Source organism: Impatiens glandulifera, chromosome 7, assembly GCF_907164915.1.
Source record: "Impatiens glandulifera chromosome 7, dImpGla2.1, whole genome shotgun sequence".
NCBI classification, from domain to species: domain Eukaryota; kingdom Viridiplantae; phylum Streptophyta; class Magnoliopsida; order Ericales; family Balsaminaceae; genus Impatiens; species Impatiens glandulifera.
Genome location: NC_061868.1, coordinates 30368650 through 30440738, shown reverse-complemented (window position 1 = coordinate 30440738; position 72089 = coordinate 30368650). Strand labels below are relative to the sequence as shown.

At 31.4% G+C, this 72089-nt stretch overlaps 3 protein-coding genes and 2 pseudogenes across 4 annotated transcripts; all 5 read left to right on the top strand.

Moving 5' to 3' along the window:
* The first annotated feature begins 2398 nt into the window (after nucleotides 1–2398).
* Nucleotides 2399–3723, top strand: LOC124945550 (60S ribosomal protein L15-1). The gene is made up of 4 exons (XM_047486004.1): nucleotides 2399–2543; nucleotides 2734–2900; nucleotides 2997–3194; nucleotides 3282–3723. Exons 1-4 carry the CDS (start codon nucleotides 2540–2542, stop codon nucleotides 3525–3527), a joined length of 615 nt encoding a protein of 204 aa, XP_047341960.1. The 5' UTR covers nucleotides 2399–2539; the 3' UTR covers nucleotides 3528–3723.
* A 15655-nt stretch (nucleotides 3724–19378) lies between these two features.
* LOC124945229 (K(+) efflux antiporter 5) lies at nucleotides 19379–26466 on the top strand. The gene is made up of 20 exons (XM_047485622.1): nucleotides 19379–19749; nucleotides 20905–20948; nucleotides 21430–21497; nucleotides 21606–21690; nucleotides 21784–21845; nucleotides 22018–22093; nucleotides 22188–22262; nucleotides 22350–22421; nucleotides 22502–22585; nucleotides 22689–22757; nucleotides 22856–22933; nucleotides 23016–23104; nucleotides 23260–23356; nucleotides 24043–24096; nucleotides 24540–24635; nucleotides 25086–25274; nucleotides 25364–25441; nucleotides 25846–25890; nucleotides 26098–26193; nucleotides 26292–26466. The coding sequence occupies exons 1-20, from the start codon at nucleotides 19512–19514 to the stop codon at nucleotides 26328–26330; spliced, it is 1734 nt and encodes a 577-aa protein (XP_047341578.1). The 5' UTR covers nucleotides 19379–19511; the 3' UTR covers nucleotides 26331–26466.
* An 8492-nt stretch (nucleotides 26467–34958) lies between these two features.
* On the top strand, nucleotides 34959–42311 carry LOC124910339 (cysteine and histidine-rich domain-containing protein RAR1). Of its 2 annotated transcripts, XM_047450971.1 has the most exons (6): nucleotides 34961–35120; nucleotides 35995–35997; nucleotides 36082–36164; nucleotides 40913–41067; nucleotides 41500–41717; nucleotides 41916–42311. In XM_047450971.1, the coding sequence occupies exons 1-6, from the start codon at nucleotides 35025–35027 to the stop codon at nucleotides 42006–42008; spliced, it is 648 nt and encodes a 215-aa protein (XP_047306927.1). In that variant the 5' UTR covers nucleotides 34961–35024; the 3' UTR covers nucleotides 42009–42311. The 2 variants fall into 2 exon arrangements, with proteins under 2 accessions (XP_047306928.1, XP_047306927.1); XM_047450972.1 differs by lacking the exon at nucleotides 35995–35997 and having other exon boundaries at nucleotides 34959–35124.
* Nucleotides 42312–68152: 25841 nt separating this feature from the next.
* On the top strand, nucleotides 68153–68270 carry LOC124910950 (annotated as a pseudogene).
* Nucleotides 68271–69270: 1000 nt separating this feature from the next.
* On the top strand, nucleotides 69271–69388 carry LOC124910841 (annotated as a pseudogene).
* The last annotated feature ends 2701 nt before the right edge of the window (nucleotides 69389–72089 follow it).

Sequence of the window (72089 nt, the reverse complement as noted above, 5' to 3'; positions counted from 1 at the left end):
GAAACATCTTGTAGGGTTTCAAGATTTTGAATATGCAAACAAATCATTAATATAAGTATAAGATTTTGGTAAACAATATAGTGTTAATAGAGTTTACATGAAAGTGTAAATTGTTTTGCATGAAGGTGTAAATGGTTTCACATGGAGTTGTAATGGTTTTACATGAAGGTGTAATGGTTTTACATGACAATTTACTGTATATATTTAATTTTAAAAGCATTAAAAGTAGTATTCCCAGCATATATTTAAATTTTCAAGAATTAAAAGTCGTATTTTAACATTAAAACAAGGATACTAAATAATTTTAACAACTTTTATTCACACAATGAAGTTTCAATCAAGTACTTGATAAAGTTGAGAAGATAAAAATGTTGATTTACATGAACCATTCTATAGAGATTTCAAGATTTTGAATATGCAAAACAAATCCTTAATACAAGTATAAGATTTTGTTGAACAATATAGTGTGAGTAGAGTTTTACATGAGGTGTAAATGGTTTTACATGAATGTGTAAATGATTTTACATGACAATTTGTTGTATATATTTTATTTTACCAACATTTAAAGTCGTATTTTAACATTAATTCAAACCTTCTAAATTATTATTATTACAACTTTTGTTACCATCTTTTATTTTTTAAGCATTTTAGTTAATCATTTGACATGTGTGTAATACAGTTTACATAAAGAAGTAAATGGTTTTACATGAATGTATAAATGTATTTACATGAAGGTATAAATAGTTTTACATGACAATTTGATGTATATATATTTCATTTTAAAAACATTAAAAGTCATATTTTCTACCTATATTTCATTTTACTAGCATTTAAAGTCATATTGAATATTAAATCACTCATTCTAAATGATTATAACAACTTCTATTATCATATTTTATTTTTGAATCACATCAATAAATCACTTGACAAGTGTAATACGATTTACATGAATGTGTAAATGATTTTACATGAATGTGTAAACATATTTACATGAATATGTAAATTATTTTACATGACAATTTATTGTATATATATTTCAATTTTCAAAATTAAAAGTAGTATTTATTATATATATTTCAATTTTTAAGCATTAAAAGTCGTATTTGAACAATAAAACATACATTTTAAATGATTATCACAATTTTTAACTTAAAAAAAATTAACTCATTTATATAAACCAACTACAATACTATAAACATGTAATTGACTATGCCATATTTCAGTTTTCGAAACTTGTTCAAAATAAAATAATTAGAATTAAAAAATCATTGTTTTCATACATGTTATTGATTTTCTTGTTCATATAATGATTTAAATATTCTGAAAGAAACTAGAGTTTCGCCCTTAATAACAAACTAGAGTTTTATCCATAACATACATTTTTCCGACAACAACGAGAGCTTTATTTCATTTTGTGAAAGTTGAATCGGAGTCGAAGGTACAAACAAATGAGTGTAGCGTTTTGGTTCGAAAGAGCTTGGAAAAAAATCACGTTGAGAAAAACTCTTTTCGCGTTGAGAGAGAAGAATACGGGGACGAGAATGAATTACAGCGAGTCGTGAACCATTTTTTCAACAAATTATTATTTTAATTTTTTATTTATTTAATTATTTTTCCCTTCCTTAGGTCATTGCCTTAATCATTTGTAAATAAATTTTATTTGATTGAGAGTTTATAAAGGTATAAATAAAAAACAAAAATATTGTTTTTAATATTTTGTTTATAGGTTAAGTTCTATTTTTCAAATATATTTTTTATTTTTATTTTTAGATAGAATCCAAATTTTAAGACTAAAAACTCATTACATTAATTATTGTGTTCTCACTAAACTAGAGTCTCTAATTTAAGTTTTAAAATTTTTAATTTTAGTTATTATATAATAAATTAAATATATATTATTGCAATATAAGTAAATTGAAATAATTTAATACTAAATTAATTGTATTTTATTTATTTATTATTATTACCACTATCATTTTTTATATCTAGTTTAATAATATAATCAATAATATTATATATTATATATTTTATATTTATTTTTACTTAAAACAATATTTTAAACTAAATAAAATAAATTCATGATAAATATAAATATTATAATTAGTTTTATATATTAATAAATTTTTTATTAGATATATAAAATATAATAATTAAGAATATAAAATAATAATAAATAAAAATTAATATTAATAATATAATATAAAAAATAGCTTATATCATCATTTTAATTAAAAAAACAATTTTTTTTTATCTTTATAATAAACTCTAATATCATATTTCAAATACAAACTTATAAAACAATTTATATAAATATAGAGAACATAAATTTAAAAGATTAAAGAAAGAAAAAGATAAATAAGCCCATCATCAATATTGGACTCCTAGCCCATCTTAATTCTGGTCCAAAATTCGGGAGAAAGGTCATTTCATTTGCTTTATATAAAAAACCCTAATTAGCTTCCATTATATTGCTGATCAGATTCTCTCCGAGGTAAGGGCGGCAGAAGGCAAGACCAGGAGCAGCGCCAAAAGTTCAACCATGGGTTAGTACATTTCTTCCCTTTTCTCTTCAATATCATATGAATCATATTCGATTATTTCTTGAATAAGGAGATGTTAAACGAAGCAGTTCATAATGAAATTTTCATTTTTGATGAAATGGTTCATCCGTCTAAAAGTGAATATGGGTATTCTTAAAATTCCAATGTGTGTTCTTTTATGTATCAAAAATAGGTGCTTACACTTATATATCGGAGCTATGGAGGAAGAAACAATCCGATGTTATGAGTTTTATGTTGAGGGTTAGGTGTTGGGAGTATCGTCAGCTCCCTTCTATTGTTCGTGTTACTCATCCTACTCGACCTGATAAGGCTCGCCGTCTTGGTTACAAGGCTAAGCAGGTATTGATGATTCTATGTATGACCTAGAATCTAGATAGATCTAGGGTTTATTGTTGTGTTTTTTTGCATGTCTGTAATGTTATTCTTGTTTATTAGGGATATGTTGTGTATCGTGTCCGTGTGAGGCGTGGTGGAAGAAAGAGGCCAGTTCCTAAGGGTATTGTTTATGGTAAGCCTGTAAACCAGGGTATTACTCAGCTGAAATTCCAACGCAGCAAAAGGTCTGTTGCTGAAGAACGTGCTGGAAGGAAGCTAGCTGGTCTTAGGGTTCTTAACTCTTACTGGACTAATGAGGTTCTTATTTGATATTCTTTTATAACTGAATAAAGCTATTGCCTTTGATAACACAAATGATGACCCATTTCTTGGTTTGATTTTCAGGATTCAACATACAAGTATTTTGAGGTTATTTTGGTTGATCCTGCTCATTCTGCTATCCGTAATGATCCTAGGATCAACTGGGTATGCAATCCTGTTCATAAGCATAGAGAGCTTAGAGGATTGACTTCAGCTGGGAAGCAAAACAGAGGATTGAGAGGAAAGGGACATCGCAACCACAAGATGAGGCCTTCAAGGAGGGCAACATGGAAGAGAAACAACACTCTTTCTCTTCGTCGTTATCGTTGATCATTCTAGTAACAAAATTTTATCTCTTCTTTACTTTGTATTTTTTTTGGATTTAAATGTCTTTGTTCTTGAGTTTGATGGATCTTTTTCCCGGCTGTGGAAGATTTTATGATCTCTGATACCTCTTTTGAATATGCTGTCATTGGATTTTGAAGAATTTTATTTTGGCAATGTGATTTTGCAGTTAGTTTTATCATTGCTTGCTTGTTTGCTCATGTTTTAGCTTCTTTTGTTCTTGTTGGGTAACTTGCTTTCTTTGATTTGTTTAATTTAATCACAAGGATTGTACTAATATATCCTATCCTTGTTTTTTTTAAATCATTGAAATATGATGATATAGTATGAAACAAAATTAGAGAAATATATATTAGGATGATTTTACTGAAATAGAATTGAATTTATATTTAATAATTTGAATTTATATTTAATAATTAAAAGTAATTATTACTTGTCAAATAAAATGAATTCTTTATTGATTTTATAATTATTGTATATATATTATTAATTTTTAAATTAATTTTATGTTTAATTGAATTTATAATTAATACTTTTTAAGGTAAAAAACTTTTTTAATTAGAAATACCAAATTTTCAATTTTCATATGCAACAAAAATTAAGTTATAAGCAATAAAGTATATTAACATAAATAAAAAGTAAAAACAATGTGAAATTGAGAAAATATTTTAAAAATTAATTATTAGTGGTAATTTTGATAATATATAATTATTTATTTTTTATAAAAAAATCTTTAAATATATTAATATATAATAATAAAATAAAAATTAATAATTTAAAATAAAAATATTTAATTAATAAATAAAATAATTTAATTTAATAAAAGATAGTCAAATTATGTTTACCAAACCAAATTAACAAATGATTTGCACATTTTTTCTCAAATTGTAACGATGATGATTTAAAATCCGCTGGAAACCGAATCAAACTTACCCGATCATCTCATTTCTCACTCATTAAAGTCCACAAGAGATTTCTCACTCATTAAACGTCCACAAGAGAAGGAACAAAGGTTGATGGATGAGGAGGAATGGGTAAGTAATTCAATATGTAAAATATCATCAATGTTTAAAGATAAAAGTCAAGATCAATCAATCGCACTCGAAAGACTTTTGAGTTTTCTTAAGAGACTCTTAGTTTCATCAATCAACACGTAAACCAAATAGTCACCATTAAATATTATTTGTAACCTTCTAATTTGGTATTAGAGCATTCATAAGGGTTAACACTCACGATCCTATCAAATTCTTTTAATCGGATTGAGAAAAAACATATATAAGTTTTAGATTTTATGAGTTTTAGATTTTATATTGTATCGTTTTCATGTATAAATGAAAAAAATTGTGTTGTCAAATTTAAGATCCACCACCTAAAAAAACATGCAGTCTCACTCTTTTTGCTAATGTCGTAATGTCTTTATCTTTTGAGACGATGTCTTTATACAAACTCATCTTATCAAAATGTCTTTTTCTAAATGTCTTAACCAATACAGGTTATCCATTATAATTTTTTTTTCTCTTAATGATTTCTACACTTATATTTTTTCTCATCCACCATCATTTTCTCAATATTTTCATGTTCACCATCACCAAGGGAAGAATTATATAACGGGCAGAGTTGGGTTGTAGCCCAGGGTAAATGTTTTAAAACATTGTATATATATATAAAGAGAAATGATTGTGAATTTGAAATTTGGTTGAAAAAATAACAAATTTTCGCTCTCTTCTCTCTTCTCACATTTTATCCCTTTTCCAATAGTGTGATGTGGTTACATATCATTCTCTCTCCAATTACCCCTTGTATATTTCTTTAGTTGAATTTGGAGCTACTTAAACACGCAAATAGAGTATAATAGAAAGACCCGTGCAATTATTATTAATATTTTATTTTTACTAATAATATTTTTTAATATACAAATATTTATAATAATATTTTAATTCTAATTAATACATAAATAAAAGTTATTTATATAAATTAAAGTATACAAAATTATATATAAAATAATATAAATAATATAATAATATTATTTAATTTAAAACTATATTTATATGATAATTATATATTATCTTTTAATAATTTCAATATAATCAATAATACAAATTACTTATAAGATAAAAATTAAAATAATAATTTATACAAATATTAGGATAAAATAATCTTTTATATTTCTTAATTTTAAACTATTTCAAAAATTTATAAAAAAATATAAATTAATATTCAAAAACAAGTTAAAACATTTATATTGATTTAGTTCGGTATTTAAATAAATAAATTGATATATTATTTATCTTTCCAAAACAATTTATAGATAATAAATTTTATAATCATCTTCTCGAGTGTTTATTCACTTGATAATCTGTTTTTGTCAGATTTTGTATTTTTGTTTTTATTTTGATGTTTGGTATTTTTTTTCTATATTCTCACTCAACTAGGCTGAAATCCACTAAATTAGATTTTCATATTTTTTTTTATTTATATAGATAGTTTTTTTATTTAAAACTTAATTAATTTAACTTCTCACATTTTTTAACTTATTTTTTAAATGTATAAATTTATTTTTTAAATCGAGTATTCTTATATTTTATTAGATTAAGTATATTTATTTTATTTTAGTAAAGATATTCGCAGAACAATTTAATTAATATATTCACTTATTACTCGTATTAGTGTAACTAGCCTGAATCCCGTGCATTTACACGGATACGAATATATTTAAAATATTATTTATCTATAAATATTTTTGATAAAATTAATATTATTCAAATCTAATTAATTTAAAATTGGGTTTAGTTTGTAAAAATTAAGTTTAATCTTAAACTTAATGTTAACATATGTTTTATCCATCGACACCCCACTTAACCCCTCAATTGACCATCATGTTGTGACTCACACTTTTTCATATGTCTTTTCTATCCACTCGACGAACCACCCATCAATCTTAGTGGACCTCAATTGATGACCTATCTCTTATCTCTCGTCAAACTCAATCACCAATCTTAATTCCACCTCTCACTCGACAAACCACCCACCACCCGACCTTCATCTTGTGACCTCACGCTTTCAAATGCTCGCCAAATCAACAACTAATTCCGACCTCACACTCGACAAAACACCCACCGCCCGACCTCTATCTCGTGACCTCACACTTTCAAATGCTCGCCAAACCATTTACTAATTCCGACCCTGGTCTTAAGCATAAAATGTGAATACTTTAACTACTATACTATTTGAGATTGTTGAAATAATTTTATTATTTTGTGTGTATGTATATATATTTTGTATTTAATATTTATTACTAATTAGTTAATTTTTATATTAACTAAAAAATTATTTATGTTAATAAAGAAAATATTATATATATATATATATATATATATATATATATATATATATATATATATATATATATATATATATATATATATATATATATATATATGATGAGAGAAAAAATTATAATAAAAGATAAAATATATTTATATAAAATTAATTATGAAAATAATATATATATATATATATATATGAAAAAGATAATTACATTTAATATATATATTATATATAAATTATTAATAAAAAATATATATTTGATGATAAGTGAGAATATATATGAGAGAGAAAATAATTAAGAAAAAATATATAAAATAAAATATATTTATAGTCTTTAAAATCAAAAATTTAATTAAGAAAGAAATAATAGGAGAGATGAGAGAGAAAATATCTGATGATTGGATTATATTTGATGATGTGAATTATTGTGATACTTGTGACTTTAATCATTATATATATACCTATAATTTTTTTCAGCCTAGAGAAAAAAAATCCTGAATTCACCCTTGACCGTCACATATATTTTAAATCCCATTATTCTCAACATCTTAATTTTCCGTAAATAAATTGCTCCGGACTATTCAACACCATCAAACTTCTTTCTCTCCTATCATCTCACATTTTCTACCTACGTAGAAATATAAAAGTTGATTACAATTACAATTCATTTCTTATGGTTAAAGTTGAGCAACTAAATGTCCTACTAAATCAGGTAGTGAGAAAATATAAGTGTGTAATCATGCTTTTTATTTTTTATTCTTTTCTTTAAATTGGTTGATTTTTGTTCAAAATTCCTCCATATTTACTTTTGACGTTGGTCAAAGTATTAAACCCATGATAAAATATATTTTTTTTTTTTGTTAATTGGATAAATATGAATATTTGTCAAGTTCATATATATATATATATATTTATATATATAAACATAATATTTTTATTAATGAATAAATTTAACACTTTAATTAATTTTATAAATAAATATGCTTTTCCGTCTTTCTTTTCTTTAATTTCGTTGAGTTTTTGTCAAAATTTTGTTCCTCCATATTTATTTTCAAAGTTGGTCATAGTGTTCAAACACATGACAATACTTTGTAGTTCATAAATATGAATATTTGTCAAGTTCATATATATATTTGTCAAGTTCCTTCGTTGAATAAATATGAATATTTGTCAAGTTCATATATATATTTGTCAAGTTCCTTCAACAATATTTGTCAAGTTCATATATATATATATAACATAATATTTGTAGTTCATGATTAAATTTAACACTTTAATTAATTTTATAAATAAATATGGTATTTTCCCATTTTCAAAAGATATATAAGAGAAAAAAAAAATACATAATCTGAAAATTGAATCCATATATATCTAAGCAATTTCAGCAGTTCCTCAAGTCACACCTTCACGCCATGTCGGCCTCCTCTTATAAGGTTTGTCATCGTCTAATAATTTATGTATATAGTCTCCCTTATTGATATTAGTTTCATGCGCATCTCATCACTTGTCTCATAATATTAACTTATTTATGCTAGTTAATTTTGTTTCATCATTTTCCGTCATGACTGACGATGCTACTCTAATGTGATTGACAAGAATTGGTTATGCTAGTCAGTTGTGTGATTTTGGTCTCACAATTTTGTTTACTTCTTTCAATTGTTGTGTTAAAGACCCAAAGTCGTAGAAGATGATTGGGATAGGCCGTAGGAAATGAGGACTTTATGTTTTGGATGAACTCAAAGTATCATTGTTGCCTCCATCATTGACTTGTTATCATTTCGTTGAAACCGTTCATCTTCGGAATTTTATATTTGACATTCCCGTTTGAGTCATGTTTCCGTATCTCATTTAAATTTTTTAGTGTCTATTGGAGTTTTGGGTTGTCTAGAAAGTCATTAAATTTCTAATTGTATTGGTTGAAAATTGACTATATTTTCAACATTGCCTTTTTATAAAAATATTTATTTTTTCACTACTCCATTTGATCTTTTGCATTCTGATGTGTGGGGACCTTCTCTTGTTTCCTCTAAGGAGGTTCTTGATATTATATTTTGTTTATTGATGAATTAACTCGTTATACTTGGGTTTATCTTTTTAAACGAATGTCTGAATTTCTTACTATATTCACCAATTTTTGAGTTCTTGTGAGAACTCAACACTCTTCAATCATTAAATGTTTTGAGTGTGATTTAGGGGTGAATACACTTCGAATGATTTCTCTTAGTTACTTGCCTCTAATGATACCATTCACCAAATCTCATGTACCGACACTCCTCAACAAAATGGCGTGTCTGAAAGAAAACATCATCATCTTGTTGAAACAACTCGTTCTTTCATGCTATCAGCCGAGGTTCCTAGTGTGTTTTTGGGGGAAATAGTTCTTAAGGGTATTTTAGTCAATTAATACTTAAGGGTATTTCAATCTATTGTAATCACTAACTATATAAACTCTTTCATTATATTCATTTTATTTTATATTTGTTAATAAGAAACCCTAAATTCTCTCTCTTTATCTTATCACTCTAGACTGTTGAAGATGTTCAACCACGGGATGCACGTCCAAAGGAGGGGTTCAGATGTAGGCCAACGTCGGGTGCATTAGGCATCCTAATGTAGACTATGCTTCACATGTGCCTTTTTCTTCTCTGTGTTGACTTTTCCGTTGCGCACATTGACTTAGCCAAATAGTTGGGTTAACGTCACCTGGTCACCTGGCTCTCCGTCTTTGTGTCTCACTTCCTGTGGTGGTCCGGTGGCCAACTATGGTGGTCACGAACCACTTTTCTTTAGCATATTTTTTTGCAAAACAAAACAAATAACATTAATTTTATATATATGTTTTTTATAAGTCTATTTATATATTTCTTTTAGAATTTATTTAAAAATAGTCTTGAAATTTAATTCATTTGGAGTTATAAGAATTTTAGAAAATTGTTGACTTATGATTATTTTAAAATTATAAATTGGTGGGTAAAAAATGAGTGTCTAAAGTAGTATTGAAGGATGTCTCTTTTATTGGTTTGGAGATAATGTTTATTTGTTTTATTGTGCAATGTCAGTTTGCGGTATTAAATATTGTGTCTGCAGATTTTTTTTCTTCCAAATAATAATTAGACTCATTGATGTGGTTGTTTTAATTTTATTCGATTTTTTCATTTTATCTTAAATATGTGGACAACAAATGAGATATAATTGGCGAATCTTGAGTGGTTTTTCATTTAATAAAAAATTATTAGAAATTGTCTTCTTCTATATGCATTTTTAACCGTTTCACGGTTATGCGAGTATTTTACCATTTTTGTAATATATGTAATGATGAGTTTTCTCTTGGAAAAAATATTTTTTCAACATTGTTAATACATAATTAGATAGATATAATTTTTATCATTATTCAGAATGGTCGGTATTCTAACATCATTAGATTGTTTGCCATAATATATTTATTCTTGGAATAAAGACACTTGAGTACCATATATTTTAAGAAATAGAATTTACACCGTGTTTAAAAAATACCCAAAAAATACATGTGCTTACCTCCGACTAAAATTCTGATGACCGACACTGAAAATATAATCAGAGCGCATCTCTCACCAGTGACGACCGTTAATATTTCCTCTATCGCCTTAGAAACCGAGAGGCATGCAACCATCACCACCATTACTCAGATAAAGTGATTTCCCTTTCAAGTTGACCACAATCTTCACAGGCTAGAACCCAATTAACCTTTCATAATCGACAAAATCAATCCCTCACGATAGAGGCTATGAGACTCCCTCTAACTGTTAGTATATATCTCTATCTATCTTAATTAGCACATATTTTACTCAGATTTGATGAATTTGTTTTTGCATGTAATGTATTGTTTCACTATATTGTAGGATGCAATTTTGGGTGCTTGATATTGAACAAGTCTTTTCTGATTCTTATCTAAAATGAAAAGGAGATGCTTCATTTGTCTTCATCAAAAAAGTCGAAAGCTCTTCTTTCTTAATTTTTCATTCATGGATAAATTTGTCTATATAATTGAATTATCCTATTTCAATTGAACCTTGGTGAGAAATTTGCTGATCGAAAAATATTTTTTAGCGCCGGTCATCGAAATTTTGGTCGGAGATAATACATGTATTTTTTGGGTATTTTTTAAACACAAGAGTAAAAAGTTAGGTTTTGGACTCATATTTTATTAGAGTTTATATATTGTAATGGGTTTTAAGAATATATTGAGCTTATGAGTAATAGTTTAGTTTTTTTGTCTTTTGATGTACTCATATAAATAGAGAGATCGTAACATAGGGTTACTTGGACCACTATTCCATGAAAATCAATTGAATGAACGACTCCCCTAGAATGTAGGCATTGTTGGTTGAACCTTGTTATATCTTGTATTATTTATTATTATCTTCCCCTTTATCTCTATATCTTCTTTTATCGCGTGTTTAAATTAAATATTTCTCAATAAGTGGTATTAGAGCATGTTTTGTGAATATTTTATATACTCTATTTGTGAAGATATGATAAAAACCCTAATCGGCATTTAGAAGTTATTTGATATTTGTGTTTTTGTTGAAGATTGCTGGTTATTTGAGAAAACGATATTGGTTGTAGAAAAATTAGTTGTTGTGAAGGTTTGAATCGAAATCTTCAATTGCTAAGGATATGTCAACGGTCGTTAAATTATTTCTTAATTTTTGGGTGATGATGTCTTGAGAAGAAGATAGAAGAAGACAATGGATCTTTTGTTCTTCTTGAAGGCGCCAATGGGTGCAGGTGATGAAAAGTCGTCGTGTAGGCAACGACACCAGAATGAAAAAGATGAGGTATATTCTTTTGACTTATTTTAATTTTGGACATATGGTATATTAAAATATAAAAATGGAAAATATATATTTTCATATATATATATATATATTATATTGTTATTTAATATAATATATATATAGAGAAAAATCCAACAAGAATTTATGAAGCGGTCGGTCAGTAACTAAGATTTTTTCAACTAAGACTTTTTCTTTAAGTCTTGTTTGATTTCTTTAAAGCCTATTTGATTCTAATTTTCACAAGTAAAGCTTTGTTTGATTTTAATCAAGTTCTTAAAACTTTTTTTCTTTGATCTTGGATTTGTATTGAGACTTATTTGAATTGAATTTCTCAAAGATAGAGATTTGTGATTTATCTTCTAAGAGATTTGATATTCGTCAATATGATTATTGAAAATTGGAGTTGAAAAATAAGGTGGAGTGCTTATTTGATGTTACAGATTGTGGAGGACAGTTGATGCAACATATAAAGTGTTTTCTAATTAAAGCGGGTGACTTTAAGGTTTGTTTGCAAGAGTGTGATTTTGATATGTGTATAAAGACCGGATTTTGATTTGCATCAAACCTTGTGAGTAGGTTTTGATTGATAATCTCTGGTATGTGCTGGTGTAATATTGTCAAGTGGGTGTTGATGCCTCAAGGGTTCTACCAAGAATGATAACTTTTAAAGTATGAGTTGCAATACTTATATACATGGTTTGTTAGATTCTATCTATGCAGGATTTTGCTTGAAGAATGTGGAGAACAAACGATACATCTTCATGTTTGTAGAATATTAGTTGGAGGTTTTATAACCGATTATTTTCTTGGCATATGATTTGAAGAAATTCTAGGCTAAAATGAGTTCGGAGAGATTTTTCTTTAGAAAATGGTTATTGAAGAAGTCAAAATAAAAGGATAGACAGAAAGAAAATCTGGCTTTAAGTTAATAATAATAACATTTTAAATCGAAGGTATTTAACTTTCTGAATTAAAAAAATTAAAAGTGTGTAATTTGATTTTGTTTATTTCATTATAATTTCAATCAATCAAATTTGGAAGGCTAGAAATGTTTGTATTAGTCTCGGTCTAGAGTTCGAGGCTCTGAATACTAATTTCATTAATAAAAAAATATCAGTTAAAAAACGTTAAAAGATTCCTTTTTCATGTAGATATGTTGCCACTTATAGAAAACTTAATTGCATTCTAGAAATCTTGATATTTCACTGAAAAAGTTTGAAGTAACCATTTCATCATAATTTTCAAAATTTCTTGATGGGAAGGCAGAGAATTTATACATAGTTGAGGCTTTGGCTATTAGCCTGGGTTTCAACTAAAAGAGTAACAAGACAATTTCAAAATAAAACGATATTATCCTTAAGGACTCGCTCGCTCTTAGAGATTGAATTTATCAGAGGACATTGTAAACAAAACTTCAGTAATGAAGCGGGAATTATTCTTCAAAAACATGGTCAATGAAATTGCAAACATTGATCTCAGACATGTTTTCTTGATTAATTTGTGCATAGTGAACTTGTCCACTCAATCTACACTCCTTTAGGCATGACAAATTTCCGGGTTTCCGTGGACCCAAACCGGACCCGAATTTGGCCCAAAAAATCGGGTTCATTATTGACCCGAACTTGACCGCTTCCTACCCGATGGGTACCCGACCTGACTCAGACCCAATTTTTATATTAGAAGTTCAATTTTTTTTAATATGATCATTTATCAAATCTGAAAGTTTCTAATTGAGCAAATTTACAAATCAAACCCTTCATCATTTTAGAGATGACCATAAAAAGTTTACATCTAGTTTGATCCTTAAATTTAGTACATAGTTACTATTAAGGTTCAAACTTTATTTTAGTATCATAAATCTCATGTTACTATCTTTCTTTCTTTATAATGGGCTAAACTGCACATTTTTGACAACACAAAGGGCAAAAAAAGAAACATGGTCTTCTTTCTCATCATATTCCCATTTTGATTAAAAAAAATGGAAGATTAGGCTTCACAATTATTACACCCCGACTCTTTTTAATTACATTCAAAGATCACTACCAACAAAATAAAAATCAACTATTTAAAGAAAGAGAGAAGGGAACTTTTATTTTCTATAGATTCTCTCTGTTTTCAGATTCTCATTTATCATTTCATTCAGTTATGAGTTTTTTTTGTGGGTTTGTGTTGTTTTAGTGTGATGACTGCCGAAGCAGAGGTTTCCCACGAAAATTGAAGCTTCTAAGTTCTAATATGCAGTCATCGCTGTAAATCGATTATTTTGTTGTTGATAAGAAAAATGACGAATCCAAGGAACTCGATTCAAAATCGGAGTTGAAAATGCTACAAATCGCGGACGTGTTTACGAATTTGAAGTTGAATCTGATGGCAAAGGAGTTCATCCCTGTTGCGTACTTGATCGATTGGTTCGGTTCTGGACTCGGTTTATTCATTTGGTACCCAAACTAATCGGTTTCGCCCCGATTTCGCCTTGGAATCGAAAATCAAAGAAACTACCTGAACCGATCGGTTCAGTTCCTTCGGGTACCCAAACCGTCGGGTCCACTTTGCCATGCCTAGTGCAACCTAGAAGAATTCCATAATTCAAACAATATTAAACTCAAACATACAAGCTCAAACATATATGAACTCAATATAACCATAGACTCAAACATACAATATCACTCATTCAAATAGTTGTTTCTTCCATTTCAATAAGTTCATAATCATTCTCACAGATGAAATAAAATCATACAAAACACATAAAAAAAAACAGAATATACTCTTTCACATATCCTCTAATCGATTAGCTTTGTTCCGCATACGAGTTGCGACGATGTGCTTTCATTTCCAAATTTATGCTTATCTTTAGGCCATTTTTCAAATTTACCACGACAAATGCTTGGGATGACTTCGTCATTGAGTTGATTAGCTAAACTAATACAACTCAGCCCTGGTCGTCTAAGGCGTAAACATCTGCCCCTTGATTCACTAAATACCTAACAACGTTGCAATTTCTTTTTCTAATAGCAACGTGAAGAGGTGTGTCTCCACTTTTGTCATGGAGTGTTTGATCTACACCATAGTATACAACCTTAAATAGTAGCATCTGTCTATTATCACTTTGAACCGAATAAAAAATAAACAAGCCATATCCCCTTGGCATAAATCTCCACAATTTCTTTCTAGTGCTTCAATACACTCATAAGAAGTTGTCTTCAATGCATTTCAAAGTGGGACTATACCATCAACATCTATAACAGTTTTTTGAAAAAACTATATCAATTCATTAAATTTAAAAACAAACATTAATAAATAATTTCGTATAATTGGTACCTCTAAAGTTAGGATAGACATTGTATTTTAACAAAATATTTACCATAACAACATTTGCCTTGGCTGCTGCAAAATGATATTAATACAAATTAAACATATTTAGGTTTGTGATTATTTGAAATATTTATCAATAATAAGTTTAATAAAATAAAAAACTTATCAAAGTTGTTCTACCATTAGAATTTGCTTGATCTTGATCACCATTTTCTCGAAGTAATTTATAAATTAAAGGCACAAATCCTCTTTCGGTAACAAAGTAGACCGGAAGAGGCCACTCTAAACGTCCGTAGTCTAACTATTCCTCAATTTTGTTTAATGCTGCCACATTTGTTCCTCTTAAATGCTGACACTAACAAAAAAAAATACACATTTAGTAGTTCACCAAAAACAGTATAAATTATATAATTTATGAAACTAACCTTGATCAGATTGTCAAGTATTATTGGACTATCACCAATATTAACATTAATTATGTCGAAAAATTTAGACCTATTTATTCACAATAATTTGGTTGACTCCGTTGTCTTAGCGGCTATGTAATGCAATCCCAAACATACCATATCGAGCTCACCACAAATTTAGCGGCCCCTAAATTTCTCTCAAGATTGTCCTCAATGTCAAAAAGATCTTGAAAAAAATACAATTATAATTTAGTTAGAAAATATAAATAATAAAATTGAGTTATTAATTTTCATACTTACCATCCCTTCATCAATCAAAACATACATATCTGATGAAACGCAGTGGTTATCACATATTCATTTACCGGAAAAAAAATTCTATTTTCATCTTACAAACCTGATTTATGATATAAAAAAAAACATATAATTAGTTAATTAGACAAAACACCATAAAAATCTTAAAGTATTTAATATGTTCTTACCAATTGTGAGATGATGTTGTTAAATACTCCTTCAAATAAATAGACTTTCCGGATAAGATTATTGTAAAGAAAAATTAAAAGGCTAGAACTAATGGACTTTGGAAGTTGATTTTTCGTTTGTTCATCAACAACACTATTTTTAAAGTTGTGCAATACTTGCCTCATTATCCTATCATGTAGAGATTTGGGCAAATTGTTATTACGTGCCAAATTAGACGAACCCATTACAATATGTCTTTGTTATAAATAAGAAAACAGTTAGAATAAAAAATTTAATGCAATGTAAAAAAACCCAGTAATACTTTGTTTTTCGTTATGAACGAAAATATTACTCAAATTTCTGAGTATATAGACAGTCAAGGTCATGTTAATAAGCATGTATATACTTCCTAATAACATTTCTCATTGGTTTATAGCATGTAAACCTCCGTATCCAACCGTTGTAATTGTTGTGATAGATAAATACACCGAAATGATGTATTTTCTAACCAAATTTTTTTCTTAAAAGTGACTGTCTATACCTCCAATCCAACTTTTGGACGGATCCATATAATGGGTTACAAGTCGGAAATAAATGAATTCTTCTAAATGGACAGTGAGAAGCGTTACCTACAAATTAAACATACATATATTTAAAATAATAATAAAATTAAAATAATAGTTTATTGAATCAAATGCACTTACAAATAGCAACTTAGTGAGCCGAACGTAGAAATAATTATACTTCTAGTTCTGTTTCATCATAAAAGAGTGACTGAGATTAGTTGCTGAAATATTATAAAATAATATTCAAAATAAAATATACTTGTCGAAACCCGTATAAACATTATACAAACGCCATAGTCTCATTATCTTAAAGAATCCGCTTGATTGAAATAAGGTAGGACCGTTGATATGAATTTTTAATAAGAGGGGTAGCACATATGAAATTAAAATCAATAGTAGTAGGATATAATATCCATAATAACGAGCTAATTCATATCGGTCATAAAAAACAATATTAGCTTTCAGACTAGACAAAAGGATAATAGTCAAATTTATAATAAATGTGATATCACCCAATTTATCAACAAATAGAAAGAAACCTTTCGGTTTATCCATAAAACCGAGTTGAAATGTTTCAATTATTGTGGTGTACTAAAATAGTTATGAATCTTTCAAAACAACCTAAACAACATGTATACATAAATTAAAAAGATTGAAATATGCTTATATTAGGCATGACAAATTTTCGGGTATGTGACAACCCAAACCGGACCCGACCCGAGCTCGCCCCAAAAAATCGGGTACTTAAGAGACCCGAAATTCTGAGCCCCGAACCAACTATATCCGGACCCGATTTATAATAAGGATCCGTTTATTTTTTAAAAATATTTTTTATAAATTTGAACCACATATGTATTATATATATAAATTAAAAACTTTTGACTAATTAAATATAGTTTTTACTTGTTGAAGTTAATTATTATAGGTTAAATACTTATTTATAGTAAATAAAAAATAATTATTATAATATTTGTTATTACAAATTTGTTTTAAATTAATGTTGTAAAAAAATAAAAATAAAAATAATTGTGTAGAATATTAAAATTATATTATTTTTAAAACATAATAAATCTTAAGCAAAGTTTTATAGGTGGATAGATTTTAGAATTTACATTATTACTAAATTTAAGATTATGAAAATATTGAAAAGAATTTAGAAAGATACAAAATTAAATATGAATTAATTAAATTATAAATTTTATAACTTTGAATACATCTCAATTATTATATTTGAAGAATACAAAATTTTATAATCTAATTGTTAGATCAAAATAGTTAATTAACTTAGGATAAATTTTATAATCCGATAATTTATCAATTCAGTTTTATACTACGCGTCCCCGATATTTTATCACTTCGATTCTACACAAGGCGCTTCTGGTATTTCCCAAGTTCGGTATTTTAGATAAGAGCTTTCCTATACCTGATCAATCTTAGTTCCCAATTAAGCATTTGTTATGGGCAGTCTAACACAGTAGTAGAATCGGACCTATAAAAGACTACTATGAATCAAGACAAGTCAAACCCTCTGAGTTGTACGTTCCTCGTACATCGTAATCAAATTAATGAAAATTTGGCTTACTATCATCCAAGTACAAACAAGATTAAAGAGGATCTTCTCTGATGTACCTTTCTGGAATTCAGCTAATCAAATTAGGACAGGTGTCCTCTGAAGCAAATATGTCTGTTGCAGCTTGCCTACTTAAGAAGACAGAGGACAATTTTTGGGGCAAAATCGGGTCCAATTCGGTTCGGCTCCCCCTAAACCCGACATTTTGCCATGCCTACAATAAGATCAGATCATCTGTGTTTCTATTAGGGTGAGCATATCTTAGGTTGACTCAAACCCCAACCCTAACCTAAAATATTAGGTTGGATAAGTTATTTTGATTTGGGTTGAGTTTGATTTGGATTGGATTAGGGTTACCAAAATTACCAAAATTTAATTATATTATATTTAATTAGTCTACAGAATTCACGTTTTTCTTACTCACTATATTGTAATTTGACATCCTCATTATTTATTAAATTAAAGGGAAACAATTAGTGGAATCTACACTCAAGTGGGAATACAAAATATTTTTTTTTTTAAATTTATTGTATATAGTTCGGTCATAGAATTTTTTTTACAATTGTTAAAGCATATAGACAACCAATAACACATCTCTTTAATATCTAGTTTAATTTTAAAAATAAATCAAGTTTACCATAATTAAGGCCTTGTTTATTCATTCCACCTATTATTTTATCAATTAATTTATTAAATAAAATATCATATAGATAAAAAAAACGTATTAAATATTTCATAAACGTGTTAAACATACCAAAACGTGATAAATGTGTAAAAGTATGTTAAACAGGTCAAATACGTATTAAACGGGTCAACGACGTATTAAACGAACCAAAACAAATTAAATAATTATTAAACGGGTCAAAACGAGACAAATATTGGTTAAACGAGTTAAAAAGTGTTGACAAGTCAAAAAACGTATTAAACGAGAAAATTAAATCAAATAATTGTTAAACGGTAAAAAATGTGTTAAACGGGACAAAAATATCTTAAACAAGTCAAATCATAACAAATGTGTTAAAAATTAAAATTTAGTTTAGATTATTCAAACCATACTCAGCACAACTCATACCCAGCCCATATTAATAAATAATATGTGTTGAATAATAAGTTTACTAAATTTAATTTAAATTGAATATCAGTTAAGTAATACGAGTTGAGTTTATCCGTTTGCTCACTACTACGAGTTTTTGTAACTTGATGTTTTTTTTGAAAAAAAGTTATAAATATGGTGGGGACTAAGGGTATGTATTGCTATATAATGTATATGAAGATATTTGATCATTCCCAATTTGATCAAGGACTATTTGATATTTTTCCATTTTAGCTTTGCGCCATTCTCCAATGACCTCACTCTTTTATGTCCACGATTGCCATCTGATCACCCACAATTACAAGTCTCTCTCTTCCGGGTTCTTCAAGAAAGAGAGAGAAAGAAGATTCTAAATTCCTATATATTTTGTTCTACGAATTGCAGTGCTGTTCTTAGCTAAAGCAAGGGAGTCATAATGGGGAGGGTTTACGCTAAAGAAGAGCAGACTTTTCTATTCCGAATTGTTCTATTGCTCAACATGCTATTACTCTTCATTGTCTCTGTTTCATCGAGATCCGATCAGGAGATTAGGGACCGATTTTACGGTAATCTCTCTCTTAATTCGTCTTCTCCTGACACCGGCGAAGGCAGCATCGCCAAATTGTTCGATCGCGTTCTTGAAAAGGAGTTTTCCGAGAATGATCAACCTGAAGGTAAGTTTTTTTTGTGCATTTTTGTGTTTCTCTTTTTATGGATTTCTGGAAACTTCTTTTCCGTTAATTATCAACCCTAATGGTACTTCCTATTAACTGGTTTGATGTTCCTCGAGAAAGTTTAACTCCTCACTGACTCCATCATTATTTGCAATCTAATGTGATGTAGTAATGAAAATAAACTTCTAGCTTTTCATGCAAAAATAATTCATGGAATACGCTATTTATATTTCAAGCTCGTCATTTCTATTGCATTAAGTTCAAGAATTATAGTGGAATTAGCGGAGTTACATGACTGAAGCAAGCTAAAAAGGTTAACAATCTGTGACCTTATATGTACCAATTAGAAAAGAAAAATAAATGAGCCAATTTCTGGCATTTGGTGTTTTGTCCCTTTTTCTTTCAGTTGTATCTTGCTCAGGCAACTGATGCATCCTGAATTTCTTTTACCAAGAAACTTTAGAATCAGGAAAGAAATAGATTCAAATGGATCCTTAAATGACAGTAGCAAGAAAAATTTGTAGGTTAGCACCCTAGACTCAGTTCAATTGTTGTGCTTATGTGCATGCTTATTGAAATTGCACATGATTTATACCTGACATGATAGATACTTACATCTATCTATATGTTGACATTAGGGTCATGTTATTAGTGGTTAGCTTTAAGGCTCCACTATCTGCTTGTATCATTAATTTTAGTTATTGTACTTTTTTTTACATGTAATCAAATGCAGATCTAGTTGAAATTAATTTTCATGACATTACATTGTGATGTAATCTGCAGTTCTAATTTAATAAACTTACACAATTTATTAACATCATTAACAACTAAACAAGATAAGTGATTAGGCTTATTAAACCCTTGCTTGCTTTTGTGATAAGATAAACAGAATAAAGTTAAAAAGGACTGCACTTGTGAAGGACAAACAATATCTTAATTGTCCTATTATATTTTTCTGCAAAAAGAAAAACTTCCCTTTTCATTCTAGATCATATATCTGGAGTCTATAGTACAAACCTCATAGATACAAGTCTAAATTCATGGCCTATACTAATTTCAAAATAACACTAGATACATGAGATTCAAAAGTGTCAATCGGAATAAATTTTACTTTAGTGTGAAATGGTTCTTTTGACACTCTTTTACCTTGAATAGGTTCTGATGGAAGCAGCTTCAACAGTAGTGTAGCTGACCAACAGGTACATCTTTTTGTTAGAATACTATATTAAGTGAGTTCATTCATAACAACTTCCCTAAGCACACATATTCTTCTTTTGTTAAATGCATTAAACTTTTTGATTTTTTCTCAGAATTATGTTTTGATGAGCTTAAAGTTTCTTATGATGTCTTTAACTATAGGAGAATAAAGAAACTCAGTTACATGTGTTTTCCCCCAATTATAACCTCTAAACAAGGGTTGGCTAAAAGTTCAGTTCGTAGCCCTTTTGGTGTTTCAATTTTATTAATTTTGCTTGTCATGATATCTCGCAGTGTATCCTTGACATGTAAGTCTTCATCTGAACTTAGTTTCCGTGGATGACGTTTAATTATATGTTCTAGTGTTTATGCATGTTTGAGAGGGTTTAATAGTCTAACCTAATATTCATGCATGCTGATCCTCATTCAGTTGCTTACCATTCTAATTGGGCTAAAGATGGGTGTTTTAGTTTACTTCCACAGGCAGTACTGGAGACTGTAGCTAAGATTACTCACGACAAGCCAAAAAAGAATGAAACTCTTGAATCCAAGTAAGATTACACCATTCTTATAATATCTTCTTTATAGGTGGAATAAATAGCTAGTGTTATTGGCAGCACTAACTGTGTTCACCTTGTTTTTTCTAATACATTTGTTAGTGGGACTAGATCATTCCAACTTCAAGATGTGTTCTCCTTGGAAAATGAAGGTTCTGATGATACAACAACATTGATAGACAGGAAGGTACACAGATCTTTAGAGAGTTTGGAAGATAACTAAAATGTGTTGTACCTTTAGTAATAATACCTTCATTTTTTTTTTCTGAATGAACTGCAGGATAATGTTTTTGTGATGTCAAACAGGAAATCAAAGTATCCAGTCCTTCAAGTAGATCTGAGGTTAACCATGAAAACTTATTTTTGTCTTTTCTAAACTTCTCTTCTTGATGTGTTCTGTTTCAGAAGCTTCTTATATGTTTTGTCTCTAAACTTTTTTGATTAAGTTATTTGATATTCAAAGGAAACTCTTTTGTTGACATATATCCTTGTCCATTATCTCTTAATTATGTAGGTTAATTTCAGACTTGGTGGTTGTTATAGTTTCTGCTGCTATTGGAGGAATTGTATTTTCCTGTTTGGGACAACCGGTCTGTATCATTAAATTAAAGTTTCTCTTTATAAAAGGGGAGATGGGTCTATGAGTTGCTTTTGTTTTGCATTTATTTATGATTTCCGGTGCAGGTAATTGTGGGTTATCTTCTTGCGGGTTCCCTTATTGGACCAGGTGGTTTGAAATTCATTAGTGAGATGGTACAGGTATGCTTTCTGGTAGTAGGTTGCATTACTACATTGATCCTTTCCTTTATGAATCTTGCTATAATATGTTATGGTTCTCTTATGTAGGTTGAAACATTTGCACAATTTGGTGTTGTTTTCCTTCTATTTGCTCTGGGTCTAGAGTTCTCGTTGACAAAGGTTTCCATATTTTCTTCTTATGTTTATTATTTACAATATTTCTGATTCTATATGAAGTTTATTTCACGTGAATTATGTAGTTAAAAGTTGTTGGCCCTGTGGCTGTATTTGGAGGGCTCTCTCAAATACTTATCCTGATGGTATTGTGCGGCGTAACAGCAATGGTATAAGATAATAACAGTCATATTCATCTTGAGATTTCTCATAGTTAGGATATGAAATACATTACCTGAAATTAACTAATTTTAATATTTTTTATTACTGAAGTTGTGTGGAGCACAGTTATCCGAAGGTGTATTTCTTGGATTCTTCCTTTCAATGTCATCAACAGCAGTGGTATAGATGTCTTCCCTTCTAATATAACCTGTCTTTTATTTAGAACATGATCTAAACTATGTTGGTTCATGTATTTTGTTTGCTTGTACCTTCAAAAGGTAGTGAAGTTCCTGGTAGAGAGGAATAGCAGTAATGCTCTTCATGGTCAGGTTACAATAGGGACACTTATCTTTCAGGTGGGTTTTTATCAAGGGGAAAATTGAATGATGGTTTAATTTACTATACCTAAATGTTGCGTCTTTGTCATGGCCGTGACAGGATTGTGCAGTTGGTTTACTGTTTGCATTGCTTCCGGTTCTGGGTGGTAACAGTGGCGTTTTGCGTGGAATGATGTCAATGGGAAAACTGTAGGTTTACTTTGAAGCTTCAAAATGTCCTATATTATCCATAATCTTCTTGTGCAGTTTAGTTTGTTTATCTCTTAGTCTGTTCGTGCACAGGTGCCTTTCCTTGCTGTATTTGAATTTCATATTTAAATTTTTTATATGCTTTTTTTTCTCAGGCTACTGGTCCTATCCATGTACCTTTTTGCTGCATCAGTGTTAACTTGGTCATTTGTTCCTCGCTTTCTAAAGCTAATGATACAGATATCATCTCCGGTGAGAAATTAATAAAAAAATATCTATATGGGATTATCAGCAATGTTTAGCTTTCTGGTAAAAGTATATATGTACTATGCTTGGAGTAATATCATATGCGGAAATCTTCATAATTTTAACCTAAATTAAATGAATGTGTTGTTGCAATGTTAAGGTGACGGATCTCATCTCCCTACTCTCTCATTCTTGCCTCCTCCGTTTTAAGTTTCAACCAGTATTCTGTCCCTAACCCTCTTTGATCTTTCAAATAGGAACATCTTTCACATGACAGAATCAAGTTGTTTATAATGGTTGGCTATAATTTCATAGTTGCAAACCCACGATAGTACCTCTCCTTGTTTGACTCTCCCAAGTAGGGCAATGTTGCGTGTATGCCACAATTTATATTGTTAATTATAAATTGATAAACTAATACCAGGCAGTATTTTAATATGTTCCTATTTTAAAGATCTAATACATGATACAAAATCTTTGGTGCAAAATTTAAATGTCAAGTGTTTCTTTATATCATAAAAAAGCTAGCATTGTGATTTATTAAACACAATAATTATGATTTAACGGAGAAGTAAAAGAGAAACGGCCTAATTATAGCTCAAGTGACCTGACTCTGCTGATCTTCAGCCTTAATTTCTGACTAATTGGACTACTTGTTTTCTTTTAACTATTTTGTTTATGATAATTGACAGACAAATGAACTTTATCAACTAGCAGCTGTGGCTTTCTGCTTATTATCTGCTTGGGTAAGTCCCTTGCTGGACTGGCTGTTCTTTACTTCAATTAATAAGTTCACCACGGTCTGATTTTATATTTTTACAACAACCAGTGAATTTAATACTTTAATGGGTCTTAAGCTTAGTATTAACACCCTGTCATATGATACTGTTTGGCCTTGTTTGATGAAGGGTTATTTGTATTTAATCCGATTAACCTCAATCCCATCATCAATCAAATTCCAAATGACCCCTACCTTATTTTTTATAAAAATTAAATATGAAATACAAATGTATTTTAGTCATTTAACTCAAATAATCCTAACTAATCTACTTTTTCATGCAACAAGATTTTCTCCAAAAATCAGATTATCTTACAAAATCTATATCAAACAAGCCCTTGGCTGTAGGAAAGAAAGAACAGGGGGCATATGATTTTCTTATTCTCTTAATTATACATTGTCCACTTTCAGAGCAGTGATAAACTTGGTCTTAGTCTGGAGCTGGGTTCATTTGTAGCTGGAGTTATGATATCAACGACGGACTTTGCTCAACATACCCTAGACCAGGTTGTTATTGTTGTCACCAACTTAATATTATATATGTGACTTTGAGTATTTCTTATTTGTACCATGAAGAACGCATTTCCCTCATGAGTTCTGTCATTTTTACCTCATAAAAGTTATTCCTCACTGTATTTTGCTGTTTCACACAATATTTTTTTTGAAATGCACCAAGTAAGGGTCGAACCTGTGACTTTCACATAGAAAACAGATAAACTAACCACGGAGCTACACTACATTGGTGTTTCACATGATATTTTAATTCACCAAAAACCCAACATTTCCTTGCATCATTCTTTTTAGGCTTTTCTTGTTTTTTTTTCTTTAAACAAGGTCAACTTTTATATTTATAAAAATTTGTGAACACGTGCGGTAACCTACAATCTTGGATGTAATAGTATCACAAAAGATAGATTTGATTGAACGACTTATTGATCTGCTGGCTGTCTTTTGTAGGTGGAACCAATTCGTAACCTTTTTGCTGCTCTCTTCCTTTCAAGCATTGGAATGTTGATACATGTACAATTCCTTTGGAGTCATGTGGATATATTGCTTGCTGCTGTTATTCTGGTTATAGTTGTTAAGACTACTATTGTTGCTGTGATCACCAAAGCCTTTGGGTACAACACCAGGACATCATTTCTTGTAAGTTCACTGGCTGACAGCTGCATATAACATTTTAAACTTGTAATTTTTTAAAATCATAATCCCCACTCATCTTTCTCTTCTCGAAGGTTGGAGTGCTCCTTGCACAGGTTGGAGAATTCGCTTTCGTCCTCTTAAGCCGTGCCTCAAATCTTCATCTTGTTGAGGTGATTCTCTTCCAATGAAAAAAAAGTAATCTTACTACTTGTCTTCTTAATGGAAACTATATGAAATGGGTACAGTGAATTGCAATAAATTTGGGTAGTTTGTTATGGGACTGAATCTCAATTATTATTATTATTTGTTTTCCGTAAAAAAGGAATCCCCTGAACTTTGGTCAGATGTGCAAATAATCCTTTAAATGAAAAGATACAAAATACATTCGGAGATTACAATAGTTTAATAGAAGTTACAGAGAAAGCTTCTTTTATAGCGATGATTGTCTGTTTATTGGTCGAGGTAATTTTTAATTTTAGGGCTTATTTGATCCAACTGAAGTGTAGGCTGTTTTGTTGTTTTTTATTATTTATATCTAGTAACACTTGGTATACATGGTTATGTTGTTGTTCAGGGGAAGATGTACCTTTTGCTTCTTGGAACTACAGCTCTGAGCCTGGTGAGTTAAAGTCTATTTTTTGGATGATAATTCATTCAGATTATAATTTTAGATGATTGTGATTTTTGGAAAACATTACAAGTGTAGTTGTTTCCTAATCATAGTTCAGATGGAATTTGGAAAAATGCATGCCATAGTACATTATACGTATGAACGTTAAAAATACATAATTTTGGTTGAAATGGAATTGAAAATATAATCATTCAGGTAACTACTCCTGTCCTGTTCAAATTGATACCTGCTATGATGCATTTGGGAGCTCTCATGCACTGGTTTCCTTCTGAAAGCAACATACAAATTGAGGTATGTTTTGTTTCTCTCCTTCATGCGTCTGTCTGGCATTTATTATATGCACAAAAACTCAATAATTCCATTATTATTATTATTATTATCTTGTGCAGGAAAAAGCTTCAATGATTGAAGCCAGCAGATTGTTGTAATGGGGAAGTTTGGTTCTTGCTCCTATATTACTAGATCTTTCTCTTCTGATAGATGGATGGATAGGGATAAGATTTAGACTTCAGATAAATTAGCCAGTATACATATTGATATATATATATAGCCAGTACAATCATAGTGATATATATATATATATATATATATATATATATATATATATATATATATATATATATATATATATATATATATATATATATATATATATATATGATTTAGCAATCATACAACCTTCTAGAGATATGAACATTTAATTGTCCTGCTTATTAGTTTACACTTAAAAGTGTCAATTAGGACTCAAAATTTGAACACTGTTCCACATTCTTTTGAGTTTATTCTTATTGAAGGAAGTATCTATTTGCTAACTATAGAAATGTGTTTTTTTTTCTCATTTCTAAGGGTCATTTGAGCCTATTTGGTATCACATTTTGTGTTCCGGTTCATTATCTACAAATAATTTTATTTGTTAGGTTAGTCACGAAAATAATTTAAATCATAATTTATCTGCTAATTAAAAATACACAGTTATTTATTTTTGAAATATTTTACATAATTTCTTTGCTTCAAATGGATTATAATTTTTTTTAAAGGGTTAAATATTAAATTTATTCATGATTTTAGGCAAGCTTTTTAAATCTTAAATTTATCCATGGTCTCCATTTAAAAATTATGAGAAGCACTCTTCCTCAATGGACATCACCCAAAAATTCTACAAAAAGGAATAATTATTTCAAATATAATCATTCAACAACTAATCAAATTAGTATTTTTTTTAATATAAATTTTATTGATATAATTTATTATCTTCAAATAATTGGTTGATTTATTTGAATTTATAAAATAAATAGTTTCAAATAAAAGATTTGATTGTTGACATAGTATAATTGTATATACAGTATAAATTACCTTGGGTAAGAATTATAAGAAATGATGTATTATATATAGTGTAATATAAATTGTATAAATATAAATTTAAAATTATTATTATTATTTTAAATATTTATTTATATTATAAATAATATTATTTATAATAACTGTTATTATTTAATAATTAATATAATTTTAATTAAAATATTAAAAGTTAATTATAATATAAACTGTAAATTATTTTTATTTAATTTAAATATTGTTAATAATTATAATAAATAAACTTAAAATAAATAATAATATTTATAATATAAATAAATAAAGAAAAAAAATAATTAATAAAATTATCGTTATAAAAATAAATATATAATTTTTAATTAAAATATTAAACTATTTAAAAATATATATATTAAAAATAATTAAAATTAAATAAAATATATTTAATATATTATATAATAATAAATTATATATAATATTAATAAAAAGTTATATCTAGGAACTAAGTACTATTTTTATATAAAATATAATATATAAATTATATAAGGTTAAATTTATACAAATAATAAAAATATAATAAATATCATATTAAAATACTATTAAAATTATACCAACAGTGTTAGAAAAACCAAGCCCTACAAAAAAAAATGTATTAACTTATTCTTTGAAAGAACTATATAATATATAGTACATATTTCAAGTGTTACAAAATGTATAAACTCTTACAAAATTTAATATTCCTCTTCTACTTTTTTATTTTATAAATTATTATATAATTTTTTTAATTATATTTTAAAATATAATAATAAAAAATTATAACTAAATATTTATTTATATTTAACTAGTTTAATTTTATAATTTAAATAATAATAATAAATACTTAATTACTTATTTTTATTTAATTTTTAAATTTTTATATATTTTATATCTATGTAAACTAAATTTATATTATAAAAATTTTAATGTGACAATTTTATATCTAATATATATATAATAATGTTTAATTTTAAAGTGACTGAATTGTCGAGGTCTATAACTATGATTAATTTGAATACGTATATGAAAGTAAATGAATATTTGGGTCGGATCATATGTTTATTCGCCCACCCATAAACTTAAAAATTTAAATTAAAAATGTAATATATACAAGTTTTGAACTTGCAACATAAGCTCAATGTATTAAGAAATTAAACTAATAATACTTTGCTTATGTTTGGTACAAGGTATAAGACTGTTAGTTAATACTTATGTACAGTAATATTTAGGTATAAATTGTACCTTGAATGAGGTATAATATAATACATATTCTAACTTGTTACAAGGATATATAAACTTTTATAAAATTTAATATTCCTCATTTGCCCTTTGATTTTATAAAATTATTAAAATTATAATTTCTTTATTATATTTTAAAATATAATAATAATAATAAATTATAACTATATATATATTTAACTAGTTTAATTTTATAATTTAAATAATAATAATAAATATTTAATTATTTTTATTTGTTTTTTAAATTTATATATATATATATTATCTCTATAAACAAAAATTATATTATAAAAAATTTAAATGTGACAATTTTATATCTGATTAAATATAATAATTATTTAAAAACAAATAATTTTAATAAATAAGGATGACAATTTGAAACCACCTCGCAAAAACTGAAATGAATTGCCCCGTTTGGGCCGTTTTTTTCCGAAACCGAACGGAGATGGGGCGGGGATGGTATTTGTGTCACCCGTTCCGCCCCGCCCCGATCTCACCCCGTTTCTGACCCGAACACTATAAATATAATTAAATATATTAAATCACCAATATATTTATCTATTTTTTATATTTTTTTATATTTTATAAGAGTAATAAGTTTATTTCTTTATAATAATATAAAATTTTAATATATTACAATATATATCATATTAAAAATTCTGTTTATATAATTTTATTATTTTAAAAAATATATATTTTATTAACGGTGCCCCGCGAAATTTCCTGAAACCGAACAAACCGAATGGGGCGGGGATGATATTAAAAAAATCTCCAAAATAAAAACGGGGCGGGGATTGTAAATGAATTTCCCGTCCCGAACCGCCCCATTGTCATCCCTAGTTATATATATAATTAATTTATAAAATAATATTTTATTACATTATTAATAAATAATATTTATAATTAATTATATAAATTAGTGATATTATTATTATTATTATTAATTAATAAAACTTATATATATAAATTATTTCTAAAATTAATTTATAATTATACCCTTCTAATTTAAAATATAATTTTATTAAAATTATTATTATTAATTAATATATAAATAAGTTTTATTTATATAATTATATAAATTAAATTATGAGGAATTATATAAAAAATAATATAATTCATATAATATTATTATTTATTTTAAAAATACATTAATATGATAATTATATATTATTTTTATTAATTTTAATATAATTAATAATACAAACTACATCTAAAATAAATATTAAGATACTAATTTATATAAATATGAGGGCAAAATGGTCTTTTATATTTTTACTACTTTCTTATACCACCAACCAAACACAAAAATAATAAAATCTATATAATTTATACCTATTTTATATTCCAAACCAAACACTAAAAACCTATATAATTTGTACCTCATAATACATCCTTACAATTTATACCCCTTATAATTTATACATATATTATTAATACTATCTACCAAACATAACCTTTATATTTTAAATTCAATTTAATTTTTTTTTTTATATTTTAAATTCAACTTCAAAATTGATGTATGACATTTTTAACCATATAACTTCAACATTTTAAGCAACTAAACTAATAATATTTTTAATCCGTTTATATAATTTAATATATATATATATATATATTTTCATAATTATATATATATATATATATATAATTATTATTAATATCAATTATATATTTATACATAAAATTATAAAATATATTAAAAATCTTAAGTGGTGTAATGATAAAGTGTTCATTATGCATAATAAAGACCGAGTATTCGAATCTTACTCGATGTAAATTTGTAATAATTATAAAAGGAACAAAAAAATATATTGGTTGACGAAAGTGAATTGGTAAATGTGTGATAATAAAACTGTTGTTTGACGGAAATGAGTTGATAAATGTCGATAAAGAAGAGATGGTTGGGCAATAAGAAATATGGTCGGTAAATAAGAGATAGTTGGATAATAAGAGATGTTAATTAACGAAACCGATTTGGTAAGTGAGTAAGAATAAGATTGTTTGTTGAACGAAGTAAGTTGATAAAAAGTCGGTAAAGAGGAGATAGTTGGTTGACGAAAGTGAATTGGTAAGTATGTGAGAATAAGATTGTTGGTTAACCGAATGAGTTGATAAATGTCGATTAGGGGTGTTCAATATTTGGTCTGAACCGAATATCCGACTGAATTTGAATTCACCGAATTCGAATAAACCGAATTCGAAATATATTTTCGGTTTTCGAATCGAATTTTAAACCGATTCGAATTCAAATACGGTTTTCGGTTTGGTTTTCGTGTTTAGGTTTCAACTCGAAAACCAAACCGAAAACCGAATTCATTTTTATTATTTATTTTTATTATATATTATATAACTTATTACATATTTATATTAAATTATCATGCACCTCCTACTAGATCCCTACATTAAATCCATAATCCCTAATTCATTTTCCCATTTCTCTAGTTATCAACACGTCTCAACCGCCATATATTGTCGTCAGCGACACTATTTTACTTTCGTCGTTTAATTGTCGAATATATATTAGCGTTAAGCTAAGTTTGCGTGATTTATATTTATTTTATAATTTAAGTAGATAAGATCTCTTTAACAACTTATTTATTTTGTTAACTCTTTTTAAAAAAATTATCTTATGGGTAGGTGATGTTCTATATTTAGTCTAAACCGAATATCCGACCGAATTCGAACCGAATTCGAATTTACCGAATTCGAATAAACCGAATTCGAATTTACCGAATTCGAATAAACCGAATTCGAATTTATTCAAATCGGTTCGGTTTTCGAATTTGCTTAAAAAAAATAAAAATTTGAAGAACCCGAACCGAAAACTCGAAGAACCCGAAAACCGAACCGATGAACACCCCTAATGTCGATAAAGAGGAAATGGTTGAGTAACAAAGAATTATGATTATACGATAATTTTGATATTTTGTTTTTAATTATAAGTACGGAAATCTCGATAGTTAGATATAATAATTATTTTAAAAAATTAATAATGTTAATTAAAAATTAATAGTCATATATATAATTAATTTATAAAATAAAATTTTATAATATTATTATTATAATTAACTACATAAATTAAAGATATTATTATTATTAATTAATACAATTTATATTTATATAATTTATTTTTGAAACTAATTTATAATTATAACATTTAATTTTCAAAATTATTTCTATGTTATATAGATTATTAATGTTGAAAGAGAATCACAATAAAATGTCCAATAATTATATACTTAAAATTTAAATAATATAATAGAGAATATGAAATATAAATATGATATCGTAATACAAAACTCATAATATGTTTGAATCGGCCGGATATATAAAACTTATAAAAAAAATGACTATTCTCCGAGTGAGAATAAATGTAATTTGATTGGTAGACGAGACGATGTATTAATAAAATAAAAACTTTAATTCAAATATAAGAAATCCAACTTATTTAGAAACTTATGCCATGCTTTTTAATTAGTTGTAAAAAGATTTTTAAATTGTGAATATAAAATAAAAAATTTTCCACTTGGAGTTATGTTTTTATTTTTTATTATTTAAATAAAAATAATTATTTTAAAAAATATAAATGTATAAAAGTTAAATTTAAACAAAAATAAATGTATCTTTAATAAATTTTTTATTTTTTTAAAAATTATTTAAAACTTAATTAAATTTATAAAGAGAATTATAGGAGAAATTTAACGAAATAACCCTCATAGGAGGGTTATTTCCAAATGTAGCATATGTTAAATGATTTTTTCAAATATAACCTTTTGCTTATGCAAAAAGACCTTATTGCCCTTAAATTAAAAAAAAAACAGTTTCCCGGATTCCCCCATTTCCCTTCCTTTCTCCCCTTCAGTTTTTCCTCCCTCTCCTCTTTTCACATTTCCAAACGACGAACTCTCCCCGAAGACGACCGACTGATCCAAACCCCACCTCTCCTCGACGACGATCCAAGTCCCTAAAACCTCACCTCTCCCCGACGACGTTCCAAGCCCACGAAACCCCACCTCTTCCCCGACCCCCGACGACTATCCGAGCCCCCGACGATGATCCAAGAAGAACGACTATCATTGAAGGTGAGTTTTTCCCGTTTTATGTCTTTTACCTTCCATGCATCTGTCGAATGCTTTAGTTTTTTAGTGTGAACGACTATCCAAGCAGAAGCAGAACGAACGACTAAGGTTTTAGTGTTTATTGTTTAGGTTTAGGTTTATTGGCTGACTAAATCGTTTTGGGTTTAAAATGCATCTGTCGAAGGCTGTTGCAGGTTGTCGAAGACTGTCGCAGGCGAATATGCATCTGTCGTCTGCGACAGATGCACATTCGTCTACGACAGATGCACATTCGTCTGCGACAGATACACATTCGCCTGCGATAGATGCATATTCGCCTACGACGATTACGATATGTATCTCTCAATCTCTATTTTGTGTTTTGTTTACTTGTCTATGCATGTGCTATTTTGATGTCTATAATCCATGAATGAGCATCACTTCACTAGCTTTTACGTATGAATGTTTTTGGGGCACACATAATGGGCGTTGAGGATGGAGTGAGCCCGAATGAAATGGGTAATAATAAAAATGTGTGTGGAGAGGTGAATGCACAAAGGGATGATCAGAGAGAACCTTCAGAGTATTTCTGAACGACGAGGAGACTGATAATGGGAAAAACGATTGACGTGGTGAGGGGTGAGTTTGATTTAAATGCTATGTAAAAGAGGAACAATTCTAAATTTGAATCCAAAGAACTAGATTTTGATTGATTGATATGTTTGTGAATTAGAAGGGTTTTATTTTCATCACTGAGTGGTGGTGTTTGTTGTTGCAGTTTTTTTTTGTCATAACCATTTTTATTGATATCAGATTACTAAAAATGATGTTTAATTGTTGATATATGTGTTGAGAAATTAAGTTTCATTTAAACCAATCAGACATGTCATGATATTGATAATTAATAATTTACTGTCCAATCTAATCATCATTAATCAAAATATTTATATTATTGATGTTTTGTACATAAAATGAGTGTTATTTGAAAACAATCAATTGGAGTTGGGTACTAAGATTTAATCATTCTCATCATTATTTAAATTATCACCATATATCATTTATTGTAAGACACTTAATTTGAATGTTCTAAACAATTGTAAAAATGTCTGACAAAGTCTTCGCCATCAAATGAACATCGCTCTTTTCATCGTTATACTGTATTGCATTGTCGAACACTAGCCTCATATCAGCAAAAATGTCACGGACATTCTTATAACCAGTTCCATCATTGACCTCCATTTGATTCTTTATAGTACTGAAGTACATAGGTCTGTCAATAACCTATACACACTTTCCAACATTAAAATCAATAGAAATGTAAACCAGAAAAGAAAAAAGTACCTTAACTCATAGTAGTCATCCAACCCAAGACCTTCAATATCAACATACTGCATAAAGGGCCATGCCCACTTGTGCTGAGTTATCTGATAAATAAATCACAATGTCAGAAAGCAAACTAACATTGTTTGTACAAACAACCAAGTAACCAAAAGGTCGCAGGCGAAAAATGCATTTGTCGCAGACGAATGTGCATCTTTCGCAAACGAATGTGCATCTGTCGCAGACGACATATGCATATTCGCCTGCGACAACCTTCGACAACCTGCAACAACCCTCGACAGATGCATTTTAAACCCAAAACGATTCAGTCAACCAATAAACCTAAACCTAAACTCAAACACTAAACACTAAAACCTTAAACCATTCTTCCATTTCAGCATGCATGGAAGGTAAACGACAGAAAATGGGAAAAACTCACCTTCAATGTTGCGGCGTTGCCTTAGGAGTTCGTTGCCTCGGAAAAAACTCAATTTCAATGTTGCAGCGTTGCTTGGGAGTTCGTTGCCTCGGAGAAAACTCACCCTCACCCTCAACCTTTGTTCGTTCTGCTTTTTTTCGTCGTCGGGGGCTTGGATTGTCGTCGGGGGCCGGATAGTCGTCGAGGGCCAAATAGTCGTCGGGGCTTGGATCGGGGGCTTGGATCGGGGAGTCGTCGAGGGAGAGGGGTTTCGGGGGAAGATGAAGAGGCAGTTTGGAAAGGAGAAAGAGGGACCGTTTAGAAATATGAAAAGAGGAGAGGGAGGGAAGAAACTGAAAATTTTTAATTTTTTTAATTTGAGGGCAAAAGAGACTTTTGCCATAGGCAAAAGGTTATATTTGAAAATTTTAGTTGACCCAAATTTCATAATTATAGTTATTACTATTGAAAGCATTTTAAGTTTAAGCGGGATCATACCTATCATCATGGGTGTTATACTAGTTTTTTTTTATTAAAATTTATTTTTTAATAAAATATTAGATCGAATTAAGAACGCTTTAGTTAGAAACTATTTAGATTTAATGAGTGAAATCAATATAGAACGAAACTTTAGGGGCAAAATACAAATTTCCTCATTACGAATCTCGGGACTCCTAGAATCCGCTCAGTCCTTGTAATTGGTCTGGTGAAGTTAGCAAGAAGGCGAAGAGGTGGGAGAAATGGAGGTTACTAAGTTTCGATGCCAAAGGATCGGCTGCAATGTCACCTTCACGGAAGATGAGAATCCAGAAGGTTCTTGTACGTATCACGATTCGGTTAGTGTTTCTTTCTCTGTATTCTTCCATCTATTCTTCTTTACTTTATCGATTCTGGCATAGCTGAAGAGGTTTAGTACACTAGTATCTTTTCTTACTTATTTATCTTCTGCGAATCTAGGAAAGTAATGGATGCGGCTATAATTGTTTTCTTTATCAGCTCTCAAGGTTTAGTAATTTTTTATTTGTTTTTTTCCAATTTTAGGAATGTATAATGTGGAGAATGAACTGATCCATAAATTTTGACAGTATGTGGTTAGCTGATCAGTAGTTAGTCTTAGTGAATTGATTCGAAATAGAGTGGATGTAGGACTTGTTTCATAGTCCCAACCACTTTAAATCTTTGTTTCTTCTTCTTCTTCTTCTTAACCTGTGTTAAACATGTAAAAATCAAGTAGAAGACCAACATATAATGATTTGTTAAACTATAACATCCTTGCTTAAAGAAACTTGTTGAGGTGAAGTTCCAGACTGCACTTAAGTCGTATGCATATCAATCCAATGCAGATTTTTTCTTTCTATGAGAAATGTTGGGAGCTTGAAGTTGGTTAACCATGTGTATCTAGAATAGTTTTTTGCTTCTATCAAACTTATGATGTCCTATTGGGTTTGTTCATTTTGAGCTTCTGAACTGTGCTATGATTCTTATTATGTTCTTAGAAAAGCTCTCATGTGTTCAGGCTTCTACTCTGATTTGGTGATTATAAAAAAAACCAGCACCAAACTATCCAGTTTCATATTCTGGGATGTTTTTGTATGATACTATGGCTACTATGCTTGTTAAATTATAGCCTATTCTGATTTTTTTTGGCTACTGATTAAACCTTTCCTTCTCCTTGGTTTCTTGAAAATCTGTGGATGGCTTGATTGGCAGGGGGTAAGTCAGCTGTATGTTTCTTTTTACATATTTTTTTACCCTTATTATTATGCTAAAAAATAAACTTGGTATTTATGGTCGCAGCCTCTTTTTCATGATGGAACAAAGGAATGGAGTTGTTGCAAGAAAAGAAGTCATGATTTCAGCTTATTTCTAGAAATTCCTGGGTATGTAGTTGTACCTGGCTTTACGAAAAACCATTGGAATGTTTATTATTCTTAGGAACCCGGTTCTCAAGATACGATAGTTGTTGCTGGATGTTATATTCAGATTGAACTGATATGTGTATTGCTTAAGTTGATTAATGTTATATATGTTAGAAATTAGATTTAGGGAGAGAAATTGAAAGAGGGATTAGGATTTAAAAAAAAACTTTTTCTTATTTTATTTCTCTACACCTACAATCTTAGTTTTTAGAACTCTCTTTAGAGTTCCATATCTGTTTACAACATTTAGAACTTTATAGAACTCTATGGAATTTTCTAAAGTCTTTTAGATAAGATTTCTCTAAAATATTCTAAATAAGATTTCTCAAATCAAGTTTATATTTCAACACTCCCCCCTTAAACTTGATTTGTAACTCCTAGCATGCTTCTTATCTTAGCGAACGTTTCTTGCTTAGTGGTTTCTTAAAGATTCCGACTATTTGATCTTGAGACATCACCTATTTCAGTTTGACTATTTGATTTGTAGTACTCTTTCTATCATCCAAATATCCACTCTAATTGCTATCACTTTGATGTATCAAAAGATTCGCTTCACAACTTTGAAGTGTGTGACCGTTGGAGCTTCCATATAACGACTAACGACTCCAACACATATATCTGGTCTTGTAGAAGTCATATATCGTAAACTTTCAACGATACTTCCATAGAAAGTTGGATCCACCTTTTCTCCTTTGTCATCTTTGCTCAACTTGATGCCACATTCCATCGGTGTGCCAACTAGATTAACATCCTCCTTCTTCGTATTCTTGATAACTTCTTTAGCATAGCTTTCTTGAGTGATGAATATTCCTTCATCTTCTTGCCTAACTTAACTTCTATGCTAAGATAGTATGTCATTTGACCAATATCCGTCATCTTAAATTCTTTGGTCATATCCTTTTTGAATTCGTCGAACATCCTTGGATTATTCACAGTAAAAATCAAGTCGTCCACATATAAGCACACAATCAAAATATCATCACCTTGAGTATTGATATAGAGTGCATGCTCATATGGACACTTGATGAAATTCTTGTTTTGAAAGTATTGGTCAACTCGAACATTCCAAGCTCTCAGTGCTTGCTTTAAATTGTACAATGCCTTCTTTAACTTTAATACTTTCTCTTCATGACCTTTCACTCTATATTTATAGCCCAATGGTTACTCAATAAGTCAATATAGGCTTTTCCATCGAGGAAGCCATTCAAAAATGCTGAATTAACATCTATTTGGTAGAACTTCCATTACTTTAGGCTGCCAAAGAATTAACTAGGCTAATAGTTTTAAGACGAGCAACATGAGCAAATACCTCATCATAGTCAATGCCTTTTCTTTGACTATAGCCTTTTGCTACAAGTCTTGATTTATATCTCACCACCTCTCCTTTAACATTCTTCTTTGTTTTATATAGCCATTTAACTCCAATTGTCTTGTGTCCTTGTGAAAGTGTAGTAAGTTCCCAAGTGTCATTCTTCATGATTGACTTGATTTTTTCATCCATGGCAGATTTTCACTTTTCGCTTTCCACCGCATCTTAATTGATAACTTAGAGGTTCACAATCACTAAAAAGTCAAAATAAAGTAATGTCATTTTGATTTTCGGTTACCTCGTAAAGTTCTTCAATGCTTCTGTATCGTGGTGTTCTCTCACTTGAGCTTGCTTCGAACAAACTTGGCATTGGTAAGTAGGTGGAGTACACTCATGAAGCTCATCTATCCTTGAATGCTCTAATTCACCTCCTCCTTCAAAGTAAGTAGGAGAGTTGTACTCATCTTTTTGAATGTTCCAATCCCAAGTATCTTTTCATCGAACTCCACATCGCGACTTATGATAATTTTCCCATTGTTTGGATTATATAGTTTATAGCCTTTGGAACTTTAATCGTAACCTACAAACACGAGCTTCTTGCTTTCATCATCAAACTTTGTTCTTTGTTCATCTGGCACATGAGCATATGCAATGCTTCCAAAGACTCTAAGATGAGAGATCTCGGGCTTTCTTCCACTCCATGCTTCTTGTGGTGTTCTCTTGAAACTTCTTGTTGGGGAGCGGTTCATTAAATACACCGCGCAAGGCACAACTTCAGCCCAAAACTCCTTAGGCATTTGTTTTCTCTTGAGAATGCATCGAGCCATGTTCAATACAGTTCAAATTTTCATCTCAGCTACTCCATTTTGTTGAGAGGATCTTGGAACTATCAAGGGATGACGAATTCCATGGTCATCAGAGTACTTATTGAACTCCTTTGATGTGAACTCTCCTCCACAATAAGATCTCATGGCCTTAATGGAAAACCACTTTATTTCTCTATACGAGCTTTGAACTTTTTGAAATTCTTGAAAACCTCTAACTTCTCCTTCAAGAAGTACATCCACATTTTTTTGAAAAATCATATATATAAAGAAGAGTATTTATTCTTACCGAAAGAACTTAGATTGATTGGTCCACACGCATCTGTGTGTATGAGTTCAAATGGCTTTGTAGCTCTTGATGTTGATTCCTTTGGAAAACATTTCCAGAATTACTTTCCATGTAGGTATCCTTCACGTAGCTGATCCAGATTGTGGATGGAAGCTAGGCCTCTCACCATCTTCTTATTCGCTAGAAGTTCAAGACTGCCAAAGTTGAGATGCCCGAATCGTAGATTCCATAGCCATGATGGTTCGTTATAGCAAGTTTTGAGACACTTTGCTACATCAGTATGAATGTTCAGAAGAAACATTCTATTTTTTGATATAGGCACCTTGAAAATCAAGTTATTATATAATCTCTTATGTATAGGTCATGCACCTTTTTCCAATACTTGTCCCAAATTAAGAATATTGTTCTTCATGTTGGATACCTAGTAGACATTTGAGATGAATTGATGACTTTCATTTTCAAGTGTATGAGAATGTTGCACTTTCCCTTTACTGCTATCTTTGACTCATCTCCAAATGAAACATTTCTACATATTGATTGATTTAGCTCCACGAACATGCTCCGATCTCCACACATGTGGTTGCTTGCACCAGTGTCAAGGCACCATATGTTTGTTTGGTCTTCAATTTTGTCTTGGTGCGTGAGTAATAAAGTCTCTTCTTGTATGACTTCTTCTACCTTGGTCGGGTATCTACACTCAGATTAATAATGACCAAACTTGTTGCAGTTGTAGCACTTGACATTAGATTTTTCATATACCTTGGCCATGAGTTTACTCTTCTGCGCCCTCTTGTAGCTTGTGAATATAGACCACTTTCTCCATTGTTGAAGTTGTTGTTGGGACTACTCCTTCCTTCTCTTCCTTGTCCTTGTTCTTGCCCTTGTCCTTGTCCTTGCCTTTGTCCATGAACTTGGCCACGAACTCGTCCTCTTTAGCTTCCATGAACGTTATCTTTGTTTTATATTTAATTTAGTAATTGCTTCATGGCTTTTTTTTTGTTTTTGTTTTTGCTTCCTCTTCTATTTTTCCTCATAGGTTTGTAGAGAGTCATTAGTTGCTCAATAGTCATAATACTTAAATCTTTATTCTCTTTGATGCAGTAACAATAAAATCGAAGCTTGAATTTAAAGTACGGAGATTTTTTTCCATGACTTTGACTTCACCAATATCTTCACAATTTCTTTTTAATTGATTAACCACACTGTCCACACCCAATACTCTAGAGAAATAATTCGAAATTGTTTCGGATTCCTCCATAAACAACAATTCAAACGCACCTAAGAGTTTGAAGACGAATCTTTTTAACTTGCTCGACTCTTTTGTTGCAAGTTTGAAGCTTATCTTACACTTCCTTAGCAGTAGTTGCATTTGAAATCTTCTCAAATGCATCTTCATCTACCGATTGATGGATGATGAAGAGAGCTTTCTTGTCTCTCTTTCTTGATACCTTCAATATTTGAATTTAAGATTGACTTAGTGTCGTTTCATCTTGTTCCTCGAAGCCTTTCTAGACACCGTCCCATGCATCTTGAGCTCCTAGTAACGCCTTCATCTTTATACTCCAATTGTCGTAGTTGGTCTTAGTGAGCACCGAAATTTGAAAATGAATCCTCAATTTGTCATCTTTTATTAGGAGCTTATAGCTCCGATACCACTTTGTTAGAAATTAGATTTAGAGTGAGAAGTTTAAAGAGGGATTATGATTTAGAAGAAAACACTTTCTTATTTTATTTCTCTATACTTACAATAGTGGGGTTACATCCCTATTTATACTCGTAATCTTAGTTTTTGGACTCTATGTAGAGTTCCATATTTATTTACAATATTTAGAACTCTATGGAATCTTTAAAGTGTTTTAGATAAAATTTCTCTAAATCTTCAAGATGAAATTTCTCTAGAATCTTTTAGAAACAACTATATATTATGATATTTGGGCAATGTAATACTAATGAGGCCAAATTAATACTAACCCAAAACATCAAAATCAAAATCAAGTTTATATTTCAACATTATATTCCTGTTCTGACTTCTGAGTAATCTTGTGAAGGATTTGTCAGATAAGTATGAACTCACATAAAATAATAGTTCAATGCTCTGGAACTTCACTTGATATGCTACCTACAAAGAACAAAAAAACCTTATAATTTTTTTTTAAATGTTCCTGTTACAAACCTATGCAGATATCAAAATTGTAGATTAAGTTCTCACTTTTTGTTCTCTACAAATGTTATTGACTGTGCAATCCCTCCTTTTTTTTCCTTTTTCTTACCCCTTGCTAACATCAAGATGCAAGGTAGGGAAACACACAACTGAGAAACCAGTGATAGCCAAGACAACCGGGGCACCAAAAATAGTTTCTACAGCACCAACTTACTCATCTGCTACGCCAGCAAAAGAAGTGTGCTCCAGGTGTCGCCAGGGATTCTTTTGTTCGGATCATGGTATTTTTTCACCACTTTGTTAACAATAATTATTCTTTCAAATTTCTTATTGAAAGAGTTTACATTTCATGCTAGTCTTCCAATTTGTGGTTATTTCATATTTAGCAAGTAATTTCATTTTTCCTTGGAAGTATAGAAAACTTGGACTTTTGTCATTCAATAGAAATAATGCAAATAAAATGTAACCTATAATCAGACACATTTCTTAAATGTTGGCTAAGGCCTTGTTTGATCTGGGTTATTTGAGATTTATTTCAAATCAATTCATCAATCACATATTTTTTTTTTGAATTCATCACATCATCCAACTCATCAACCAAACTTTTAAAAAAATAAAAAAAAGTCATTATATATTATACCCTACATCAAACAAGATTTCATTCAAATAGCCTAAGATCAAGCAAGGTTTAAGTTTGATATTAATTTTTTCAGGTTCACAAGCCAAAGAAGTGAAACCAAAAGATTCGAGTGAAAGTCGCTCCAATGTCGGGGAACCAATATCTGCTCCAACGAAGAAGATTGTTGATTTAAATGAACCCCAAACATGTAAAAACAAGGGATGTGGGGAAACTTTCAAGGAAAAAGATAATCATGAAACTGCATGCAGTCATCATCCCGGGCCTGCCGTGTTCCATGACCGTATGAGAGGGGTAAATACATTTAGACTTTAGACATTGATCTTGTAATTTTACTTATATCCTGAAGGATAAATTAATATGCTAGTTACATTCAACCACATATGGATTCACATACAAAAACATTTTTAAAAAGTGTTTCCAAAACTCGGTTTTTAGAAATCTCCTTGATGATGATCTGATAATTGATTCTTTTTTCTTTTCTATTTCCAGTGGAAATGTTGTGATATTCATGTGAAGGAATTTGATGAATTCATGACCATTCCCCCATGTACAAAGGGATGGCACAATGCTGATGCTGTATGACTAGAGAGAATAAGAGTGAGTTTCTTCTGTTGTTTTTTCCCTTGACCATTTCATTAGAAATCTATCCTTGTACATTTGTTTCTGCAACAATTCTTCTTAAACTGAAATGTCTTTTGGTCATGTAATGTTTTTCCTGCAACATATTTCCAGTATTATCTTTGTTTTTTGTTTTTTTTGTTTCAATGTGATATTAAACCAATAATTGAGTTTTGCTTTTCTCTTTTAATTGGTGTAATATCCAGTATGTAATGTACAATTTGGAATAGTAATTTGGTATAATATCTCTTCTAATTATTTGATGAGGAATATGCCCTATTTTCAATTTTTTATCATGTTTTGAACATAGTTTTGATTAGTAGTTGGAAATTAGGAGTAGATACATTGATCGAGTGTTCAAGTACATATAGTTTAAAAATTATGTGCAAATATGATTTTGCTTCCAAAACTTGTGCAATGCTCCTTTATTTTTATTTTTTTTGTTAACTTTGTTAATTCTTGTTATCACTTTAGAAATAGAACAATATTGTGTAGAGATGATTTATGAACATAAGGGAATCAAAATATTTTTCTGTTTAGTGGGACAATGTATTATTTTAGGACTGATTTATAAGGGTATATATGGGGCCAGATCTGCTGTCCCTTTAAATGTTCCGCAAGCTGTGCCGTTTTAAAATGTCGTTCTCAATTATAAGAAAAATGTATTTTTACTGCTGCCCGACCCCATCTCTCTTCTCTCCCTCTAAAACAATTTCTCACAATTTCTTCACACTGACAAATACATTTACGCTATAGAGAAAGGGGCTCAAAGCTAGGGTTTTTCAAAATCTCAATGATAGTTGTCTTCGTCTCAAATCGTCTTCTCTACAGTTCTAATCTCTTGCAACCTGTGAAGCTATGGTTTGTTGGCTCAACATTCGCCTTCGTCGGTCAATCGATTATGCTCTCTTGCTGCCCGAAATACTAGAGGTATTTGTTTGGATTCAAGTTTAACATTGGTTTTGAATATACTTATTAATATACTCAATCCAAACAACATTGTAGGGCGACTTAAATTTAACAGAGATTATAATTTAAATGTTTAACTATAAATATTTTCAATTATCTAAACTAAGTATTACTTAATTGAGTTATAAAAACTTGAATGCAAAAGAAATTTTCTGGCACTTTCAAGATAAAAAACAGTAAATTATTTTCTTAATTTTTTTGTGTGCAAATGAAACACTTGACCTAATACATTCTTATAAATGAGACATTCTCATACTTCATTTATTTGATTTGATAGATAGGTTAAATGAAGGCATATAAATATAATATAGGTAATTGTTATATGCTTAATTAATTGGTTCAGAAATATCTTATATTTATCTCACAAATTAAGTATATAACAATTACGATAACTATTATAACATATTCCTGGCCCAATTAATTAAACATATAACAATTATCTAAATTATATCTATACACTTCAGGTAACATATTTATCAAATAAATGAAGTATGAGAATGTCTCATTTACATATTATGAGAATGTACTAGGTCAAGTGCCTCATTTGCACAACTTTTTTAAGGAAATAGTTTAGTGGTTCTTATCTTGAAAGTGACAGGAGATTTATCGGGATCTTGTATATAAGTTTTATAACTCTAATCATTAATACTTAGTTTAGATAATTGAATAATATTTATAGTTAAACACTTAAACTATTATCTCTGTTAAATTTAAGTCACAATACAATGTTGTTTTGAGTGTAATAATAAGTATATTCAAAACAAATATTAAACTTGAATCTAAACAAATGTCTCTAGTATTTCATGAACTTCAAGCAACAAGAGAGCATAATCAATAACCGTGGGCAGGTAAACGACTGACCCACGAAGACGAGCTTCACAGGTCGTGAAAGATTAGAACTGTAGAGAAGACGATTTGAGACGAAAACGAAGATGTTGAGATTTTGAAAAATCCTAGTTTGGAGTTCCTTTCTCTCAAAGTAAATACATCGGTTAGTTTGAAGAAATTATGAGAGATTGTTTTAGACAGGGAGGAGAGAGAAGAGATCGAGAAACAAGGCCCTCGATCAGCAGTAACAAAACATTTTTTTTTTATAATTACTACGCGGGCAGCTTGTGGGTCATTTAAAGGGACAACAAATCCTACGGTATATATAATGATTCATATTATTGCTTTTGGAGTACAATCTTGTAACAGTCCCCAGTTACACCCACCAAAACTTATTAAATAATTTCAAAAATTTCATAACTTAACAGGTCTCCCTTTAAAATATTTTTTAAAGTTAAATAATAGTGGGGTTTAAATCAACTCGATTCTTTTGCTATCAAGTATTCCCCTGCTCCGGATCACAGAAGGTAACGTTATTATTTTATTATTAAATCAGTCCGCGAGTTAAAACAAAGAGAGATATTCAGAACCCGAATTTATTTTCGGGTTAATGAGAAGCGCAATGTAAAATTAAATGAAGCGAGACGCTATTTAGTGAAGCTTTCTTCGCTTCACTCTGTTTTATAATTTTTTATGCCTTTAAGAAATTTTATATAAAATCACTAACACATTAATATAAAAACTTTTATGCGTTCTTCAGTTAAAAACATTTATGGCTTCATATAAAACCCACTGGGGAATTAAAAATGGTGAAACAAGCGTTAACCAGTGAACATTGCTACACTATGTATTTACAACGCTTATATGAGTGTAACAATCGTTACCTAGTGAAATTTTCTTCACTACGTTTTTACATCGCTCATATGAGTGAAACAAACTATTAGTATATTGTATATATCTTGTTACCTTGTTTAGATTCCTCGATTAGTGGGTTACCTTGTTTAGATTCCTAGATTAGTGGTTTACCTTATTAAGAGTCTTTTGACTAGTATATATTGTAACATTGTTTATCAATAATAACCATGGGATTAATCTCTATCATGGTATCAGAGTAAAGATCCTCTCAAGATCATCAATCGAATTTTTTTTTCTCTTCCTCCCACCTTGCTGCCTCACGCACAAACTTCTAATGTCTGTCCCACCTACTAATTCAGACTCCTCCTCCAATCAAAGTCAGACGCCCACCACCATGTCTGTTTCTCAATACCACTCTGCTTTCTCTGTTAACAATCTCCGCTCCATAATTCCTATCACCCTAGAGATGGGTAGCGAGGAATATCTCTCTTGGGCAGACCTTCTCGAAAACCACTGCTTGATTCACAATGTTTACGAACATCTCAAACCAAAAACTCCCAACGCCTCCGAAACACCTTCAACATCTTCCGAGACCGACTCTCTTCTGTGGAAACGCCTTGACGCCCTTGTCAAGCAATGGATATTTGGAACAATATCCAAGGATCTACTAAACACGATCCAAAAACCTGGTATGACGGCTGCTCAGGCTTGGGAACGTTTAGCGAATATATTTCAAGATAACACAGGTTCTCGCGCTATGTATCTTGAAAATAGGTTTTCTCAAATTCGTCTCAATGATTTCCCAAACATGAGTGCTTATTGCACTGAATTGAAGATGATTGCGGATCAACTTGCTAATGTTGATTGCCCCGTTTCTGAAAATCGACTGGTGTTGCGTCTACTTGGGGGTTTGAATGAAAACTACGAAACAATCGCCACCATAATAGGTCAAAAGAAGCCTCTCCCATCTTTCTACGATGCTAGATCTGATTTGCTCCTTGTTGAAACAAGGAAGGATGAATTCGTCCACACAAACACCTCTTTTATTGCCTCGGACGATCGTAGCCAAGGCCGCGGAAACAACTCTAGCCAATCAGCCCGTGCTACCGGCCAGCAGCAGCAGCAGGGCACCTCTAGCGCGCAGGAACAGGCCGGCCAGGGCCGAGGACGCAGCCAGCGCGGCAGAGGACGCGGTCGCAACACCAGCCGCACATACCACCAGCAGCAGCAATTCTGGGCACCTCCTGGCCAACAGCAATGGGCACAGTGGGCGCCTGCGGGCTGGACAGCACCCCCTTGTCCCTACCCGACACAACAGATCTGGCCGCAGCAGCAAAGCGCCCCCTGGCACGCATCTGGTCAACAGCAACAAGGCGCCTCCTGGCGCGGTTCTGGCTATCAGCAGCAACACACTCGGACAGCAGGAGCAGGCGTACTCGGTTCTCGGCCACAGCAGGCCTACATGGCTGAGACGAGCCAGCAGCAGCCCCAAAGTTACGTTGCAACCGATATCAATCAGGCGATGCACACTTTATCCCTTACTCCGCCTGACGATACTTGGTACATGGATTCGGGAGCAACTTCACACATGACACCCAACTCAGGTAGTCTCTCGCCTTATTCTAATTTAAATTGTGTTAAAAATATCATTGTTGGGAGTGGACAGGAAATCCCGATTCGCGGTATTGGTAAAACTAACTTAAAACCACCCTTACCACCCTTACTTCTGAACAATGTTCTACATGCTCCCAAACTCATTAAAAATCTTATATCTATTCGTCGGTTTACTCGTGATAACAACGTCTCTGTAGAATTTGACTCACTTGGTTTTTCTGTAAAGGATTTCCAGACGGGGAAGGTTATCATGAGGAACAATAGCTCGGGGGATCTCTACCCACTCTCTCTGTCGAGCCAAAGCCAAAAACCCCCAACTAATTCTTCGTTTACTGCAATTTCGTCAAATTTATGGCATAATAGATTAGGACACCCCGGTGTCGATATTTTGCATTCTCTCAATAAATCAAATTCTATTTCTTGTAAGCCCGTTTTAGGGTCTAAACTCTGTGAGTCTTGCATCTTTGGTAAACAAGTTAAGTTACCATTTACCAATTCTGTCTCTTATACTACTTCCCCATTCGATATTATTCATAGTGATTTGTGGACGTCGCCTGTGCTAAGTACAAATGGACATAAATACTATATTCTGTTTCTTGATGATTACACAAATTTCCTTTGGACTTTTCCAATTGGAAACAAATCCCAAGTATTCTCCGTCTTCTCTACACTTCAAAATCAAATTCAAACACAATTTCAAAAGCCCATTAAAACAATCCAATGTGACAACGGAACTGAATATAACAACAGTCAATTTCGTACATTTTGTGACAAAAATGGTCTACAATTTCGCCTCTCTTGCCCCTATACTTCTCCTCAAAATGGTAAAGCAGAAAGAAAAATACGCACCATAAATAACATGATTCGAACATTGCTTACTCATGCTTCTCTCCCGTTAAATTTTTGGCATCACGCCCTCGAAATGACCACTTATCTCCTAAATATTCTTCCAAATAAACAAATTCGAAATTTCTCACCCACTCAACTTCTATATAACCGAACTCCTTCTTACTCTCACCTAAAAATTTTCGGTTGTCTTTGCTATCCTCTTCTTCCTCCAACCACTATTCACAAACTTCATAAACGCTCTACCCCTTGTGTCTTTTTAGGATACCCCTCTAATCATCGCGGCTACAAATGCTACGACCCAGCCTCAAAAAGATTTATCATCTCTCGTCACGTCATTTTTGACGAAACAAAATTTCCCTTTTCTCTTGTCCAAAACCCAAACTCAACTCACCCATCTCAATCCGAACCAATAACCATCCCAATACACATCCAAACCCCGCCCATCACCGAGTCCATTTCCCCACCAAACAACACTCCATTACCGAGCCCATTATCAACTCAACACACTCCACCAAACCCACCATCACCCATCACCACTTCACCAGGCCCAAACCCAAACACGACCAGCCCGTCCACAAGACCAAACCGTCCAAATCATTCACCAACCATCATCAATCCAACACGGACAATACGAACCCGCGCAATGGATGGGATTGTCTGTCCAAAACGCATTTTCAATCTAAACACACTCACATCTCCATCGCCTATTCCCAAAAACCCAAAGTTAGCTTTATCAGACCCGAATTGGAAAGCCGCCATGGACGATGAGTTTAACGCTTTAATTAGTAATAAGACTTGGGACTTGGTTCCGCGTCCTCAGGGTGTTGATATTATACGATGCATGTGGATTTTTAAGCATAAAACTAACTCTGACGGCTCTTTTGAGAGGCATAAAGCCCGTCTTGTTGGTGATGGCAGGTCTCAGCAGATTGGAATCAATTGTGAAGAAACCTTTAGTCCTGTTGTCAAACCAGCCACCATACGAACTGTTCTGAGCATTGCTTTATCGAAGTCTTGGTCCATTCACCAAATGGACGTCAAGAATGCATTTTTACATGGTAATCTCAACGAAACAGTTTACATGCATCAGCCTTTCGGTTTTAGAGACAAAATCTTTCCCGACCATGTTTGTTTATTGCGCAAATCTTTATACGGCTTAAAACAAGCTCCTCGTGCTTGGTATCAAAGGTTTGCAGATTTTGTCTCTACAATCGGTTTTACACACAGCACGACTGATCATTCGCTTTTTATCTATCAACATGGGTCCGAAATTGCCTATCTACTCTTGTATGTTGATGACATTATCATTACGGCTTCGTCTGATCAGTTACGTCAGACTCTCATGAAAAGCTTAGGCGCAGAATTTGCTATGAAGGATTTAGGTAAATTAAGCTATTTCTTGGGAGTTGCTGTATCGTATACTAAGGATGGACTTTGTCTTAGTCAGAAGAAATATGCTGAAGAAATTATTGATCGTGCTGGAATGTCTACTTGCAAATCAACACAAACGCCGGTCGATACAAATGGCAAACTTGGAAAATCAACTAGTCCACCAGTCTCTGACCCCACTCATTACAGAAGTTTAGCCGGAGCACTACAGTATCTTACTTTCACACGTCCTGATATTTCATATGCAGTCCAGCAAATTTGCCTCCACATGCATGATCCGAAAGAGGCTCACTTGGCTGCCTTACACAGAATCATTCGATACTTACAGGGTACAAAGCACTATGGCCTTCATCTTTACAAATCCTCACTGTCTACACTCGTTTCATATACTGATGCAGACTGGGGAGGATGTCCAGATACCCGTCGCTCTACATCTGGCTATTGCGTCTTCCTAGGCGATAATCTTCTGTCTTGGTCGTCAAAACGGCAATCCACACTTTCTCGTTCTAGTGCTGAAGCTGAATATAGAGGAGTTGCCAATGTTGTCTCCGAATCCTGTTGGCTTCGCAATTTATTGTTAGAACTTCGTATCTCATTGGACAAAGCCACACTGGTCTACTGCGACAACATAAGTGCGATTTATCTCTCCCAAAATCCGGTCCAACATCAACGTACCAAACACATCGAAATGGACATACACTTTGTAAGGGAAAAAGTAGATAGAGGTAAAGTTCGCATTCTTCATATGCCTTCTCGTTTTCAAATCGCTGACATATTCACCAAAGGACTTCCGCGCATACTATTTGAAGATTTCAGAGACAGTCTCAGCGTCCGAGAATCTCCCGTTTCGACTGCGGGGGTGTATTAGTATATTGTATATATCTTGTTACCTTGTTTAGATTCCTCGATTAGTGGGTTACCTTGTTTAGATTCCTAGATTAGTGGTTTACCTTATTAAGAGTCTTTTGACTAGTATATATTGTAACATTGTTTATCAATAATAACCATGGGATTAATCTCTATCACAAACGCTACCTATTTATACTTGTTTCGTTTCTATTTACAACGCTAATAGGAGTGAAACAAACGCTACCTAGTGATGCTTGCTTAATGTCTATTTACAGTGCTAATATGAGTAAATAAATGTGAAACTAACTTCACTAACTGAAGGAATAAATACAAAATTTCCCGCTTTTTCTCTCTCAACGATCATTTTTCAACTTTCAAACCCTAGTACTATTCTTCTTCGCTATAAAGATTATTTGCAAAAATGGCACAAAACGACAACAACGACATGCTCGTGGAAGTATCCAACAACCAAGAAATCGTCTTGGCGGTATGTAACAACATCAACAAAATTGTCCATGTATCTAACAATGATGCCGAAGAGGTAGTGTATTTTGATTTATATTGTGTTTATAGTATTTTCATTAGTATTACACCAGTTTATTTTATTTCATTTGTAAATTATTATTTTTTCTTCTTTTACTAAAAAATTGTTTTGTAGGGTTACAGGGAAGCATTATGAAAAGAAGAAGAAAAAGAAGAGGAAGACGAAGTCATCAAAAACTGTTGAATCATTGTCTCTTCTTGCTTCTACAACTACATCTACACCTCTCGATCAAGAAATACCAAATCCCCCTAAAACCCAAAAAAGGAAAGTAATTTTTAAAACTAGTGTTAGAATAATAAGAAAGATTGTATTGAATGGTATATATTGAATTACATAAGTTATGTCTATTATATAGACATTACATTAGGCTTATAAGGAAACTAATAATATAATATTGATATAATATAATATACTAATGATATTATCACAATTTATAATATTGTGATAATATCTTACATTATATATTATCTTATATTCTAACATCCCTCCTCAAACTCAAGATGAAAAACGCTTGATCAACTTGAGGTTGAAGACGAGATGATGAAATGTTGATGTTGTATTTTTCAAACTTCAAAAACTCGTGAGCTCCATCCAGTTAAAGGATGACAGTGTGTTGACGGATAAAACAACGAAGAGGTAGAATCATATGGGAATAGAATGCTGGGGTGAAACAACAACCGAAAGAACTCCGAAGTTATTCGCGAGTCTCGAAATCCATCCAACGACGGGATAACAGTGTGTTGCATTACAGAAAACCAGCGAAGAAGGTATGTAGAATCCCATGGGAATAAAATGTTGGAGTGAAACAACACCTGTAAAACCCATTCTAACGAGAGAATGACAGTGTGTTGACTAAATAACTAGTAAAAATATGAGCATTAATACTAGAATAAAGTAACAACTGAAAACAAACTCAGAGAATATGATTGTCGAAAAAAGTAAGAACATCAACATAATTATTTAAATGAAATAAAATATTATTAAAAAAAAATAATAATAATAATAAGAAGAAGGATTAGAGCCCTCCATCAATGGCTAAGGTAACCATTGATGGAGGCAGCGGAAGACTAAATTTGTAGCTCAAGAACAAAAGTTTGGCTCTGATACCATGTTAGAATAAAGAGAAGAAAATTGTATTGAATGATATATATTGAATTACATAAGTTATGTCTATTATATAGACATTACATTGAGATTATAAGGAAACTAATAATATAATATTGATATAATATAATATACTAATGATATTATCACAATTTATAATATTGTGATAATATCTTACATTATATATTATCTTATATTCTAACAACTAGAACATCCCCGAATGGTCTTTTCATCATGATTCAAAAACTTATCGAATAACTGAAACAAGTTGTGAAGGAAATCATATTTGATTCTCTTCTTACATTGGGCGTCTCCAAGTGCCATGTTCATTTATCCATACATGTAGTGATCATTTTCGAACCCGAGGAGAGTTCTATGGTATTGGTCAATGTTGATTAGATCTTTATCGACGAAGACCTTGTCTAGTCCTTGCTCAACCTCCCTTGGGACGAACATACATGACCCTGAATTTTATGCATTCTTGAGGGCTTGAAGGGTAATATGGGCGGAAGTGAATCAACTAGATCTTCTAAAACAAATTCTATGATAGCGACGATATTAAATAATAGAAATGCAGCTAACGATTTTAAAATTGACTTCGTTGTCTATGTTGTCTCAAGTTTTTTATGTATAGTTCAAAATTCACGATGCAAGTAAACAATCTTTCAAATCTATTACATATCTATTTGTATTTTTGAATACTTACACATGTATTATATTAATGCAGATTCAAAATTCTCAAATCCTTAATAGATGTTAAGAACATAAAAAACCTTAACTGGTGCAAATTAACACTACAAGGATTGATTGAAAGTGCCCGAAAATGGAAAAAAATCAACAATCCTTTTTTGATGGATCTTTAACCTTTTTATAGGTAAATATTCTATTAACTATAAGTACTCTATTGTTTATGTTTGATAGATATTAAATATTCACGAACATGTTTCATTTTTCTTTCAGTTATGATATCTTGATGGTATTATTGTAAATGATGTACGACATCCTTATCAGAGGTCTTTTCCAATCATCTCTTGCTAGTATGACACCACATTGTTAGAGATCAACATGTTAGAATCTCGAGTATGTGGTTTTAGACATTGGAGGGCCATGGCACGCCTACCACTTAATGAAAATCAACCTAAGATTCAAGTTAATGATTTAGAATTAAATCTACATGAGATTCCAGATCATTATTTGGAATTACCTAAGCATGAGATGATGGATTTAGGAACTCCAACAAACAAAGAAAATGTACTGTATCATGTTATTGAGACTACTAAACTAGTCTGATTTTAATCTAGAGATGTTAACATCCAAAGTCGCCTAAACTTTGAAAGATATGACCCAACGACTGTTATATCTATCAAGCGAGTTGGAGAAACTCAACATCGATCCCAAACCTATTTTTGAGTCCAGTAACCTGAATTTTATAGAGTCAGAAGTGTAAAAAAACATTTTAAAGTGAATGAAGACCTTACAAATAAAAGTCCACAGCCACCGAGCCTACTAATGAGGGTTGTGTAAATACGGAAGATCCTCCAAAAATACTATAGATGGGGACACTTTATATAGTCCCATGATAGCTAATGAAAATGGTTGTTTAAATATTGAAGACCCCCCAAAGGTGGTAGATGGGGACACTAAAGATAGTGGAGACTTTGTTATTTGGAATGATTTCAGTGAAGATGATGAAGATAAGGGGTATGTGTCAATATTAAAAACCATCCGAAGATGAAGCTTAATAGAGTTTCGGTGCTTCTTCAATCCCCTTACATGAACATCGTGCCAAGAAGTTGGGTAAAATAACAAAAAAGGAACAACTATTGGCCGATTTGGTTTTTTTCTGAAGAACTCGATCAAAAGTAAGTAAAGCTTTCCCCAATTAAAATAATAAAGTAGTGTATGTTCTAAATTAATGTGCTTTGTAGTGAGGTACTCTTCGAGGGTTCAACCAATATAACATGTGTACTTTTTAACTCAATGAAAGAAGAAACATAACTTTGCACAGAAATAGTGGACGTTTGGGGTCCATCTTTTGAACACGATTTTTAGCAGGGTAGCAAGGTATGAAAAATGAATAATTTTCTTTTCTATATTTTCCTATGTAAGTACTTCACTTGGTTGTGTTCTATGTATTATGCTCAATGTTCATGATATTGATAATTTATAATTTATTTATAGATTATGATGGAACATGATTACGCATCATTTGAGGTTGCACTTAAGGAAGACATGCAAAAGTATAAAATATCAAAAGAAGACATCAACACTGTTTACCTTGTATGTAAAACCTTTAAATAAGAAATTTTGTTTATGCTTATATGCAATGATAACCAATAATTCTTCTTTTTGTAGATATTCATACCGGTCATCCACTCATGCCATTTCAATGTTATATGTATAAATACGTCTATAAATAAATTTTAAGTACTAGACAACATGCCACTTTCGAAAGGTATTACTTTTTTTGGTAAGTATACTGGTATAAGAAAACATATGAGTTTTTTATTTATTTTCTTAGAGGTATAGAATCTCCCTTAGCTGATATGGTGAAAAATGTCATTTAAGTGTCTAAAAATGCCTTGGAAAAATGATATAAACATCACCTATTGTGGTGTTTATTGTATGAGACATATGGAAACTTATAGAGGAGATGTCAGAAACTGAAATATTGACATCACTAATGACAATGTAAGTGTTAAACATATATATTCTTCATTCACACCTTTTTTTTTATTGATTTCCTTATACTTTTTCTTGTTTTCTTGAAGGCCTCAAAATCTTTAGGCACACTCAGGATAAAATACCTATATAGAATTATTATGTCAGACCTGAATGCGAAGAAGAAGAATGTTGGGAAAATTAAAAACAAAGTAAAGAAAAGAGTTAATTAAGTGGAAAATAATTAACTTAGAAATAAACAAAAGCTATGAAACATTAAACAATGGAATTTTGATGATGTTTAAATAGAATAAATCTAGATGTTTAAATAGAATAAATCTAAGTTGTCTATTTGTTTTTGTGCAGTTGCATATGTATAAGACCATGCTAATTTATACGCAGTTTAAAGCAGGCTAAATAGACATAAAACGTAGTTAGACGTGGTAGTCTAACTCCTTTAGACGAAGTCTAAAGAGAAACGTAGTTAGACGAGGCCGTCTAACTCCTTTAGACGAAGTCTAAAGGGAAACGTAGTTAGACGATGTAGTCTAACTCCTTTTTTTTTTTGGGAAAACAGCTTAGTGCCATTTCATTAAAAAAACCCAAAAGAGGGAAAAAAATATAAAAGTTTAAGATCAGATCTAGACAATTTCTAGATTTGACAATGAAACAATAATTGAATTACAGACAATAACAATAATCAATTAGCGCCTACAGCGTTTTTACTTTTATTCTACTTGTGACATTCTCAAACGAAATATCCCATATATGGCAGAGCTTTCTATTCTCTTCATTCCTTTCGATTCCTCTCCAGGATTGAATGAGTGCATTTCCATCTGAAGTTATATCTCTCCAAATATCTTCAGCGGTTCTACTTCTTCCACTGTGAGTTCTTGAATTTCTTTCTTTCCAGATATTGTAGATTACTGCTCCAAAGTAGCATTTCAACATACTTACATAGAAGGATCTTCCTTTTGATTTATTCTTCATCCACTCTTGGATTTCTTCCCATATTCTTGGAAAGTTGATGATGTTCATGTTTGCAGCATACATCCTCCAGATTTGTATTACAAAAGAGCATTCCCCAAATAAATGGTTTATGCTTTCCTCAACTCCCGAACATAGGACACAGTTGATATCAGGAATGTTTATATATTTTCGAATTCTGTCTTTTGTTGTCAATCTTTTCCTGTATACCAGCCAGAGAATAAATTGGTGACGAGGAATAATCTTTGGAGACCATACCACATTATGCCAATCTACCTCTTGTCCTCTTGTTCTAACAATTTCCCATGCCTTTCCTGTAATAAACTTCTCATTGCTTTCTGTTTTCCAGCTTATTTCATCATTATTTTTATTGAGTTGCTTCTGCCTCATTAGGTTTAGAATTCTATCACCTTCTGTAATACGCCTCAAAAGTGAATCACATCTACCTTCATATACGTCTCTAAATGAGTACTTGATGTATTCTCTTCTAACTCTGTTTCCTTGCATTTCTTCTTTGAATATAATGGGAATATTATCCAGCCAAGGATCATGCCAGAATAGTACCCCTCTTCCATTTCCAATTGTGGTTTTCACCATTTGAAAGGCATCTTTTCTTGTTTTTAGGATTTTCTTCAATGACCATGCCATTCTTTCGTTGATGCTTAGTGTCCAGATACTCTTCTCTTCTTTCATAAATCTTGTATGCACCCATTTGACCCATAGGGAGTCCGCTTTTTGCTCCAACTCCCATAATCTCTTGATGGTGAGGGCTTTGTTCCATTCAACACAACTTTTTATTCCTAGTCCTCCTTCTTCTATGGGAGTGCAAACATCCTCCCATTTGACTTTTTTTCCTCCTCTGCCTTGTGTTCCCCATATGTAGTCTCTCATGATTCTATCGAATTCAGCCATTACTTTCTTTGGGATGACTATCTGTTGTGCCCAGTAGCCAATAATTCCAAAAATGACTCTTTTAACGAGCTCGATTCTACCTGCATAAGACAGTTTTTTCGTAGCCCAACCCAAAACAGAATTTCTAACCTTTTCTACCAGTTGTCTAAAGTGATTGTATCAGAGTTGTTTTGATGACAGGGGTACTCCAAGGTATTTCACTGGTAGTTCACCTTCCTTGATTCCCATAATATTGAAAATGTTTTCTTTCCTTTCTTCATTAACCCCTCCATAGAAAGCCTGACTTTTGTCCTCATTGATGTATAGACCTGTAATACTCGAAAAGATTGTTAGAGCTTCTTTGATTATACTAACAGATTCAACATCCGCATAAGCCACAAAAAATAGATCATCTGCAAAACATATATGGGTTATTGCTTCTTCTTTGCAGTACGGGTGAAATTTGAAATGATGACTTCTCAGAAGCATTTTTAAAATGCAGTCAAGAATTTCCATTATTAAGACGAATAAGTAAGGAGATATAGGGTCTCCTTGCCTTACTCCCCTTTCACCCTTGAAAAAGCCTCCATGAATACCATTCACGCTCACAACAAAGTGAGGAGTGGAAACACATTGCATAATACAATCAATGAAAATAATTGGAAAACCTGCAGCAAGGAGGAATTCGTGGATTGATCCCCATCTGATCGAGTCAAAAGCTTTTTTAATGTCAATTTTGAAAGCCACACGTGGCGATATGTTTTTCTTTCCATATCCATTCAATAAGCTCTGCATGAGTAGGATGTTATGGGAAATAGAGCGTTTGGGAATAAATGATGATTGCCCTAATCCTACAAGTTTATCAATAACTGTTTTCAAACGTTGCGAAATAATTTTTGAAATTATTTTATAAATAACATTGCAACATGAAATAGGACGAAAGTCCTAAATTTTTTCCGGAATTGAATTCTTAGGAATCAAATTCAACACTGTGACGTTCTATTGCTTCAACATTTTCCTATTTTGGAAGAATTCCAAAACCCCTTCGCTTACATCTTTACCCACTATTTCCCAGTTTTCTTTGAAGAAGTTCGCGTTGAAACCATCTGGCCCTGAGCTTTTATCCCTTTTCATCGAAAACACAGCTTTTCTAACTTCTTCCATACTAACTATTGTAATCAATTTGTTACCACTTTCTTCACTGACTTTCCTTTGCACAATCTGTTGAAGCAATCTTCGGTTGTCCTCTATTGTTGTGCTAGTTTCTGTTCCAATCAGCTCTTTGTAGAAACTTATTGCTTCCTCATGAGCTGCTTTTTGTCCCTGTAAAACATCTCCATTTGAGTTTGTGAGCCTTAGGACCTGATTTCTGAAATTCCTTGATGAACATTTTTTATAGAAGAAAGAAGTATTCTTGTCTCCTAATGAAAGCCAATTTTCTCTAGATTTTTGCTTAGCAAAACTTTCCTCTTTAGAACAGAGGTCTCTGAATCGCGTAAGAGCCTCTTTTTCCTCTTCCCTGTTATAAGGTAGATTTGGGGCTCTTAGTGCCTTGCTTTGTATTTCCTCTAGTTTCATTCTGGCTTCCTCTACTCTTTTAGAAATCCCACTATATTTTTTCCGGTCTAGTTTATTCAGCTTCCCTTTTAGTAATCTTAGTTTCTCACAAACTCTAAACATCTTTGTTCCATTAATTCTGATGTTCCAAGTTTCATTAAGGATTTTATTAAATTCTTCATCTTTCATCCAGAAGTTGAAGAACTTAAAGGGTCTTTTCTGTTTTTTCTCCTTTTCCCAAAAGAATTTCAAAGGGCAGTGATCAGAGATACCTGGTTACAAAACCTGTATTTGGCTTCTTGGGTAAAATTCCACCCATTTTTCATTCACTAGGCCTCTATCAATTCTGCTCTTTCTCATGTTGTCCGCCCCTCTTGTAGTTGACCATGAAAATAGATTACCTGAGAAAGACGGTTCAATGCAGTTTATGTCTCGAATGCATTCATTGAAATCTTGCATGTCTTGTGTTATGTCTTTCTCAGGCTCTCTTTCATTCCTGAATCTTGTAACGTTAAAATCTCCCATAATAACCCATGGTTCGTCGTCCGTAATGCTTCTTCTTAAATCATTCCAAAGTGTCTTCCTCTCTGTCCCAGAGTTGCTTGCATAAACTACCGCAAAAAATATTTTTACCCTTGTCATCAGATTGATAACCTCTGTCAAAATAACTTGCTTGCTTTCAAAAATTTTCTTGATTTCAACCCTTCTTTTATCCCATCCTACCCAGATTCTACTTTTAATCCCATCAGAGTTATGAAAAAATTCCCATTCTTCTTTGAAGCAACCTTGGACAACATTCTCTATTTGACTTTGTCTGACTTTTGTTTCAATAATTCCAAATACTGTGATTTCATTCTTCTCTGCTATTCTTCTAACTTCTCTTCTTTTTATGGGGTCATTTAACCCTCTAATATTTCATGTCATTAAGATCATTAATGAAAAGAAGATGTTCCAGCTTTACTTCCCCTTCCTTTACTTTTTCTTCCTTTCTGTTTTTCCCATATAGCAGGGCTATAAGGAATTGTATTTTCCTTAATTTTCTTACCTTCTTGTTTTGGGATTTTTGTGTTTCTCTAGTCAACTTTTTTTTGAATTGGAGATTGTACAGTTTCAATCGATTCAGCTGCCTCTTCTTTATCTTTCCCATTTCCTTCACCCACTTCCCCTTTCTTGCTTTCTCCCACACTTTCCCTTTCCACAACCTCTTCGGTATTGATTCTTGCTTCCAATTCAAGTTTCTTTGTTACCTCTTCATTCTCAGCCTTTGATTCTAAATCTCTTACCACTCTGTCTTCCTTCCCCTGTTCTTCAAAACCATTTTCTGAATTTCCTTCATTATCTTGATCTTTCTGTTTACTCAATAGTGATTCTTTGGTAACCATTTTCTGTCTTTCATTCTCAACCTTTTCCTTTTCCAACATTTCTTGTTCTTCTTTTTGTTTCTTTTCTGTCTCTGTCTTTGTCTCTTTCTCGATCTTCTTCTTCCTTTCTTCTTCAATTATTTTCGGGCACTTGTAACAGACATGTTCGAATGTATTACAGTCAAAGCATCTATTCGGCCTCCACTCATATGAGATTCTTATAATTGTGGGTTCACCTTTTCTGTCTGTTACCGTCATCTGGTATGGAAGATTTGATCTCGGGTGTATCTCAATGCACATCCTAGCATAAGTCATATGCTCACCTTTTTCTGTAGTTGGGTCCATGTAGAGTGGACTCCCCAATAGGCTCGCAAAGTGACTTAATGCTTCAGGGTTATACATGTGGGGAGGGATGTTGCGCAATTGGAACCAGATTTGCGCAGTTTCTTTGGGCTTGCTGAAGAGGTTCATATCTTCTGTCCATTTTTCGAGTTTCATGTAGTTTTTTCCAACAAATGTGTGCCCATTGATCATAATACTTTCGAGATCTGATCCTTCTTTGAATTTGAGAAAGTACAAGTCATGAATGTTTGATGTTACCTTTTTTAGACCATTTTCCCCCAATTGTTCCATTAGAGTTTTTTTGGTTACTAGAAATGGCACCTTATTTCTTCCGATGAAGTTTCCCACTATGACATTCTTCCATGAATTTACGCAGTTTTCCTCAACTTCTTGGGGTAGTTTGAATTCAAACGGGGAACCGATAATTTCAACTTTTGGCTTAAATATTCCAAGAAAAATCTTTCCCCTCTCTTGAACTGGATTGTCAACTTTTGTTTCCCCTATGTTCTTCTGCCCTACATTCTGTTTCTGTTGTTCATTCTGCTCGTTACTCTAGTTTTTCCCTGTTTTCTAATCATTCCCTTGAGTTTTTCTTTGTTCTTCAGCTTTCTTCCAGACCTGGTCTACATTCCAATTAGAATTGTTCTTGATGAAGTAGACTCTGGTTTTAGGGCATTTAGAGAGCTCTCTCAAAGTTTCAACAGACCAGCTCACAATAGTATCGTACTCCTCTTTTTTGAGGAGATTCCAGTCTTGTAGGTAATGTAGGTTGAGCTGCTCTGTGTACTGTTGGCTTTTCTCTTTGCTTAAAACGATTTGGCATTTCTTTCCCAGTATCAATAATTTCGTTATCTGATTTCTAAGTCCTTTCAGATTGGCCCTTTCATTAAAACCAACCCTCCATTTCCTCGGGTCTGTTTCTTTACCCAATACTTTCGCTGCCATTCTTTGCATTTTTTCTGTTTCACCCAGATTTTCTGCATTAATTCTTTCTCTTTTCAATTCTTTCTGAATTATTTTCTCTGCTTCTTCGTCTGAGTCAGGTATCTCAATAGTCTCAAGTTGAATTTGATTCCCATTAGAATCCGAGTTAATGACCTGTGCATTTTTATTTCCTAGACTATTTTCCAGAACTACTATATCTTTTCCTAGAGCATGTCCTAGACTATCACAATCTAGGCTATCAGCATGTATTCCACTAACAGTTCTATTATCATTTTCATTCATCTCATGAGTGTTATTGGGATTGGTAAAAAAATACCTGGCGTGTTGACTGTAAAATCTTTATTATTGCTCTTGCTCACGTCAGTCAGATTTCCACCATTTCCTCCTGGCTTTGGAGACCCATGATTTTCAAAGAGGATATTCGTGTGATTCTCTCCTAAGCCTATGTGGACGTTAGTTGCATTCGAATTTTCTATCTTAGGATCAGGGGAGCATGTGCTGGATTCACCCATTGCCCGATTAAGAGAGTTGGCCGGGCTTGTACCAACTGTTGACAAAGAGGGAATTTCCCGTACTGCTGAAGCTACAATGTTTGCAAAAGTCATATTTAAAGTGGCCGACACGGACGGATTCGTGTCAGCGAAGCTTTTAACAACTTTACAGTACACATAGGTTTGAAATTGATTTCCTGATGTACTCTAGTCTTGACCGAGAGATCGATGAGTAGATTTAGTAGATTTCTGCGAAAAGACGACCCTTCCGACCGAGAGATGAAATCACGACGCACACGGAACACGGATCACACAAATCGCACAGATGGCACAGTTCGCACGGCAACGAATGGTGTGTGATTTCTTTGCGACTGCAATCGAGGGTTTCTTCAACGACGATTACGACCGCGACGGCATATCGCGGCACACACGGCACGCTGATCGCACAGTTCGCACTTCACCTAGGGTTTTTTAATTTAATATAAAATTAAGGCTACAAAGTCTAAAGGGAAACGTAGTTAGACGAGGTCGTTTAACTCCTTTAAATGAAGTCTAAAGGCATGCGTAGTTAGACGAGGACGTTTAACTCCTTTAGACGAAGTTTAAAGGGATGCGTAGTTAGACGAGGATGTCTAACTCCTTTAGACGAGGTCTAACGGAGCACGTCTAATGCCTTTCTTTAGCAGACGTCTGAAGAAAGCATACTTCTAACCACGATCAACTAGCTATCTGCTATTCCTGCTCCTCTCACTTCCATGTAGTATGTCAAGCCAACTAATTGTATCAAATGAATGAAATCCACGTACGCGAATATTCGTCCAACTACTTGTTCGGTATAAGACAACTTTAGAGGATATTCGACACACTATCAGTTCAGTACGACCACAATCATTTTTACTTAGAGTCTACTGTACTCTGGTACTATAGGAGACCTTACAACAGACACTTGCCACATGTCCACAAAGAAGATTCGACCGTTGGTGTCCTTCTACTACAAATAGATGTTCAAGAACAACAGACGAATCACTGGATCAATTGAACACACGAAGTTACTTGCTTACTCACTTACTCTTGCTCTTACTAGCTTCTTACATTCTCCAAGATCAAGAGAGAAAATCAATTATTGTTTAACTGTGAGAATATTGTAAGTTGAATAGAGATTGTTTTTTTCAACAAAGAGTTTGCTAGTCCAGTAAGTTGTATTCGATTCAAAGTATTTAGTGGATATCATTCCGGTTGTGAAAGAATGGGTGACGTAGAAGTTTTATCTCCGAACATCCATCAAACTCCCTGTGTTATTTACTTTCTTCCATTTACATTCAGTTGTTCAAAGCTTCAAATCCGACGAACACTTCCACACTTGAATCTGTTTTAAGAGTTTGAAGGATTTGTGAATAATAGAAATAGATATTAATCCCTCATATAATTATTATTGAATCGTTTATCGTAAGCTGTTATCAGTAGTCAGACCCTAGTCTCTATTGGTAGTACTGATCCTATCAAGTGGTATCAGAGCCAAGTTTTCTATTCTCAAGCTTCTAAAGAACCTGAATCATGACTAAAGATGCCAACTCATCCAAGATTCCTATGATTTTAAAATAAAACTACATCGTGTGGAAGAAGAGAGTTCCTGCCCATCTTGCTTCCTTAGATGTTGACATGTGGAGTGTCGTCATAGAAGGTCCTATCAAGATAGAGAAAGACAAATTTGAGTGGACAAATGTAGACAAGAGGAAGAACAACCTCGACAACTTGGCCATGGATATCTTATATAGATCTCTTGAAGATAGCATGTTTAACTACATCATATCATGCGTGTCTGCCAAAGAAGTTTGGGAAAGACTCACTCAACTCTATGAAGGTAATGAGAAAACCAAAGAAAACAAGATAATGGTTGCCACCCAGCAGTTCGACAACTTTAAGATGCGTCCTGGAGAAACGATGTCTGAGTTTGATGTAATATTCAACAAAATCGTCACCACTCTCTCTATTCTGGGCAAGACTTACAACAACAGAGAGATTTCTATAAAGGTCATGCGAGCATTGCCCAGGGAGTGGGACATCAAGACTATGGTGATGAGGGAGTTCAAAGACCTCAATAAGATGAAGCTCTTTGACTTGTTTGCCGTTCTGAAGGCCTATGAGTTCGAGTTGAACTCTAGGAATGAAGAGGAGCACCCCACATCCACCATCATAACCAAGACTTTGGTGACAACCAAGGAGCCACCAGTTGCCACTAAAGTAAGACTACTACCCAGCATCTCAGCATTGATGCGATGGCTCTCTTCGTAAAGAAATTCGGCAAATTCATGAAGAAGAGCAATTCTAACTCAAACTCTTCAAACAATAACAATAATGATAAGACTAACTCTAAGGCTAACGTGAAGTGTTTTAATTGTAGCAGACTAGGTCAGTACAAATAGGAATGTAGGAAGCCAAAACGTGATGAGAAAAAGAAAGATAACAAGAAAGAGCTAAAGGCTCTCATGGCGGCTGACAGCAAGGCTAAGTGGATCCAAAGCAACTCAGATGACTCATCATCCAGTGATAGTGATGATGAAGAGGTTTCTTGCTTCATGTCAAGAGAAGAGGAAGACTCTGAAGTATTTGATTTCTCTTCAGAAGAGTTTTCATGAGATGACTTAATTACTGCACTCAATGACATGGTCATGGAGTACAAAAATCTATCTGACTCTCAAAATGAAATAAGGTCAAAATTTGAAATCGATAAACCTATTTTATCTTAAACTACTAAACCAAAAGTTTTTAAAAATAACACGGTTGAGATCTTATCTGAAAATGAGAAACTTAAGGAAAATGTTCAAACAATGTTTTCTGAAAACCAACGTTTAACTTATATTGTCAGTTCTTGGACAAGGTCTAGAGAAGCTGTCAAATATCAAATTAGTCTATTAAGGCCTGCCAGATGCAAATCCGATTTAGGATATGACAAAGTTATCCCAGATAAGTCTAGTGAAAAGTTAAACTCAACAACAAACAAGTTTAAGCAAATAAGCTTTGTCAAAGGGATATTAACTGATAATAGAACTGATTCAAGCTGTAAAGATCTAACCTTAAAGGATGAGATTATTTATGTTCTGCCAACTATAAGATGGTTGAAACCTATAAAGGAAGCAACCAACAAGTCTGGCATATCAAAACCTAACAAGAAGTCAAGACGTTTTGAACAAAAATCATCCTCTAAAGTTAAGTGATCAGCTGCTAGAAGGAAGACGTCTGCTAAGCCTAAATCATACGCACTAATCACAACACAAAATAGGAAGTCCATCAAAATAAATCAAATATGGATTCCTAAGGGACTGATTGATCGATGACCCAAGTGAATGTGGGTACCAAAAGCTGTAAATATATTTTTGTGTAGGTAATACAGGACAACTGCATGGAGGAAACTTGGAGCACAATCTTTTGAGAATATGCTCTAGCAGATCAATAAGTGGCGGATTTGTTGTCAAAGCCACTTCCATAGACTAAGTGTTTCTTTCCTAAAATTACTTTTGGATCTTGAGGACCTCAAATAATTTATTTGTTTTAAACATGCATAAATTGAGGGGGAAATTTAATGTTTAAAATGTTCAGACAGATGCACACAGACGAAAACTTTAATCGGTCTAATAGACGAGGCCGTCTAAAAGAAAACAAGAACTTAGACATATATTTTCTTAAGCAGTCTGTGCTTCTGAGTTGGATAATTGTCTTGGTTTAAAACCTACGCATGTTAGATGTCTGAAAGAAAAGCGTAGTTAGACGCTCACGTCTAACACGTACTGTTCAAGCGTAATTAGACGTCTATGTCTAATAGACGTCTAGACGTCTGTAAGACAAGCATAATTAGACGTCTGCGTCTAATAGACGCTTATCCAACCTAGACACTAGAATGTAGACAGTAGCTTAGAAGTCTAACTACGTGTGCAGTTATACGTTTCCTCTTCGGACTGATTGAGGACAACTATTAATATGCGTTGTCATCTAATTTTTCCCGCCCAAACATTAAACAGTTATTTTCTAAATTCGAATAACTTGAAGACACGTGTGTTTCAATGCTAAAGAAAATGACTAATATAGCCTAAACATTAAAATATTTTTTTGTAAAAACTTAGTTTTTTTTTGGAAAAACGACTTAGCGTCATTTCATTAAAAATTCCCAAAAACGGGAAAAAAAACCACGAGTTTAAGAGGTTATTCTAGACAGGCCTAGAATGATTTTGAAGTCGTAACATTCTGAATAAAAGCTAAAAAGCTAAAAACGTAAACGAATTATCTGTTTACAATGCTTTCAATTCTAGTGAGTTTAAAAAACGGTAAATTCCAGTTCCTGCAGATATTCCAGTTCTGCTCCGTGCTTGGAATTCTTATCCACGTTCCCGCGAGGGCGCTGCAATCCGATACAATATCTTTCCATAACTCGTCAATGCTCCTGCGGGTTCTGTCATATACTCTTGCATTTCGTTCTTGCCAAATGTTATATACCACTACTCTAAAGCCGCACTTGAACACGCTTGTTGTAAATCTATTTCCCTTGGCTTTGAGTAGTGCTTCTTCTTTGATTTCATTCCATTCGCTCGGGAAACTGATCAGCTCCAAGCTTTTATAGAATTTGTCCCAAAGCTCCGAAGCAATACAGCAGCTCCCGAATATGTGATCTATGGTTTCTTCATTTCCTATGCATAGAAGACAGCTCGCGTCCGGAATGCTCATATACTTACTAATACGATCACGAGTGCTGAGTCTTTCCCAGAAGGCGAGCCATAGGATGAACTAGTATCGAGGGATAATCTTCGTTGACCATACAAGAAGAGCCCATTCTACTTGTAAAATCTTAGTTAATGATGACTACTATTGGGAAAAGACGTCTAAAATTAATTGATGAGTTTTATCTTTCAAAAAAATGAAGGTTAAACATGTCACTATTCGAATTCCATTTAAAGATATTTTGCATGTGTTTAGGGTTCTTACGCTTCCTATTTTCTTAAAACCCTAGATTTCTCTCGGCCTTCTCTCTAAGAAACTTTGTTTATCTCCGTTCTAATCCGTTTCTTACACTCAAAATGGTTGACAAGAAGGTTGTCTCTTTTGCTCACAACACCTTGCAGGTGGATTTTGATTCTATCTACTCTATCGATCAACATGATATCGTGAAAATTTTCCGTTCTCTCGAGTACTATGGCCTCAGGAAGTATCTCGGCGGTCCTTATGTTCTCTACGAAAAGGAGGTCCGTGAGTTCTTCAAGACGATGAATGTGGTTGGAGACATGATAACGACGACTATGAACGGAAAGTCTATTTCCTTCAATGAATCGATGTATACTGAGTTCTTTGAACTACCATTAGAGGATCACACCTTTGAACGAAAACTCTTTTTTTGTTAAACCTTTTAGATTATTGTAAAAAAAATAACCAAAATAACGATAAAAATGAATCGTATTAAATCAACGTTAATGTAACACTCATGTTTTAAATTACTTTTTAAACAAATGTAATATAATAGAGTGAAAATGGATGATTTAAAAAAATGTGAATGTCGAACTATATGTTTGATTCTATTATGTTTTTATGATAAAAACATTAAAAATAACGTAAAAATAGATCAAATCAAAGAAACTGTGATCATAAACGGCCATTGGCCATTATAACTCTTATATTTTGAAAATTGTAGAAAATTCTATTTTTTAAGTAAAAAAAATTATTTCAAATTAATAAATTGATCATCATGTATCGGGTGCGATCATACAAATACTAATGCAACAGATCCCATCGAAACTCTAGAGTCTAAGGTACTGGGCGATAATAGTACTAGGATGGGTGACCCCCGAGATGTCCTTGTGTGAAACACCTTTTTTGTTAAACATTTTAGTTTTTTTTGTTAAAATTAGCGATAAAATGACCTTATTGAATAAACGTTAATTTCACGCTCATATTTTTAATGTTTTTATAAAAAATAACATAAAATAATAGAGTGAAAACGTATAAAATTATATATATTTTTTAAAATAATTGATGTATTAAATGAATAATTCATCATATAACGTGTGCGATCATACCATCATTTATGCACTGAATCCCATCAGAACTTCGTAGTTAAGCATGCTTGGGCAAGAGTATTATTATGATAGGTGACCCATATGAAGTCCTCTATTGAACTCCTTTTTGTTAAACTTTTAGATTTTTTTTTAAACAATAAAAATAACTATAAAAATAAACCATATTAAATCAACTTTAATGTCACACTCATTTTGTAAGATTTTTATATCTAAAACATAAAACAATGAAAATGGACGATTTAAAAAAACGTTTAGTTGAACTATGTATTTGATTTTTTATGTTTTATTGATAAAATCATTAAAAATATTGTGAAAACGGATCAATTTGAACAAATCGTGATTGTAAAAGGCCTTTGGTACTTTAAAACTCGTAAAGTTCAAAAATCATAAAAAAACTATTTTTTTTCTAAATTTAATGTATGAAATGAATAAATTATTCGTCATATAATGTGTGCGATCTTACAAGAACTAATGCACCATATACCATCAGAATTCTACAGTTAAAGGTGCTTTGGCGAGAGTCGTACTAGGATGAGTGACTTCTAGGAAGTCCTCGTGTCGTACTCCTTTTTCGTTTAAATTTTAAGATTTTTGTTAAAAATAGAGATACAAATGGAGCATATTGAATAAAAATTAATGTCACACTCATTTTCAATACTTTATAAAATAACGTAAAACAAAAGCGTGAAAATGGAATATTAAAAAATCATGAATTTTGAACTGTATAATTGATTTTTTGACGTTTTTTATGAAAAATTATTAAAAATAGGGTGAAAATATAACAATTTGAAGAAACTGCTCGTAAACGGCCTTCATTAACTTAAAACTCATACATTTCAAAAACGTAAAAAAAATCTATTTTTTTTTAAAAAATATCAAATGAATTATTTTTCATCATAAAACTAGTACGATCATAATAACACTATTGAATTGGATTATATTACAATTTTGTAGCTAAGCATGCTTGGGTGAGATTAGTACAAAGATTGGAGACCCCATGAGAAATCTTCGTGTCCCAAACATTTCTTGTGAAACTTTTTAGATTTTTTTTAAACATAACAATAAACGTTGACCATATTGAATAAACGTTAATGTCACACTCATTTTTTAATATTTTTATGAAAAAATATAAAACAATAGCATGAAAACATACTATTTACAAATAAAAAAACATGTATGTCAAACTATTTATTTGATTTTATGATGTTTTTATGTAAAACATTAAATATAGTCTAAAAATGGATCAATTTGAAGAAAATATGATGGCGGCCATTTAAAACTCGTATATTAGAAAATCACAGAAAATTCTATTTTCTTAAATATGATATATCAAATCAATAAATTATTTATCATATAACGGGTGCGATCATACCATCACTAAAGCACTAGATCTCATCAGAACCTCGTAGTTTAGCATGCTTAGGCGAGAGTAGTACTAGGATAGGTGAGTCATGGGAAGTCTTCGTGTAAAACTCCTTTTTTATTATCCTTTTAGATTATTGTTAAAAACAACAAAAATAACAATGAATACAAACCATATTAAATAAACGTTAATGTCACTCTAATTTTTTAATATTTCTTTAAAAAAATGTAAAACAATAGTGTGAAAATGGTCGATTTCAAAAATCAACGTGAATATCGAACTATATATTTGATTCAGTTTTGTTTTTATGATAAAAACTTTAAAAATAAATTGAAAATGAATCGATTTGAAGAAACTATGATCATAAATGCCTTAGGATTAGATTTTAAAAATCATAGATTATTTTTGAAAAACTGATATATGAAATGAATAAATTATTCAAAATGTAACGGGTGTGATCATACAAGAACTAAAGTACCAGATTACATCAGAACTCTATAGTTAAGCGTGCTTGGGCGAGAGTAGTACTAGTATGGGTGACCCCAAGGAAGTCCTCACATCACACACCTCTTTTTGTTAAACTCTTTAGTTTTTGTTAAAATTAGCGATAAAAATGGACCATATTGAATAAACATTAATGTCACAGTCGTTTTATGTTTATAGGACAAAATGTAACACAATAGCATGGAAATAAAAGATTTTTAAGAAACGTGAATTTCGAACTATTTATTTAATTTTGTGATGTTTTTATGAAAAAACATAAAATTGCATGAATACGAATCAATTTAACAAAACTGTAATCGTAAACGGCCTTCGACGATTTAAAACTCGTAAATTTTGAAAATCGTAGAAAATTCTATTTTTTTTAAAACAATTGATGTATTAAATAAATAGTCATCATACAACAGGTGCAATCATACCATCATTAATGCACTGGATCCCATTAGAACCTAGTAGTTAAGTGTTCTTGGGCGAGAGTAGTACTATGATGGATGATCCCTAGGAAGTCCTCGTATTCTTTTTTGTTTTTAAGAAAAAAAATTAAGAATAACTTGAAAATGGATCAATTTCAAGAAACTGTGATCGTATATGGCCTTCGGCCATTTAAAACTAGTAGATTTGGAAATCGTATAAAATTATATTTTTAAATTTGATGTATCAAATAAATAATTTGGTCATCATATAATGGGTGCGATCTCCCAGTATAATGCACCGGATCCCATCAAAACTCCACAGACAAGCATGCTTAGGTTAGAGTGGCTATAAAAATGAACCATATTGAATAAACGTTCATGTCACGCTCATTTTAATATTTTTAAGAAAAACATTTTCAAATAATATAATGAAAACGGATGATTTAAAAAAAAAATGAATATCGAACTATTTATTTTATTTTGTGATGTTTTTATGAAAAAATATTAACAATAGCGTATAAACTAATATATTTGATGAAACCATGATCGTAAACGCCCTTTAATAGTATTAAATTCGTACATTTTGAATATCGTAAAAAATTCTATATTTTTTTAATTTTATATATCAAATGAATAAATTGATCATTATATAACGGGTGCGATCATACCAACACTAATGCACTAAATCATATCAGAACTCCGTAGTTAAGCGTGTTTGGGCGAGAGTAGTACTAAGATCGGTGAGCCCTGGGAAGTCCTCGTGTTGCACACCTTTTATGTTAAACTTTTTCGATTTTTATTAAAAAAACAACAAAAATAACTATAAAATGAACCATATTGAGTAAACATTAATGTCACACTTATTTTTTAATGTTTTATGAAAAACAACATAAAACAATATCGTGAAAATGGACAATTTTGAAATAAACGTGAATGTTGAACTATTTATTTGATTTTGTGATGTTTTTATGAAAAACATATTAAGAATAGCATGAAAACAAATCAATTTTAGGAAACTATTTTTTTTATGTATCAAATGAATAAATTGTTCATCATATAACGGGTACAATAAGACTAGCACTAATATCTACAGTTAAGTATGCTTGGGTGAGAGTAGTACTAGTATGAGTCACCTTGAAAAGTCCTCGTGTAGCAATTCTTTTTTTTCTTTCAAAATAGCTTTAAAAATAAACCATATTGAATAAATATTAATGTCAAGCTCATTTTTAACGTTTTTATAAAAAAAAATGTAAAACAATATTGTAAAAATATACAGTTTTGAAAAATATGTGAATGTTGAAGTATTTATTTGATTTCTAGAAGTTTTATAGAAAAAATAGAATAGCGTGAAAACAAATCAATTTTAAGTAACCATGATTATAAATGGAATTCACCTGTTTAAAACTCATACATTTTGAAGATCATATAAATTTTAATTTTGTTTTTATTTTATGTAACAAATGAATCAATTCAGCATATAACGGGTGCAATTATACCATCAATAATTCACATGATCTCATCAGAAATATGCAGATAAACGTGCTTGGGCGAGAGTAATACTAGGGTGGGTGACCTCCTAGGAAAATTTTTGTCGCAATACTTTTTTATCAAAAATATCTATAAAAACGAACCATATTGAATAAACATTAATATCACACTCATTTTTTTAATGTTTTTATAAAAACAACATAATACAATACCGTGAAACGAACGATATTGAAAATAATGTGAATGCCGAACTAGTTATTTAATTTTGTGATGTTTTTATGAAAAAACATTAAGAATAGTTTGGAAATTGACCAATTTGAAGAAACTATAATCGTAAACGGCATTTAGTAGTTTAAAACTTGTTCATTTCGAAAATTGTAGAAAATTCATTTTTTTAATTCTATGTATCGGATGATTAAATTGTTCATCATATAACATGTGTAATCATACACGCATTAATACACCATATCACATCAGAATTCCGCAGTTAAGCGTGATTTGATGAGAGTAATACTAGGATACGCACTTCTTTTTTCTTCTTTTTTAAATATTTTTATTAAAATGAACGTAAAAAATATCGTGAAAATGAATGATTTTGAAAAAAAAAACATGAGTGTCGTACTATTTATTAAATTTTTGATATTTTTATGAAAAAAATATTTAGAATAGCATGAAAACGGATCAATTTGAATAAAACTCTTACATTTCTAAGACCGTAGAAAATTATTTTTTATTTTATTTTATCAAATGAATAAATTGTTTATCATATAACATGTGCGATCATGCAAGGACTAATGCATCGGATCCTCCGTAGCAAAGCGTACTTGGGCGAAAGTGGCTAGGAAGTGTGACCTCCTGGTTAGTCCTCGTGTCGCACTACTTTTTGGTTAAACTTTTTCGATTTATTAAAAAATTAACAAAAATAGCTAAAAAATGAAACATATTGAATAAATGTTAATGTCACGATCATTTTTTATGTTTTTATGAAAAACTATGTAAAACAAAATCATGAAAACGGACAATTTTGAAAAAAAACGTGAATGTCGAACTATGTATTTATTTTGTGATATTTTATGAAAAACAACGTAAAACAATATTGTGAAACCGAACGATTTTGAAAAAAACATAAATATTGAATTATTTATTTAATTTTGTGATGTTTTTACGAGAAAAAAACATTAATAATAGCATGAAAATAGATCATTTGAAGAAACTCTGATCGTAAATGACATTCGATCATTTAAAACTCGTACATTTCAAAGATCTATAATATTCTATTTTTTTTTTAATTCTATGTATCAAATGAATAAATTGTTCATCATATAACACCCAATGGATCCCATCAAAACTCCATAGTCAAACGTGCTTGGGTGAGTATAGTACTAGGATGAGACCCCTAAGAAGTTCTCGTCTTGAAATTCTTTTATTGTCAAAAATATCTTTAAAATGAACCATATTGAATAAACATTAATATTAATGTCACATTCTTTTTTTAATGTTTTTATGAAAAACAATATCTTGAAAATGGATGATTTTGAAAAAAAAACATGAATGTCGAACTATTTATTTGATTTTTAGATATTTTTATTAAAAAACCATTAAGAGTAGCATGAAAACTGTGGCATCCCCGATCTCGCATCTCCGGTCTAGGAAACATCAACGTAAATCTATTTTAAAATCATTTTTAAACTAATATATACATATCATTTATATCACAAATATTTCTCCAAATATCATTACATATTTTTCCAAAAACATAAGTGTTTACCAAAATACATTTCTAAAAAACAATTTAGTCCATCTACATTCTCACGACCGTTTCCTCTTGTAAACTTACATTGAGTTATTTAAACCATACAAGAATAGTAAGTTTAATGACTCAACAAGTAAATATTTTATATAAAACTAATAAGTTATAATATTAAAAAAAGGTAATGTTTGACTTTGAAAGTAATTGGATGGGAAAACTTCATTTACATAGTATA

What these genes read in the sequence shown, in the direction of transcription:
- LOC124910339 (XM_047450971.1), top strand. Translation starts at nt 35,025, where the DNA reads ATGGAGGTTACTAAGTTTCGATGCCAAAGGATCGGCTGCAATGTCACC. An exon ending in TTATTTCTAGAAATTCCTGG is followed by an intron (nt 36,165 to 40,912) that starts GTATGTAGTTGT and finishes GCTAACATCAAG; the next exon opens with ATGCAAGGTAGGGAAACACA. An exon ending in ATTCTTTTGTTCGGATCATG is followed by an intron (nt 41,068 to 41,499) that starts GTATTTTTTCAC and finishes TAATTTTTTCAG; the next exon opens with GTTCACAAGCCAAAGAAGTG.
- LOC124945550 (XM_047486004.1), top strand. An exon ending in TTGGTTACAAGGCTAAGCAG is followed by an intron (nt 2,901 to 2,996) that starts GTATTGATGATT and finishes CTTGTTTATTAG; the next exon opens with GGATATGTTGTGTATCGTGT. An exon ending in ACTCTTACTGGACTAATGAG is followed by an intron (nt 3,195 to 3,281) that starts GTTCTTATTTGA and finishes TTTGATTTTCAG; the next exon opens with GATTCAACATACAAGTATTT.
- LOC124945229 (XM_047485622.1), top strand. Translation starts at nt 19,512, where the DNA reads ATGGGGAGGGTTTACGCTAAAGAAGAGCAGACTTTTCTATTCCGAATT. An exon ending in GTCCTTCAAGTAGATCTGAG is followed by an intron (nt 21,846 to 22,017) that starts GTTAACCATGAA and finishes TTAATTATGTAG; the next exon opens with GTTAATTTCAGACTTGGTGG. An exon ending in GAACTACAGCTCTGAGCCTG is followed by an intron (nt 25,891 to 26,097) that starts GTGAGTTAAAGT and finishes ATAATCATTCAG; the next exon opens with GTAACTACTCCTGTCCTGTT.